This window comes from Bos indicus, chromosome 11 (assembly GCF_029378745.1).
Source record: "Bos indicus isolate NIAB-ARS_2022 breed Sahiwal x Tharparkar chromosome 11, NIAB-ARS_B.indTharparkar_mat_pri_1.0, whole genome shotgun sequence".
NCBI classification, from domain to species: domain Eukaryota; kingdom Metazoa; phylum Chordata; class Mammalia; order Artiodactyla; family Bovidae; genus Bos; species Bos indicus.
This window is the reverse complement of record NC_091770.1, coordinates 20,010,250-20,082,338: the sequence shown is the minus strand read 5'-3', so window position 1 is coordinate 20,082,338 and position 72,089 is coordinate 20,010,250. Positions and strand designations below refer to the sequence as shown.

Below are 72,089 nucleotides of genomic sequence, written 5' to 3'. Positions count from 1 at the left end.
TTTTTAATTACTGCCTTCTCAACAAATGGTTCCTCAGTGTTTATTGACAAGCACGGCCGTATTAAAATCTAGATCATGAATAAATGATGTCAAATGAAATTAGGCAAAGCAGAACAGGAGAGGCAGGAAGGTAATGAATCAAGTGTTGGAACTTTAACGCCCAAGATGTAATCCTGGTCAGGTGAGTATACCAATATTAGCCCTGCTGGGACCTGCTGGTATCTGACAGGTACCCCCTGCCCCTGGCTGCCCAGACTTGCCTTGTCACTTGGATCTCTCCCCCTCCACCTCCACAGCAAGGACCAGAGCAGGACTGCCACAGGTTTGTGTCAAAAATGGTAGAAATGTCTGGTTTTGTGATGAATCATCATAATTGAGAAATAGGTTCTTCAGATTTTTATCTTAAATAATGCTTGAAATAGATTTAATCATCAGAGGATTGGGTGATAAGTGAACATTTTTAAGATTTTAAAAGGAATGTCGGTGTAGTTTTAAGAGTATCAGAGGCTGTTCATGCTTATGCAATACTATCTATTTTCACTTAAATCTTTTCATACTGGTCTCCCTGTAACATGTTTGCATTCCCCCAATGTGTTCTTTCCTGGACCATGATGCTGGGAAAGACTGAGGGCAGGAAGAGAAGGGGACGACAGAGAATGAGATGGTTGGATGGCATCACCAGTTCAACGGACATGAGTTTGAGCAAACTCCGGGAGACAGTGAAGGACAGGTAAGCCTGGTGTGCTGCAATCCATGGGGTTGCATACAGTCGGACATGTCTGAACGACTGAACAACAATGTATTCTACTCTGAAGTCAGAATTATTGTTTCAAAATGCAAATGTGAGACCTTCCCTGGTGCTCCAGTGACTAAGATTCTGTGCTCCCAAAGCAGGGGGCCTGAGTTTGATCTCTGATTGGGGGAACTAGATCCCACATACTGCAACAAAGAGCTCACATGCCACCACTAAAGATCCCACACACCTCAGAGATGGAAGTTCCTGTGTGTTGCAAATAAGACTTGATGCAGCCAATAAATAAATAAAATAAATATTTTAAAAAATGCAAAACTGATCAGACCATCCCTTCCACCCCATGTCTCTCTCTCTCACACACACACACACGCACACACACACTGTTTACTGTTCACCTAGTTATCTCCGCCTCCTCTTCATCTCTCTGACCTCAGTTTATATCAACACTTCCTCCAAGAAGCCTTCTGTGATCCCCTAAACTGGGTTAGAATTCCAGACACACGCTCACATTGCCGGGTGGTCCACAGTGTCTGGCATAGAGGAGGCATGTGAGAAATATTTTAGCACTAGTGAGTTAGCAAACAAACTTCTTCATTGATGCCAATTTATCACAAGCAAGTCAGACAGAGGGCTGTGGCTTTGAGCCCTGTGAGTGAGTGGGGGAAATGTGGAAGAGTGATGATTTCCCTGAGGTGGCAGTGAAAGAATGTTAGAGGAATTCAAAGGTAGAGTTGGATTGGTGTAGAGGTTATCTGAGGTGAAAGTCACTCCCTGAACTTGGAATGACCCAGGAAAACATTGAAGGGGGGAGGTGGGGGCGGGGGAAGGTGTCTTTGGCTGTTATCAGCTTACGAGTTTGCTTAGAAAAAGCAAAGCAATCAAGGGAAGGGAAGGGGAAGCAGAAGCAACTGACATTTGATAAGTTTTTTCATGTATTTCAATCTTGCTCCCAAAGATTTTAAAGAGCACTTACAAAGATGTATGCAATACAGTTAATAAAATGTAACTCAAATAAATGATAAAGAGGAGGAAAACAATTTATATGTATGAGATTTCCAAAGAATCTCTGCAGTAAAGTTATAAAGCCATAACCACTTCAGTCATTACCTTAATTTGGAAATATGGAAAATATTTCATTGACTTCTAAAGGAGCTGCCTGCAAAGAGTGTGGGAGTCCATATTCATAGATACCATTTATGTGAATATGGTAAGTGTGTTTGAATGTGTTTTAAAAGTATGGAAATGATGTGGAAGGAACACATCAAATACAGCTGTGGATACTTCTGGCAAGAGAGATGGCATGAGAACTGGGATGTGGAAAGATTTTAATTTTTAATTTTTGCCTTATATATAACCGAAATTTGTGCAGTTAGCTTACATCCAGGAGTGGCATTTGTAATTTGAAATAATAATGATGATGATGATAAAGCCTCTACAAAGAAGATGATATTATTTAACACTAGAATTTGAGAAATATTCCGTTATATATGTACTTAGTCATTCACTGAGATCAATTAACAACAACATTCAAGGACTTCCCTGGGGGTTCAGTGGCTAAAACTCTGAGCTCCCAATGCAGGAGGCTTGGGTTCGATCTCTTGTCAGGGAACTAGATCCCACATGCTGCAACTAAAAAGTCTTTCCACTACAACTAACTGGTTTAAAAACAACAACATTCACAGCACTGCTCAGTGTTCAGAATGTTTACGTCTATTATTGTAGGCCATCTTCCCAACAGTCCTCTGAAGCAGGCAGGGCCAGACGAGGTACCCACGTTATCATCCCCACTTTACAAAACGAAGAAGCAGAGGCAGGAGCAGAACGAGGCACCCGGTTCTGGCCATGAGATGGAAAGAAGCAGAGTTTGCAAAGGAACCCAGAACTTCCAACTCTTTCCTTTTGTCCTTGCTTCACAGTGTGACTGGAAGTCTTAGCATTTCCAAGCTGAAATAAAGAAAAATCTTTTGACTGCTGCATTTGATGGCTCATAAAACTGTTTCATTGTAAATACTGTCCTATAACTTCTGAATTATGCGACGTAAATGGTTTGAGCGTTTCTCATTATTGCAGAAGAGGAAGATTTACTGCTTTCATTTAAAGTCTGAGCACTCTCTAAAGAAAAGTTGCAGTAGCCAAATGTCTTTATTACACTATTACCCTCAGAGCTCATGTCTTGGAAAAGCTTCCTGGGTGCAGACAACAGTGTTCAGAGGAGGGCGTTTCTTGATTCAGAGACTTAAGGTGACAAAGCATATAGCATATAGCCTTACTGATGATAACCCCAATAAATCATATTTCAGCTTAGTTGCCTCCTTAGCAGTCTCTGACAGCTCTGTTTACCTTCAAGACAGACACGTGCCTCGCTGGCAGCATTTCATGTGTTTCCTGGTGCCTTAGTCAGTCAAGACACTGAACAGCCTTTGTCCTCCCTGGCGTAGCTTGCTTGCAAAAGGACTGCAACCATTGCCCCATCCCTGTGCCTGCACACCGCCACGTCCATGTAGAGCTGGCATCTATTTTCCCTCCCTTTGAGCTGGGCTGGACTGTGACTTGCTTTGATCAATAGAATGTGATGGAAGTGACACCTTGCCAGTTCCAAGCCTCGTCCTCAGGAGCTGGCAGTTCTATCTTTGCCTTCTTGGGTCCAGCCACTATTTAAGACTAGTATTGAATGATTGAGGCCCCTGGAGGATGACAGGCCATCTTGGGTGGAGCTCTCACTGAATGCAGCCTTCTCAGTGGCCCCAGGCAACATCATATGTAGCAGAAGGACCACCTGACTGAGCCCAGTCAACCCACAAGATAAAGAGAAACAACCACGGATTGTTGTTCCAATAAGTGAGTTTTGAGGTCATTTGTTACAGAGCAAAAGAGAATTAAAACATGAAACATTCTCTCTTTTCACTGCCCTGCCTTCCCCTGACCAACTTAGTACATCCCTGACCATCTCTTATGCTCCTTTTCTCTACCATCATTTCTATCTGAGGAAAAAGAAGCATTCTTCTCAAGTCCTCACTCTGAGCTGGGCACTGTGTGAGCCTTTGGCAACAGGGAAATGGCTAAGCATAGACCTCTCTTCATGTGACTCTTACATCAGTGGTGGAGATGTGGAAAAAAAAAAAAAAAAATAACCCTCCTAACTCACACCTGCCCCTCCCAGCCTGTGACCCCACAATTTCCTCAGGGTTAACTCTTGAGTCTCCAAGGCTCAAACAAGTGGGCAGTACAGAGAGTAGCCAAGTATTTTAAGCTCATTCAAAAATGTTACAGTTTCTCTCTATTAAACAATTATAAGGATATCTGTTATTAGGAAACTAATATACAAAAATTAAATTTTACAAGACAGATAAAGGGATAATTATTCACTTCATAAAATTTGACCTTTCATTTACAGATAAATTCCTTTAAATTACCTGTTGCCTAATTTATGACACTGGGTGGTACAGGGAACGAATTTTCAACTGGAAAACAGGAAACCCGAACACAAACACTAATTCCATTCCTAAGGGATTATCATTTAGGTAAATCATTTAACTCTTCTATCTCTTTATTTTAAAATATCAAGAATTTTGACTCAATGATCTCTAAAACACTTTCTAGTCCAAAAGTCTCTGATTATGAGGAGGCTTAAAGAAATGGGGCTTACCTGGTAGCTCAGATGGTAAAGCATCTGCCTGTAATGCAGGAGACACAGGTTTGACCCCTGGGTTGGAAAGATTCCCTGGAGAAGGGAATGGCTACCCACTCCAGTATTCTTGCCTGGAGAATTCCATGGACAGTTGAGTTTGGCAAGCTACAGTCCATGGGGTAGCAAAGAGTCAGACACGATTGAGCTGCTAAAACACACACACACACACACACACACACACACACACACACACGTTTAAAGAAATGGGACCAGGTTCGATGCAGGATACAGGAAGCTTGGGGCTGGTGCACTGGGATGACCCAGAGGGATGGTATGGGGAGGGAGGTGGGATGGGGGTTCAGGATGGGAACATGTGTACACCCATGGCGGATTCATGTTGATGTATGGCAAAACCAATACAATATTGTAAAGTAAAAAAATAATAATAATAAAAAAAGAAGAAGCTCATGGGACAGAAAAAAAAAATGTGAGTGAGAGAGGTAGAAAGTATTATCATAAAATATTAGGCTCCTTGGACAAATTGAAGCTAAACTGCAATATAAGGCATCCCTGGGATAAACCGAAGCCAGGGAAAAGCAGGACAATATCTTTTGAGGCCACTCCCCCTGTGATTCACTCTTTCACTCCAAAAAGAAGCAGAGACAGAAAATGAAGATTTGAAGAGCAGTCTTGAGACTGAGAGAGGAGGGAGGCTGGCTCCAAGCAGCAGAAGACCCAGAAGCAGGCAGAACTGCCTGCCATTAAGCAGAACTGCCTGCCATTAAGCATATCATCATATGGGACTTCTTAACCACTGGGTTAAGATTCTGAGCTTCCAATGTGGGAGCCATGGGTTCAATTCCTGATAAGGGAACTGAGATCCAATCTGTGGCAGCACCAAAAAAAAATAAAAAATAAAAAAACCTGGTTTCAAAATTAATGCTGGATGAATCACCACATCATAGTGTTGACATGAGAGCAGACAAATACTTGGTTGTCTCTTACACGGCAGACTTCGATCAGTGTCATCTTACCCAGAAACTGTTTGTTTCTTAAGTGGTCACGCCAAACTCAGTAACCACACCACCACTACCACCCCCACACTCTCCCAGCCTCATCTGCTTGGTTTGTATTAACTATATGTGTATGTTTGCATCTTTCTTCAGTAAATATTTTCCTGGAAGTCAGAGATTGAATTTTTCACTTTTTTTTTTTTTTTACATTTCCTTCTGTAGATCTAGCAAAGTGACAGGAACATATTAGGTGCTGAATAAATATTTGATGCACGAAAATAATTTCCACTAAAAATGAATTTGCCAAGTCCCAATGGCCTTCATGCCTGTAGGCCTTCATTTGTTCAACAACAGAACATCTACTAAATATTTATATCCTACTTATCTAGCATCCTTGACCTCTCTGTTATTTAGATATGCTGAAACTTCTTGAAATGTCTAAAATTCAGTTTCACTCAGAAGCATTGTCTCATGTGAATCACAGTGTCTGATGCAAAATAACTGGGAGAGGAGATCTGAGAAGAAGCAAAAGTATGATAGCCCAGGTTCCCATGAATTTACAATCTGATCTGACTAAACACATCTGCAATATTTGACAATACATAATTTTAAAAAACCTTTCAACAAATGTAAATTAATAAAACATAATCTAAATAACTACATGTCTAGAGAACTTGGAGAGAAAAAATATTAGAACTAGGTGAATTTAATGAGAACCACATGCAGAAAGTAAGGTTTGTCTTTAATATAAAGACTCAGTGAACATGAATGGCTTAAAAAAATACTATTTCAGATTAAATGAATGATATGAGCAAAAGCAAGAAGACAAAAGGCCTATTGAGAAAACAGCAACCCCATTTCCTTGCTAGAACTATGGGATCTGAACTAGGATGCGGGAATTGATGCTCAGCATGCTAGTCCTGCAGAAAAGTCTATGAAGCTGAAATCATCTTTAGAGCCAACTGTGCAGAGAGCCTCCAAATCAATTCCTTCCTCCCTTCTTTCCCTGGGGTGAGGGTGGAAATGGCTATTTCTCCTATTATGAAGCAAAGACTATTCCCCTATCCCTTGAAATCCAGAATAGCCTTGTCACATGCTTTGACCAACAGAATCTGATGGAAGTGACACTGGGCTACTTCCTCCAGAGGCCTGGATGCTCCTTTTTTTTTTTTCCTTCTCAGAACTGTGTCATAAAGAAACTCAGTCTTCATCATTGAATGAAGGAAGTTCACATGGAGAGAGATCTGGAAAACAAAACACCCTCTTGGAAGGACTGTCCAACCTCCAGATGAATGAAGTTGCTAAGTGACCTCAGCTATACCAGCTAGATCAGAAGAACCACCAGCAAGCGTAGGCTAACAACAGAGTTGTGAGAAATAAATTGCTGTTGTGCTAAGCAACTAAGTTTTGGGCTTATTGTTATGCAGCAATAAATAACTGAAACATCAGCCCATTTCTTTCATTTCCTCGTATCCACCCAACTTCAGACACCCTGTGTCCTCATGCTGTCTAATAATCATCATAATCATAATGCAATCTGACCTTCATAACTTACTATTATGCCAGACATCACAGTAAATGTTTACAGGAATGCTCTTATTCACAGAAAACCCTAAGAGATGGTATAATGGCTTGAATGGTGCCCACCCCCCAAAATATATGTCCCCGAAAACTGTGAATGTGACCTTATTTGGAAAAAGGATCTTCACAGACATAATTAAATGAAGGATCACAAGATGAGATTATCCTGGGTCAACTGGGTGGTCCCTCTATCCAATGAACAGACAGAAGAAAGGACTGCAGCAAAGAGAAAGCCATGGGAAGACCAAGGCAGAGAGGCTGGAATGTGCAATCACAAGTCAAAGAATGCTATCAGCCACCAGGAGCTGGAAGAAGTAAATGTGGAATCTCAAGAGCCTCTGGAGGAAGCATAGCCTTTCTGACACCTTGATTTCACACCTCTGATCTCCAGAACTGTGAGACAACACTTTTTTGTTTTAAGCCAAGGTTGTGGTAATTTGTTACAGCAGTTATAGAAAGCTAAAACAGATGGATTCTCTTTTTATCCCCATTTTATGGATGAGGAGATTAAGCTACTTAATGAGAAGATTAAATAATTTGCCCAACATCACATGGTAATAGGCAGAGGGGTCAGGCTTGAATGTAGGCAGTCTGTAAACCTCCTTCACATCAGTTACCTGGACCAGTCCCATCTCCTTGCACTCTGTACCTGGCTTTCCAGCCTCCTTCTGTCAAAAATGCCCTGCTTGCAGTAAAGTGTAAGGAAAAGGTCTAATAATTAATTCATATAATATCTTATTAATTCTCAATGCCAGTTTTGTGTTTGAATCCTTCTGGGATATGACAGTAATTATATTTTATTGAAAGAAAGAACAGAGTCCAGTGGAATGCAACAAAATAGTGAAGCTTTAAGTCTCAACCACAGGCAGATGGTGGAGACATTTGGCAACCAAAAGATTTGCCTTTGTGTCTATGAATTTAATATGTAATATCTTGCCTGGAAAAGCCCATGGATGGAGGAGCCTGGTAGGCTGCCGTCCATGGGGTCGTTAAGAGTTGGACACGACTGAGCGACTTTACTTTCACTTTTCACTTTCATACATTAGAGAAGGAAATGGCAACCCACTCCAGTGTTCTGGCCTGGAGAATTCCAGGGATGGGGGAGCCTGGTGCGCTACTGTCTATGGGGTTGCACAGGGTCGGACATGACTGAAGCGACTCAGCAGCAGCAGCAGCAGGTAAGATATGGGAGAAATTTAGAATCCACTAAACTGTAAGTTTTTAAAGGGCAGCATTCAGGTTTGATATATAGTAATTTCTGCTGTGATGGAACAAATACATAGCTGAAAAACCCGAGGTCTACCAAAATTATGCATAAAAACATAACTTTATTATGGGAACAGCTAGGGACCTTGTGACCCAAGGAATGACATAGAATTGAGTTCCCTAGGCTTTCTGTTTACTTCCTATATTCCAGACATGGAGATGAAGAAGCCAGTAGTCCCAGAAATGCCAGTGAGTGCATACAAACAAAAAAATCTCAGACAAAAGCCTACTCTTCTGAGCCAAAGGACCAGGAAAGAAAAAAACCTCAAAAGAGAGAAATTAAAAATGCAATGCTACTTACAATTGTTCAAAAGAGCGAAAAGCTTTGGTATATAAATAAAACAAAACATGCATAGCAATTGTATGCTGAAAACTACTAAATGAAAAGAATCAAACAAGATCTGAATAAATGGAAAGACATACTCTGTTCTTGAATTGAAAGTCTCCATGCAGTACAGATGTCAGTTCTTTCCAGGCTGATATACAGGTTTAACACAATTTCTATCAAAATTCCAGCAAGTTTTTTTGTAGATATACTTCAGATTATTCTAAAATTTATATTCAAAGTTAAAGCAACTAGAATAGCTAAAACATTCTTGAAAAAGAAAAAAAATAGGAGAAATAAGTCTAATTGTAAGCTAAGTAATCATAGACACAGTAACCAAGACTGTGGTGTTGCTAAAGGAACAGACACACAGATCAATGGAACCCAATAGAGAACTCAGAAACAGACTCGCATAAATATGCCCAATTGATTTTTATGAAAGTGTAAAAAAAAAGTCAATGAAGAAAGGATAGTCTTTTCAACAAATGGTACTGGAACACTTAGCAAACAAATGAAACTATATATTGGCCAAAAAATGAAACTATGACATAAACTTCACACCTTATACAAAAATTAACTCAAGATGGATCACAGGCCTAAATGCAAATGTAAAACTATAAAACTTCTATTTAAAAAAACATACAAAATCTCCAGGATCTAGGGACAGGAAAACAATTATCATACATGACTCCAAAATGCAATCCCCCAAACAAGAAATTGAATAATAGAGCTTTGTCAAAATTTAAAATGTTCTCTTTACAAAACACTGTTGAGAGATGAAAAAACTACAAAACTACTGATCAGGAGAAAAAAAAAAAAAACAATTAAAAAACGGGCAAAAGATGTGAAAAATATTTTCACTGAAGACATTCAAATGACAAATAAGCAGATGAAAAGATATTCAATATCATCAGACATTCAGTTCAGTTCAGTTAAGTTCAGTCACTCAGTCGTGTCCAAATCTTTGCAACCCGATGGACTGCAGCACGCCAGGCCTCCCTGTTCATCACCAACTCCCGGAGTTTACCCAAACTCATGTCCACTGAGTTGGTGATGCCATCCAACCATCTCATCCTCTGTCATCCCCTTCTCCTCCTGCCCTCAATCTTTCCCAGCATCAGGGGCTTTTCCAGTGAGTCAGTTCTTCGCATCAGGTGGCCAAAGTATTGGAGCTTCAGCTTCAACATCAGTCCCTCCAATGAACACCCAGGACTGATCTCCTTTAGGATGGACTGGTTGGATCTCCTTGCAGGCCAAGGGACTCTCAAGAGTCTTCTCCAACACCACAGTTCAAAAGCACCAATTCTTTGGTGCTCAGCTCTCTTCACAGTCCAATCCTCACATCCATGCATGACTACTGGAAAAACCATAGCTTTGACTAGACAGACTTTTGTTGGCAAAGTAATGTCTCTGCTTTTTAATATGCTGTCTAGGTTGGTCATAACTTTCCTTCCAAGGAGTAAGCGCCTTTTAATTTCATGGATGCAGTCACCATCTACAGTAATTTTGGAGCACAAAAAAATAAAGTTTGCCACTGTTTCCCCATCTATTTGCCATGAAGTGATGGGACCAGATGCTATGATCTTAGTTTTTTGAATGTTGAGTTTTAAGCCAGCTTTTTCACTCTCCTCTTTCACTTTCATCAAGAGGCTCTTTAGTTCTTCTTCACTTTCTGCCATAAGGGTGGTGTCATCTGCATATCTGCTGCTGCTGCTAAGTTGCTTTAGTCATGTCTGACTCTGTGCAACCCCACAGACAGCAGACCACCAGGCTCCCCATCCCTGGGATTCTCCATATCTGGGGTTATTGATATTTCTCCCAGCAATCTTGATTCCAGCTTGTGCTTCATCCAGCATTAGACATTAGGGAAATTAAAATTAAAACCATAATGAGATACCAATGGACACCTATCAGAATAACTGAAACAAAAAATATTACAACACCAAATGGCAGCAAGGATGCAGAAAAACTAGATCACTGATGCGAATGTAAAATGGGACAACCACTTCAGAAAACAATTTGACAGTTAAAAAAAAATCATGCAACTCTCATATAAGCCAGTAATTGCAATCCTAGATATTTATCCCAGAGAAATTGAGTTATTTTCACACAAAATCCTGTACACAAATGTCTATAGAGCTTCATTCATGATAGTTAAAAACTGAAAGCAACCCAGATGCCTTTCAACTGACTGGTTAAACAAACTGTGGTATATCCATACCGTGGAATACTACTCAGGAATTAAAGGAATGAACTAGCATCACACACACAACTTGGATGAATATCCAGGAAATTATGCTGCGTGAAAAAAGCTAATTCCTGAAGACTGCATATTATATGCATTCATCTTAACAGTCTGGTAATGACAGAATTACAGAAATAAACAACAGATTAGTGTTCACAGAGATCAAGGGAATGGGGGAATGAAGTAGGTGTGGCTATAGAAGGGCCCCATGAGGGATCCTTGTGGTGATGGAAAAGCTCTGTATATTCATTCTATCAGCAGCAATATTCCAGCTGAGACAGTGTGTTACAGTTTTTGTAGGCTATTACCATTGGGGCTAACTAGGAAAATGGTACAAGGCATCTATTATTTATACAATCGCATGTTTAAAAAAATACACAAGGATCAAGAACTCTTCCAATATTAAATCCTTCCAAGAAAAACCCTTCCAAGTCAGAGCATGCAGCCAAATATGGGAAGAGCAAACGCAGTGACTGGGCACTGTGCGCCGTACTGGCTCGCTGCATTCAGCTCCTACTGTGGCCTTTGCGCTGGAAGTGTTCAGTACTAACATTCAGTGGCACAAAATATGAGAGTGGCACAAAATGTTAATGTCACATAAACCAACATGTCTTCTGTGTTATTCTGATATCATTCTTCTACTTACGACTCATATATCAGCTAACTTGTGTTACAGAAATATGTTCTTTATTTCCAAGTAACTATGCTGGCATCAAGTAGGTAAACAATATCGGTGGGGGTGGGGGGGACATGGAATCTGAATGAATGAATACATGAACTGAAGCCAGAGGTATGCAGATAAAATTGGAAAATCATGTTTGAAGAAGATTCAGCTAGTGGCTTACTGAAAGCTGTAAAACATAAAGCAGAGACAGAAAACATAAAAGCAATCAAGGTTTTTGTCAAAGTCTAATTAGGGGTCTCAAAGGCCTGAATAGGAGTAAAACTGTAGGACTTTACATGAAAAGGAACCAGCAAAATTAATAAGGGATTGGATGCAGAAAAGGCCCTAAGTTGGGACTTCCCTGGTGGTCGGGTGGCTAACACTCTGTGCTCCCACTGCAGGGCACCTGGGCTTGATCCCTGGTCAGGAACTGGATCCCACATTCTGCAACCAAGACTGGGTGCAGCCAAATAAACAAACATTGAAGAAGAAAAGGCCCTAAGTTTTTATTCAGGACACCAGGAAAATCCAAACGGTTCTCTTGACAGTGATGAAAAAAATCTTTGAAAGGTGACAACTAGAAGAGAATTATCTGAGTTTATTTAATAAGCTAAATACAATGTGTAAAGATATTCAAATAACATTGTCCTGCAGACAAATGGAGATGTGGGGTTAAAGAAGGGGCATGAGATAAAAGCCACTTAAACAGTGGTATTAGTTGGTGCTAGAGATGAGGAAAAGCTCCCAAAGCAATGATTCATCCATCATCCTAGATATGGGGTGTGTAGGACTGGATTAGGGTTCAGTTCCCCTCCCCAACAAGAAGAGGAGGTTTTGATAGAGTTGAACTCATATGTGAAGATAAATTACCTCATTTTTTAAGGTTAGAGGAATAGATGGAGAAAAATGCAACAGAAATTTAAAACAACATTTCAAATGCAATGCAATTGATGCCAAATTCCCCATCTTTCCCCTCACCAAGTCTCCTGCCTAATTATAAGATACAGTTGAAAGTATTGCCAAAGACTTGTTCTAATTTTGCATCGACAACACTATCTCAGCCTCTGCTTCCTCTCCCCACACCCAGTGGTTAACTCGTACTTTTGCAGCTATCCCCTCTCGAAAATAGATCCTTTGAGACCACGACAGCTACTGAAAAATTCCTCATCTAAGTGTAACACCCACTACAGCAAGTCCATCCACACATTCTCTAGATAATTAATTTCATGGAATTCTGCTTTTGCTGGAACATTCTGCCAATAACTCTAACTTGCCTAGTAAAGAAATAAAGAACAGGTGTTTGTCTTGCCAACACCCTCACCACAAGATTATTTTAACAATTAATAGAAAGCAAAACACAATAGTAGTATCCATATTTTTCTACTGCATCATAGTAACTGATGAGGTGGAAAGATTTCCCAACTGGGCTTCCCGTTGGCTTCTATACGATTCCTCTGATGGACTCCTCCTGGTTCCCACCCTCTCCTTTCACCTTCAATCCTTTTAGGATACAGGTATAGCATTTCTGAGAAAGCCACACATGATGGCTCAGATGATAAAGAATCTGCCTGCAAGGTAGGATACCTGGGTTCTATCCCTCTGTTGGGAAGATCCCCTGGAGAAGGAAATGGCAACCCACTTGAGTATTCTTGCCTGGGAAATGCCATGGACAACAGAGGAGCATGATGGGCTACAGTCCATGGGGTCACAAAGAGTAAGACACCATTGAGTGACTGACACATGCATATATACACATATGTACTCAACTACCTCCAATCTTGAGAAATCTGCTCTTCCAACACCTTAATGGAGGGGCAGGTAGAAAGCCTCCTTTCTTTGATTTGTGTAACCTCAGTGGGCACTTCTTCTGTTACACATCACTCCAGTTCTCATCTGCTTTTGAAGTGATCCAGCACTGTGGCTTGCCTCTCCCAGATCCACCTCTGGCTACTCACTGCCAGTTCTCCACTTAGATTCCCAGGGGCTCTGTCCTCTCCTAGAGGGGATGCCGGACACTGACCTCAACAGAAGTTTACACGCCCCTCTACTGTCACGTCTTTAATCTACCCCATTCCATCAACAACACAAGCTTTGTACTTGACCGAGGGTTGGGAGATGGAGATGATAATAATTTTAATACTAAAAATAACCCTACAACTGATTCACTTTTCTGTGAACAGAAACTAACACTACATTGTAAATCAACTATAGTCCAATAAAATTTTTTTTTAAAAGACCGTAAACATCACCGTTTCCGGAGTGTATGAAAAAAAGTAAAGATCAAGTTAAATTCTTCACATAAATTCTCTCATTGGGCAACTGGTTCCCAGCCTTGCTCCCCTGTCCATCCTCAGCAACAGGAAAAGAACATTCTTAAATCCACCATGTTGCAAATTTTTCCCTCCCTCTAGGAAACTTTATCCCTCTACTTAAGGAGGTTAATCTTATTCTAAAATATGATCCTCCACTTCCAATTAGGGAAACCCATAGCTCAAGTGGATCTCCCCGAAAAGGCTGAGTTGTTCAATTTGGAACAACACTTTGGACTTTCAGCCAAACAATGTACATGCTCATCCTTCCCAGAACAAGTGTAGTCAAAATTCCTTTTAAAGAAAAGAAACACTTCCCTCAAGGCAACAAGATCTGCAGAGTTTGCCCCAGGTCACAAAGGAGATAGCATTTTCATGCTATTAACAAAGATATGAATCCCCCTTTCTCAGTCTCCTGTTCCCAGACCTTATCTAGGCTTTTCACTCTGTAAACCAACCAATCAACCAACCAAGGAGACCATGACAGCACCTTTGAGAATAGTGCCATCAACTTAATTGCTACTCTGTAGCTCTCTTTGTTGCTGTTTTGTTGCTAAGTCATGTCCGACTCTTTGTGACCTCATGGACTGTAGCTTGCTAGTTCCTTTTGTCACAGATTTTCCAGGCAAGAATACTGGAGTAGGTTGCTATGCTCTCCAGAGGATCTTCCTGACTCGGGGATTGAACTCTCCTGCATTGGCAGGCGGATTCCTTACCATTGCACCACCAGGGAAGCCCCATAGCTCTCCTTTAGTCCTATGTTATACGATACAGTTCAGTTCAGTTGCTCAGTCGTGTCCGACTCTTTGCGACCCCATGAATCGCAGCACACCAGGCTTCCCTGTCCATCACCAACTCCTGGAGTTCACTCGGACTCACATCCATCGAGTCAGTGATGCCATCCAGCCATCTCATCCTCTGTCGTCCCCTTCTCCTCCTGCCCCCAATCCCTCCCAGCATCAGAGTCTTTTCCAATGAGTCAACTCTTCGCATGAGGTCGCCGAAGTACTGGAGTTTCAGCTTTAGCATCATTCCTTCCAAAGAAATCCCAGGGCTGATCTCCTTCAGAATGGACTGGTTGGATCTCCTTGCAGTCCAAGGGACTCTCAAGAGTCTTCTCCAACACCACACTTCAAAAGCATCAATTCTTCAGCGCTCAGCCTTCTTCACAGTCCAACTCTCACATCCATACATGACCACAGGAAAAACCATAGCCTTGACTAGACGGAACTTTGTTGGCAAAGTAATGTCTCTGCTTTTGAATATGCTATCTAGGTTGGTCATAACTTTCCTTCCAAGGAGTAAGCGTCTTTTAATTTCATGGCTGCAGTTACCATCTGCAGTGATTTTGGAGCCCCCAAAAATAAAGTCTGCCACTGTTTCCACTGTTTCCCCATCTATTTCCCATGAAGTGATGGGACCAGATGCCTTGGATCAAATCCTATCCTAGCCAAGATTCCCTCCCATTCTAGGACAGTGTTCCTTGGTTTCCTTGAGGGATTGGTTCCAGGACCCCCTGAGGAGACCAAACTTCACAGATGCTGAAGTCCTTTATATAAAATCGTATAGTATTTGCAGATAAGATACATACATCTTCCTGTATATGTTATATCATCTCTAGATTACTTGTGATACCTAATACAATGTAAATGTTATATCAATAGGTGCCAGGGCAGCAAACAAATTTTGCTTTTTGGAGCTTTATGAAATTTTTTTTCTAAAGTATTTTTGATCCATGGTTAGTTGACTCTGTGGAGAAAGAACTCACAGATGTGGAGAGTCAGGTGCACTGAAATAGGGCAACGACTAAACTAACATGGAGGTGGATATTCCACAAAGCCACCTATTTTTTTCTCTGCAGGATTGCTTTTTTCCTCATTTTCCTAGGATGTGCCTTATTTTACTAGGATGGAGTAAATTTACCTTCCCTGCAAAGCTCTTTCTCATTAGTCCTCAGATCTCCTGTCCTCCCTGGGTTGTACCTTGTCCCTCATCAGTGAGAATTTGTGGCTAATCTGTTAGCCTACTGGTTACTCCTAGTTAGAGTGAAGTTACTTGTGGGAGACGCAGGTTCGATCCCTGGGTTGGGAAAATCCCCTGGAAAAGTGAATGTCAACCCATTCCAGTATTCTTGCCTGGAGAATTCCATGGACAGAGGATCCGGCCAGCTACAGTCCATGGGGTCACAAAGTGACTTTCACTTTCCACAAGCTTTCATCAGTATGGCTTTTTCTTTAGTGTGTGTTAGTCACTCAGTCAGGGGATCTTCCCCACCCAGGGATTGAACCCTGGCCTCCTGCATTGCAGGTGGATTCTTTACCATCTGAGCCACCAGGGAAGCCCATAGCTTTTCTCTATTACATTTCTCTAAAATCGAAGTGGTTCCATCAAAAGCCATTCGAAATCTTCTGCCAAAGTCATCTTCTGTTTCTCACATTATAAATCCCTAACCTTCTAAATCCACATTCTCTAAATCCCTGTATTAGTTCCCATTTCCTTGTCAGATTTTACTTCTCATCCTCAGATAACTGATTTCTTCCACCCCCTCTACTCACATCATTTTTTGTTCCTGGGATTTCTCTTTTCCTGCCCTATTTGGACTCCACATCTGCACAGTTTTTCAAGCCACCTGACCTCTCACGAGAATACCCTCTCACTTCTCATCTGACAAACCAGCTCTCTCAGCTATTAAAATAAGGGAAATTTTCCAACAACTCCTACATACTCTAGAACCTATAGTGACAGATTCAGTACTGCTGTCAGGAGACAGTTCTCAGGGCTCAAAGTAAACACTCCTTAATTGATCAAGAACTTGATGATTATGTTGCAGTGGCTGGCATAATATATGCATTACTTCAGCCACCTGATAAACTAGAAATGTACTCCAAGACATTGTTAATTAAACAGCCTTGTGAGATAACTCAAGAATCTAGCCACCATTTATAACATTACTCGTTTGTGAAAATGAAGCCTCCATTCTAAACAACAACAAATGGACTTTTGAAGCACGAATGCTCCACACCCGGCATCGGTAGACATTGCTGTAGTTTGCCATCCACGTGCAAGCTTCGTCTAATGCAGGAAGCCGCAGCTTTTCTGTTTCAAGGACTCAGAAGATATGCATTGCTGCACACTGGAGGAAGCCCACTTGTTGATGACAATAACAGTAAAACATTTATTTCTGTATATTTTTACCTTTTAATCACATCTAATTTTTAAAACCATCCTTAAGATTTTTAGAGCCAAAAGCACAGATTTGAGCAAAGAGCCAACAATTTGGAGACAAGGAACCTAGATCAAGGCCTGACTCTACTGTGTATTAGATACCTAATTGGCCAAGTCACTTAATCCTTCTGAGCCTAGTTTCCTTAAGAGTAAAGCAACAGAAGTAACAATACTATTTACCCTATCAAATGTCATGGCTCTTCAGTAAGGCATGGCATCGGGACTAGTTGTGAGCAGGGGTGGAACTGCTGGGACAAGCAGGGGCTAGGGTGACCACAGAAATTCAAACAAACAAGTAGGGCATAGCAACCAAGGGAATGAAGCAATGCTCAAACATAAGACAGGCAAACACCAGGTTAGAAGGCAGAAGTAGCAGAATGTCCTCACTTGCGGTCAAAATCTGGTGAACACGACTGAGTGGGTGGCATTCACCATCCTAGGATTCCATTGAGGTCTTTATCAAAGCCAGTTTCACTCCCTTGGGAAGAGAACCAAGCAGGCATTTAAAATTATAGGGAGATAGACAGAATGTGAATCCAAGGGAAGCCCAGTTCTATGCAATAAGTGGGGCAATAGACACTTGGAAACAGGTGGCAAATTATGATGATACTGTAGAGTGGCTTCACCAGAACTCAAGGATTCTAGTGGTCAAGAACTCAAAGGATTCTAGTGGTCATCCCTGAGATACCATGCTCAGCAGCAAAAGAATCTTGTAGCATGACACCAAGGTCACACGTTATCACGGACAGAAATTTTTTTTTTTAAACACTTCAAGTCACTCAGTCATGTCCGACTCTTTGTGACCCCATGGACTATACAGTCCATGGAATTCTCCAGGCCAGAATACTGGAGTGGGTAACCTTTCCCTTCTCCAGGGGATCTTTCCAACCTGGGGACTGAATCCACGTCTCCCACATTGCGGGCGGATTCTTTACCAGCTGAGTCATAAGAGAAGCCCAAAAATACTGGGGTGGGTACCTATCCCTTCTCCAGGGGATTTTCCCAACCCCAGAATCGAACCAGGGTCTCCTGCATTGCAGAGGGAATCTTTATCAACTGAGCTATCAGGGAAGCCAAAAATCTGACACTTGTAGTTTATTTCCTCCTGCTTCTTAAGAGAGAGAAAAAATACCTGATACTTGCAGGCTATTTCCTCCATTTGGAGACCCCTAGCCTTCCTACCTGTTTCTTCTCATTCCCTGCTTTTCTTTTAGGAGAATTACGTTGCCTAGGGAAAGGGGTGTCATCTCTAAATTGGTGAGGCAACATATTCTCCTAACCCTCATATTGAGGGTCTCTGATCCAGGGGCCCCAAGTAGCAGTTGGAGCAAACTGCCGCAGTGGCAGGAGTTTGAGCAACCATTTGTAACTTAGCCTATAGCAATGTACACTGAGCGAGCAGAGGGCGGTTTGATGAGAAACATCTTCCAGTAGGATTAAACTTGACTTTAGCTCAGTTAGTTCAGTGGGCTGGGACATGGTGTGCTTGGTTTTGGGGCATTGGAGCAGGTGAGTTCCTCTCACGGCCGTGTGACCACAGGCCTCTTCTTTGCTCCTGTCAGTTACTCTATAAACGCTGGGTGCCAGAGCACCATGGGGGTAAGGCAGATTGGCACCACAGCTGATGCTCAACAAGTGTCAGAAAAGTACATAGACCAAGGACTGAATAATGAATTTGTTGTTTATTAGTTGCTAAGTTGTGTCTGACTCTTTGCAATCCCATGGACTGCAGCACAGGCTTCCATGTCCTTCACTATCTATCAGAGTTTGCTCAAAGTCCAGTCCATTGAGTCAATGATGCCATCCATCCATCTCATCCTCTGTCACCTCCTTCTCCTCCTGCCCTCAATCTTTCCCAGCATCAGGGTCTTTTCCAGTGAGTCAGCTCTTTGCATCAGGTGGCCAAAGTATTGAATAATGAATGCCTCAAGGTAAAGTGGCTTCCCTCATAGCTCAGTTGGTAAAGAATCCATCTGCAATGCAGGAGACCCTGGTTCAATTCCTGGGTTGGGAAGATCCGCTGGAGAAGGGATAGACTACCCACTCCAGTATTCTTGGGCTTTCCTTATGGCTCAGCTGGTAAAGAATCCACCTGCAATGCAGGAGACCTGGGCTCAATCCCTAGGTTGAGAAGATCCCCTAAAGAAGGGGACTGTATATTCCATGGGGTCACAGAGTCAAATATGACTGAGCGGCTTTCACTTTCAAGTTAAAGTCCATGAACAAGAGGCGAGGATTCAGACATAGGAGCATTTTGTACAAAGAAGAGCCTGTACTTTTTCTCTCCTGCACAGGAACTTTAAGGACAGTGTCTCATTCCTCTTATTAATAATTAAGCCTGCAGACATCCTTAGTCCTGTGCTCTCTTCACTTGGAAGATAGAATGCAGCCCTCTGAATGCATTTTAAGAGCTGTGTAGAAAAAGACAAGCTTAGAAAAATTAAATAAAAGATGAGAAGCCACTTGTCGACAAAATTCAGCGTTCCTGATCGAAGCCAGTCAAAAGCACTAAACAAAAAATGTATTAGGCAAAGTGAGTTAATCACTTAGTAAATACTTTAACATCCATGTGGAAGTGCCTGGTGTATCAGTCCTGCTATATCTCCCTTGCAATGCATTTAAGGAGTAGTATAATACAGGGTGCAATCCAAGGTGTTGTGATCTCGGCTTACTGGTGATTGTGTGAAGAGTGCGGTCTAGATGGGTAAGCTCTGCCCTGTGTGCATGCTGCGTGCTCAGTCGCTTCAGTCGTGTCCGACTCTATGCAGCCCCATGCACTGTAGCCCACCAGGCCCCTCTGTCCATGGGATTCTCCAGGCAAGAATACTGGCATGGGTGGCCATGCCCTCCTCCAGGGGATCTTCCCGCCCCAGATCGAACCTGGGTCTCTTACATCTCCTGTATTGGCAGACAGGTTCTTTACCACTTGCCACCTGGGAAGTCCGAGTTCTGACCTACAGCCCTGCAAACCCATGAGTGAGCCTCAGGAGTTCCCACCCCGGGGAGAGGTATGTGGACCTGTTTCTTCGGCTCTCATCCCCAGCAAAGGGACCTTCACATTTCCTAATTAGGCTATATTCAATGTTCACAGGCTGCTGATGGATGAGATACTGAAGTGTAATCACAGCTGATATTATTCATGTCCCAGGAATGTGCAGCCGAGGCCGCTGTGCTTGCTCCAGCAGGAAACAATGGTGTAATTGACAGGGCTTTTTAGTTTCAGATTCTGGTCTGACTTTATTCCTTCTGTTTGGTCATGATTGCAGAACAGGTATCTAGAGAGGAGAAGTAAACATGCTGTGAGTTCCTTTTCCTTGTTGTTTGAAGCTCATTGAGTCATATACAGACTGGCGTAGCCTGTCCAGAAATGGGGCCAACTGGGGAAGCTTTGAGTTGTTGCCTAGAGGCCATGGTAACCACAGAAGGACAACTACCTTAATCAACAGGTATGCCAGGCATCGTGCTAAAATAAAAGGTGAAGACAAGCTACCCTGAGAAGGTTGGCAAAGAGGTGAAAAAGCAGACAAAATACGCCAACAATTAACACAAGTCAGATGCAACTCAGTGCTGTGACAGAGGAAAAAGTCGTAATGACTCACCGGAGCAGGGGAAAATGAACTCTGACTAAAGGGAGATGTTCTACCAAAGGAGAGTCTTGAAGGATGAGTAACAGAATATGAAGGAGGTATGGGGTACATTCCAGGAGTTAGGAAATGGGGCAGAGTTGTGTGCAAGAAGCTACAAAAACGCAGAAGAGGCACAGTAGCCCAGCCAACAGGACCCCAGAGCATTTGACAGAGGCTGGGGGCCTTGAAGGACCCGGAGGTGGTAGTCAGGTGGAGCTGGAAAGGATATTCTAGAAAGAAGAGGCAGCGCTGCACATACAGAGTGGTGAGAGAATGTGGTGGCTTTGAATACCACAAATCACTCAGTTTGTTTGGAAACTGAAGAGGATTTAAAAGATGAGCTTGGAGAAGTAGGCAAGAGGCAGGGCACAGAAGTTATTTTTAGCCAGCTGAGCACTTTATATTTTATTCTGATGGCTATGAGAAACCACATAAGGTGGTCCAGTCTTTCTGACTCAGTGACAGATTGGATCTGGAGAGAAAGTAGAGATGGTGCCAGGATCAGTGTCTAAACCAAGAGAAAGTCCTTTAACAGCTTGCTGTGCAGAGAGGTACTTTCTGTGTCTTCCTGCACTTTCTCAAGACAGCTGTGGCCGTGAGAATCAGTGTGAACTGAAGACTTCAGAGCTGCCGTCTTCTCAGGGATGGTGGCCACAGAGTCTATATCATTTCCAGAGGATTCCAAAGACAACCAGACATACACTTGCCAGTGCAGGGCAAAAGTGAGAAAGAATTTCTCATCAAAATTTAAAAATATCCACTCACTTATTTACTGATACTTGCTGGGAAGGATTGGGGGCAGGAGGAGAAGGGGACAACAGAGGATGAGATGGCTGGATGGCATCACTGACTCGATGGACGTGAGTCTGAGTGAACTCCGGGAGTTGGTGATGGACAGGGAGGCCTGGCGTGCTGGGATTCATGGGGTCGAAAAGAGTCAGACATGACTGACCAACTGAACTGAACTGAAGAGTTCATCAGGTTTCTCTCAAGTCATCCATTTCCAATCCCTATCCAGAGCCAGCAGTATTTTGGATACTGAATGTATATATCAATATAGAATGTAACTAAATTTAAAATTTATGTTTGTCATGGGACTTTCATAGTTGCATTTCAGTAATGCAAATCAATAGTCAATCATCAACCCTTATTATCAATACAGAAAAAAAGATAGTGTCCTATACTTTTGTACCCTTTTCTTTTGCTGGCTTAATTGTCTACTTCTAATTTTCTTCGAGAAAGCTCTTTATTCATGATGAATCAAAATTTATTTATTTTATTATTTAAAAAGTTAAATTTCCAAGCTCTAAACTATAAAGGAAAGAGTTAAAGAAACAAAAGCCAGACAAACAAAATAATTAAGCCCAGATCCTCTTCCCAGCACTTTTTTAAGACTAAACTTTTTTTATTTTAAAATAGTTGTAGACTTACAGAAAAATTACACCCATGATAGAGTCCCCATATACCATTTCCCTCTTATTACCATTTTACATTAATAGGGTACATTTGTCACAGTTTGTGAACCAATATTGATACATTATTTTTAACTAAAGTCTGAACAAAATATTTCATTTACATTTCTTCACTTTTTACCTAATATTCCTTCTCTGTTCCAGGATCCCATTCAGTATGGCATATTACATGTAACTGTCATGTCTCAAGGCTCTTCTTCATTGTGAATTTCTAAGGCTTTGTTTTAATGAATTTGACGGTTTTGAGGGGAAGTGGTCAAGCATTTTGTAGAATGTCCCTCAATTAGGAACTGTCTGATGTTTTTCTCATGATTAGACTGTGGCTATGAGTTTTTGAGAGGAAGATCACAGAGATAAAATGCCATTCTCATCAAATTATTTCAAGACTGCATATTAGCATGATCTATGACAGCTGATTTGACTTTGATCACCTGATTGAGGTTGTGTTTGTCAGATTTCTCCGCTGTCAAGTTACTTTTCCCTCACCTTTTCATATTGTATTCTTTTAAAGGAAATCCCTATATGCAACCCACAATTAAAGACTGAGGAATTATACTCTACTCTTTGATAGAGAAATATTTACATAAATTATTTGGAATCCATCTGCAGGGGAGTTTTATCTAGTGCCCTTTACTTATTTATTTATTCAATCATTTATTTATATCAGTATGGATTCATGGATTTATTTTATTTTATGCTTTGGGTTTTAACCCAACATTTATTTTATGCTTAGCATTATAACCCAACATTATTTTGTTGCTCAAATCATTCCCACTTTGGCCATCCAGAGTTCTATCAGTTGGTTCTTGCATACCTTAAAAAACTCCAGTCATTGTGAGGTTCTCTTAAGCTCTTCCTTACTTTCTGGGACTGCAAGATGCTCCAGGCTCATCTTGTATATTTCCTGCCCTAGAGTCAGGGATTTCTTCATGGAGCCATAGTTCTTTTTATGAGACATGGTATTAGAGACCATACTCTCTGTATCCTCGGAGTTACTGGGGGTGTTGCTACTGCTAGGTCCTCTCAGCTTACAAAAAATATATGTGTGTGTATAGTAACACATGTATAGACACATATACCTATAAATATTTTATATCTAATAAGCTACATATAGGTTCATATTGTCTCCAACTCTAACCCAGTACAATATGGATCATCCTAGCCTTCTCCCCATGCTTGTCTAGATCCTCTCCCATACAGCAAGAAACGTGGATCACAGCCTCAGAGCCACAATGTAATTGCTTGATTCCAGTGCACTGTAGAGTACTTATATGATTGCTAACCCATAACCTCATAGAAAATGACATAAACCAAAGCACTTGTGTACAATTATTCTGCCTTTAACTTTATGCATTCAACAAATTTCTAAAGGTACTTACGTCAGCACTTTCCCCACACCCCTTTCAGTGCAATTGTTCATGCATTTATAATACAGTTAGATTCTTTTGTCATACTTTGCATTCCATCCTGGGATCTTACAACCTCCTAAATGATTTTTTAATTTGCATTGATGTTCACCCTTCATGCTGTTCACCAGAGTTTCCATGGTGGCGCAGATGATGAAGAATCTGCCTTCAATGAAGGAGACCTGGGTTCCATCACTGGGTTGGGAAGATCCCCTGGAAAAGGAAATGGCAATCCACTCCAGTATTCTTGCCTGGAGAATTTCATGGACAGAGAAGCCTGGTGGGCTACAGTCCATGGGGTCTGTAAATTTGTTTTAACTGGCTATGGTAAGACATGCAGATGTGGGAAAAAAACTGTCATGATAATTTTATACACACAGACCCCTAGAAACAGGAGCTATGGCACACCATGCAGACCCCATGGGGAAGCACTAGGGCTCAGTAGAAGAAGAACCAGGGAAAACATGAGTAAAGACTATATCATGGTTTCTATGGGAAAGACAAAATGAGACAGGGTCAGCAGGTTTAGGATCAGCTAGTTTGAATAATTTCAGTGGGCTCTGGGTTGAGGGTTGCAGGTCTCTTTTCATATCTGATCAGGTGATTGGGACAGGGGATGATGGGTTACACTGAGGGCCCTTGGTAAGCCTGATATAAAAGGGGAGGCTGAGGCTGGCCTTCAGATTAGTTGGCGTGTGTATAAAAGACACGTTCCCATGCAAGTTGTTTGCTGTCTCTGGGAGCTAGCTAACCTGGGAGGGACACCCCTTCCAGTATCCACATAGCCCCAAGATGTCAAAGCATCAGAATAAAAAAAAATGCTTAATTCACTCCACCTTGCAAAGTCTTTATTGCTGGGTCTATTTTCACTGGTGTTGCCTAAGACTGTCTTCAGTCTCTTCCCCCTTGACCTTCCTGAGGTCTAAGCAAGCTAAGAATCTGCTTAGTCTCTCCAGATTCTTGGGGCAACCTCTCCTTCAAATCCTAGTAAGATGAGGCTGCTGCTTCTTTTGATGGCTCCTATGCACCTGTTTTGAACTTCATGCTTTGCAAATCATATCAAGTGCACCTGTTGTGTGGCCCCATGCGAACCCCCTGGAGGTGAGGGATTCTTCTTTTCCTTTTACTCCCACTTACCATTTCTCAAAGGAGCTTCCCTGGTGGCTCAGATGGTAAAGAGTCTGCCTGCCAATGCAGAAGACACAGGTTCATCCCTGGGTGGGGAAGATTCCCTGGAGAAGGGAAGGGCTACCCACTCTAGTATATTCTTGTCTGGAGAATTCCATGGACAGAAGAGCCTGGTGAGCTATACACTCTATGGGGTCACAAAGAGTTGGACACGACTTAGCAACTATCACACACACCATTTCTCAAATCTTTCTGCTTGCCTGAGACTCTAAATATTTACAGATCTTCGTTATCCATTTATTATCCTCTGCTTTTCTTTTCCCAGCTGTATGGGCTATTGTTCCTCCTGGGTCACTGCTGATACTTCATTCATTCAACACACTTCTGTTGCACATGGTGTCTGTGACAGGGATGGTGCCAAGTCCTGGTGACACAGAGACAAACAAGACTATCTACCATTGGAGGAAGGAAAAGCATTTTGAGATTTCTTTCTTTTTGAGGTTTATACTTTTTTTTTGAGGTTTGATAATGTCAGTCACATTCATAAGAATTGTTTCACTTAATCTTGATTCCCACACTCACAATGACTTCTATGCTAACTTTCCCTCACCACCACTGTTCTTATTGATAAAGCTCTAAGTTTTAGAGAACTTAAGCAGTAGCCCCTGAGTCACATGTCTAGCCAGTGGAGAGCTGGTATTTGAACCCAGGTGTCTGACTCCAAAGCACACAATTTTCATCTTGATGTCATGGGTCCCCCCAAAGACATAATTCATAGCTCTCTCCCATCCCGATCCTTGCAGGATGGGCCTCTTTGTCCAGATAAAATAAAAATTATTTAGCAAAAAGTAATAATAATAGCAACAACAGCAACTTTTCTGGACTTAGAAGCCTTTGCCACCGAGTGGATGATTCTGAGAAAATCACCAACTTTTTCTAGGCTTCCATTTCCTCTACTATAAAATAGTAGGGCAGAACTAGTGATCTCTAAGGTCTCATAAAATTCTGATGTTCTGTGAATCAATCAGACATGTCTGTAGCACTGTTTCGAGAACTGTTTGCTTTGAGATTGAGGAAGAATGCCAAGAAAGGCCAGGTGCTCACCCGACTACGAGAAACATCTCAGAATCATCTTAGCTAGTGTTTCTCTGTCAAAACATGATTTCTAGTATTGCAGATTCAGCATATTAAAACCATTGTGTGCTGAAACCAAGGGTAAAAAGAAGCAAGCCAATGCATTTTAAAGACACTTGTGGAAAACAAACCCTTGCTATGACTAAGGCACTGTCGCCCTGCTAGCTGAACTCGCAAGGGAAGTCTCAGGGCCCATCCCAACTTGGCACCTTCATGCCCTGTGCTGGCTACCCCAAGGTCAACCACAGCCTCGTAACATAGCTCCCAACAGCCAACCAACCTTGGCTCCATCATGTTCTTGAACTCGGCCAGGTTTCCCTCTGCACCCCTCTCATGCCATTCTCACTGTCAAATTAACCTCCTTTCCGTCTTCACGTTTGTATTAGTTTGTTGGTGCTGCTATAAGAAAACACCCCAGCTTGGGTGGCTCAAAAACATGCAGCTGTTTTCTTACATCTTAGAGGCTGAAAGTCCAAGACCAAGATGCAGGCAGGGTTGCTTTCTCCCGCGGCCTCTCCCCCTGTTCGGCAGATGGCTGCTGTCCTACTGTGTCTTCAGAGGGCCTTTGCTCTGTGTGTGGTCCCTGTCTCTTCCTCTTTGAAGGACACCAGACATGTTGGATGGAGAAGGCAATGGCACCCCACTCCAGTACTCTTGCCTGGAAAATCCCATGGATGGAGGAGCCTGGTAGGCTGCAGTCCATGGGGTCGCTAAGAGTCGGACACGACTGAGCGACTTCACTTTCACTTTTCACTTTCATGCATTTGGAAAAGGAAATGGCAGCCCACTCCAGTGTTCTTGCCTGGAGAATCCCAGGGACCGGGGAGCCTGGTGGGCTGCTGTCTATGGGGTCACACAGAGTCGGACACGACTGAAGAGACTTAGCAGCAGCAGCAGCTAAGGATTAGGGTCCACCCATATGATACCTCATTTAACCTAATGACCTCTTTGAAGGACCCATCTCAAAATACTGTCACATTCTAAGATTTTGGGGGTTAGGACATCAACATATGGATTTTGAGGGGGCACAACTCAGTCCATAACAACTTTGGAATCCTACCCATTCTTCTAGTCCCTCCTCATGTGTTTTCTCTTTGAGAAGTCTGAAATTTAATCAGTTGGAGTCTCTCTTTCTTTGTAACAACTTTGCTCTAGTCCAGCCCTTAACAAAAGATTTGAATTGGCTGTAAACTAGCTGTTGAACAACAGAATGATGTATGTCTTATGTTATATGCTCTAACTGAATGTAGCTTAATGGTTTAATCAGAGTAAAAACTCAACATATATTCAGTAGGAGAATGGATAAACTGTGGTACATCCAGACAATGCAATATTATTTAGTGCTAAAAGTACATGAGCTATCAAGCCATGGAGAAAACTTAAATTTACATTACAAAGTGAAAGAAGCCAATCTGAAAAGGCTAGGATTCCAACTATAGAACATTCTGAAAAAAGGTATAACTATGGAGACAGTAAAAAGATCACTGGTTGCCAGGAAAAAGGGAGAAGAGAGGGATGGATAGTGAACCACAGACAATTTTTAAGGCAGTGAAACTATTGTGTATGATACTCTAATAGTGGATTCAGGTCATCATGCTTGTCCATACCCACAGAATGTACACACCAAGAATGAACTCTAATGCACACTGTAGACTGCTGATAATGATGTGTCAATGTAGATTCACTGATTCTAACAAATATACTGCTCTGCTGCAGAACTTTGACAGTGGGGGAGGCTGTATGTGTGGGGGGTGATGGTATATGGAAATTCTATATTCTTTCTGCTCAGTTTTGCTGTGAACCTAAGACTGCTTTAAAAAATTTCAACAGATATATATTTTTTAATTGAATTGAATTTTCTGCACAGTTCTCACAAACCTGTAAGTCTGGATATGACTTCCATCTTTCTGTGGAGACCCTGCTTCCTTTTATAGCTACCAGCCAGGGTTCTTGGCCTTCCCCAATCCATAGCAATTGACTAGAGGCCAGAGAAAAATTCAGGCAAGGTTTTATGGGGACCCCTGCAGGGATCAAGACCATCTCCATGGAAAAGAAATGCAAAAAAGCAAAATGGCTGTCTGGGGAGGCCTTACAAATAGCTGTGAAAAGAAGAGAAGCGAAAAGCAAAGGAGAAAAGGAAAGATATAAGCATCTGAATGCAGAGTTCCAAAGAATAGCAAGGAGAGATAAGAAAGCCTTCCTCAGCGATTAATGCAAAGAAATAGAGGAAAACAACAGAATGAGAAAGACTAGAGATCCCTTCAAGAAAATTAGAGATACCAAGGGGACATTTCATGCAAAGATGGGCTCGATAAAGGACAGAAATGGTATGGACCTAACAGAAGCAGAAGATATTAAGAAGAGGTGGCAAGAATACACAGAACTGTACAAAAAAGGTCTTCACGACCCAGATAATCACGATGGTGTGATCACTGACCTAGAACCAGACATCCTGGAATGTGAAGTCAAGTGGGCCTTAGAAAGCATCTCTATGAACAAAGCTAGTGGAGGTGATGGAATTCCAGTTGAGCTATTTCAAATCCTGAAAGATGATGCTGTGAAAGTGCTGCACTCAAAATGCCAGCAAATTTGGAAAACTCAGCAGTGGCCACAGAACTGGAAAAGGTCAGTTTTCATTCCAATCCCAAAGCAAGGCAATGCCAAAGAATGCTCAAACTACCACACAATTGCACTCATCTCACACGCTAGTAAAGTAATGCTCAAAGTTCTCCAAGCCAGGCTTCAGCAATATGTGAACCATGAAATTCCTGATGTTCAAGCTGGTTTTAGAAAAGGCAGAGGAACCAGAGATCAAATTGCCAACATCCGCTGGATCATGGAAAAAGCAAGAGAGTTCCAGAAAAACATCTATTTCTGCTTTATTGACTATGCCAAAGCCTTTGACTGTGTGGATCACAATAAACTGTGGAAAATTCTGAAAGAGATGGGAATACCAGACCACCTGATCTGCCTCTTGAGAAATCTGTATGCAGGTTAGGAAGCAACAGTTAGAACTGGACATGGAACAACAGACTGGTTCCAAATAGGAAAAGGAGTACGTCAAGGCTGTATATTGTCACCCTGCTTATTTAACTTATATGCAGAGTACATCATGAGAAATGCTGGACTGGAAGAAACACAAGCTGGAATCAAGATTGCTGGGAGAAATATCAATAACTTCAGATATGCAGATGACACCACCCTTATGGCAGAAAGTGAAGAGGAACTAAAAAGCCTCTTGATGAAAGTGAAAGACGAGAGTGAAAAAGTTGGCTTAAAGCTCAACATTGAGAAAACTAGGATCATGGCATCTGGTCCCATCACTTCATGGGAAATAGATGGGAAAACAGTGGAAACAGTGTCAGACTTTATTTTTCTGGGCTCCAAAATCACTGCAGATGGTGACTGCAGCCATGAAATTAAAAGATGCTTACTCCTTGGAAGGAAAGTTATGACCAACCCAGATAGCATATTCAAAAGCAGAGACATTACTTTGCCAACAAAGGTTTGTCTAGTCAAGGCTATGGTTTTTCCAGTGGTCATGTATGGATGTGAGAATTGGACTGTGGAGAAGGCTGAGCACCAAAGAATTGATGCTTTTAAACTGTGGTGTTGGAGAAGACTCTTGAGAGTCCCTTGGACTGCAAGGAGATCCAACCAGTCCATTCTGAAGGAGATCAGCCCTGGGATTTCTTTGGAGGGAATGATGCTAAAGCTGAAACTTCAGTACTTTGGCCACCTCATGGGAAGCGTTGACTCATTGGAAAAGACTCTGATGCTGGGAGGGATTGGGGGCAGGAGGAGAAGGGGATGACAGAGGATGAGATGGCTGGATGGCATCACTGACTCAATGGACGTGAGTCTGAGTGAACTCCGGGAGTTGGTGATGGACAGGGAGGCCTGGCGTGCTGGGATTCATGGGGTCAAGAAGAGTCGGCCACGACTGAGAGACTGAACTGAACTGAACTGAACTGCTGCAGTAGGGGGCAATGAAAACAGACAACAGGTTCCCTTGCTTGCTCACTCCCAGAGGGGGGCAAGCTTATTCCTTTTAAGAGAGGAAGACAGGGGTGTGTCCAGGGATTGGGCAGAAGGGCAGCTTAGGTGTGTTGCCCACCTCCTGGTATGGTGTTGAGCAGAGGGCATGCTCAGTACCTGCTTTTGCTCTATTTTTCTCCAGGCTCCTCAAAAGTGGCAGTTGGGTTTCTTGGTCTCTTTGTATCTTTTGGGTCCAGAATTTGCCCCATCTGCACCTGCACACAGTTATTTTTAGTCCCCTACAGCTTCTTTGTATTTTGTTCCTCAAGGAGAGATATGTCAAGGTACAATCAGGGCAGCCCTGCAGCAAAGGTTCCCAGGTCCCAGGCCTGTCTAAAAACTAACCACGGCTTTAGCCTGACAAGAGATAACAAAGCAATTAAGGAAGAGAATGGTGTGTGAGATTTGGTCATTCCCCCAAATCCTAACATTTGGACGTTGCAAGACAGCTTAAAGTTTGGAGTAGGCAACCCACTTCCCAAGCAATATTAACTCTACTCCATGCGTGTGTGTGTGTGTGTGCGTGCATGCTGTATCACTTCAGTCGTGTCTGACTCTTTGCGAAGCTACGGACTGTAGCCCGCCAAGCTCTGCTGTCCATGGGATTCTCCAAGCAAGAATACTGGAGTGGGTTGCATGCCCTCCTCCATGGGATCTTCCTGACCCAGGGATTGAACCTGAGTCTCCTATGTCTCTTGTATCACTGGCAGATTTTTTACTGCTGAGCAGCTACCAGGGAAGTCCAACTATACTCCAAGATGCAATAAAACTTCAATTAGTCATAATTAGCTATGCAAAAGGACTAGGGTTCTGGATCACTGGTTCTAGAGTGATCCAGTGGGTCGCTCTTGAGTGGGTCCTTCCTCCCAAGCCTGCCCTCCTTGAAAGAAAGCACAGCATTTCCTGAGGGTAGTGCTGCTGCTGCTGCTAAGTCGCTTCAGTCATGTCCGACTCTGTGCTACCCCATAGACGGCAGCCCAACAGGCTCCCCTGTCTCTGGGATTCTCCAGGGAATACAAGAGTGGGTTGCCATTTCCTTCTCCAATGCATGAAAGTGAAAAGTGAAAGTGAAGTCGCTCAGTCGTGTCCGACTCTTAGCGACCCCATGGACTGCAGCCTACCAGGCTCCTCCGTCCATGGGATTTTCCAGGCAAGAGTACTGGAGTGGGGTGCCATTGCCTTCTCCCCTGAGGGTGGTAGTTTCATCATTATTGCCTTGAACTGCATGTTTGCTTCTGGGGTCCAATGCTAAAGAAATAAATATTAGATTCCATTGTAGTGTTGCTGCTGGCAAAGGACAAATATCCAGATAAGCTGGGCCCCTGAGCTGACAAAGGAACAGCATAAAGTTTCCTTAGAGGAAAAGGAGGAAGAGCAAGGGAAGGGTCAGAGGAGGCCAGAAATGAACTTCGGATCCTTCATCACCATGAAACTCAGTAATTTTTTGGAGGGGCAGAGTGCACATGACCATGAGGGGATCAAGTGTGGGATCTCCCCTCAAACTGTCTATGAAGCCCATTTCACAAGTCATGAAGATGTATGCCCAGGGTAGGTGCACCCAGACCACATGACCCAGTACTATACAATGCAAAGTCCAATGATCACTTTGTACGGAGACCGACTTTAAATGCTGCCTCTGCCAGCAGGCCACCTGATCAGTCCAACCAGAAGCAATCTCTCCACTTACTCATCATCTCTCCATAGTTCCACTGTGTTTCTTGGAGCCCATAAGAGTCAGGAGGGAGTTTCAAGTAACTCTTTAGTGAAACGGTAGAGGACTGAGAAGGGAGGGACTCCTCACTGTAGCTCAGCCAAAACAACTACACTTTTGCCTATGACATATGCCAAGGTCCTTCTTACAATTCTATTTAAAAAGGAAAGAACTTTAAAACCACTAACGTAGAGTGAAATGTCAGTATTACTGACTGTTCACCCAGATAATCCAGATGATCTCAGTTTAAATACATATTATCCCATTGTTGGATAACATAGCAAAATCAGTTCAGTTAAGTTCAGTTGCTAAGTCGTGTCCGATTCTTTGTGACCCCATGAATCACAGCACGCCAGGCCTCCCTGTCCATCACCAACTCCCAGAGTTCACCCAAACTCATGTGCATCTAGTCGGTGATGCCATCCAGCCATCTCATCCTCTGTCATCACCTTCTCCTCCTGTCCCCAATCCCTCCCAGCATCAGAGTCTTTTCCAATGAGTCAACGCTTCCCATGAAGTGGCCAAAGTATTGGAGTTTCAGCTTTAGCATCAGTCCTTCCAATGAACACCCAGGACTGGTCTCCTTCAGAATGGACTGGTTGGATCTCCTTGCAGTCCAAGGGACTCTCAAGAGTCTTCTCCAACACCACAGTTCAAAAGGATCAATTCTTTGGTGCTCAGCTTTCTTCACAGTCCAACTCTCACATCCATACATGACCACTGGAAAAACCATAGCCTTAACTAGACGAACCTTTGTTGGCAAAGTAATGTCTCTGCTTTTGAATATGCTATCTAGGTTGGTCATAGCTTTCCTTCCAAGGAGTAAGTGTCTTTTAATTTCATGGCTGCAGTCACCATCTGCAGTGATTTTGGAGCCCCAAAAAATAAAATCTGACACTGTTTCCACTGTTTTCCCATCTATTTCCCATGAAGTGATGGGACCAGATGCCATGATCCTAGTTTTCTCAATGTTGAGCTTTAAGCCAACTTTTTCACTCTCCTCTTTCACTTTCATCAAGACGCTTTTTAGTTCCTCTTTACTTTCTGCCATAAGGGTGGTGTCATCTGCATATCTGAGGTTATTGATATTTCTCCCAGCAATCTTGATTCCAGCTTGTGCTTCTTCCAGCCCAGAATTTCTCATGATGTACTCTGCTGCTAAGCTGCTAAGCAGCTTCAGTCGTGTCCGACTCTGTGTGTCCCCATAGATGGCAGCCCACCAGGCTTCGCCATCCCCAGGATTCTCCAGGCAAGAACACTGGAGTGGGTTGCCATTTCCTTCTCCAATGCATGAAAGTGAAAAGTGAAAGTGAAGTTGCTCAGTCATGTCTGACTCTTAGCAATCCCATGGACTGCAACCTACCAGGCTCCTCTGTCCATGGGATTTTCCAGGCAAGAGTACTGGAGTGGGGTGCCATCGCCTTCTCTGGATGTACTCTGCATACAAGTTAAATAAGCAGGGTGACAATATACAGCTTTGACGTACTCCTTTTCCTATTTGGAAGCAGTCAGTTGTTCCATGTCCAGTTCTAACTGTTGCTTCCTGACCTGCATATAGGTTTCTCAAGAGGCAGGTTAGGTGGTCTGGTATTCCCATCTCTTTCAGAATTTTCCACAACCCTATTTGGCATTGGAAAATGTCATAGAGTTGATGACATTTATCATATATTGTCTTGTATTATAGTTACTTGTGTACTTGCTTTATCACCTCTACAAAATTTTAAACTAAATTGTGAGCCAGGCCTGGGGCAGAGGACCCTTTGCTGCAGTGCTGCAATGCTTTGCACCAAAGGCAAAATATACCTGCAGCACCCGAAGCAACAAAATACAAAGAAACTGTATGGGACCAAAAATAACCACCCAGTTGGAGCAAATTTTGGACAAAAGATACAAAGAGACCAAAACACCCAACTGCCAGTTCTGAAGAACCCAAAAGCACATGCCCCGTACACACACCACCACCTAAAAGGTGGGAAAACCACCTAGGCCACCTTCTGGCAGGACTCCTGAACCAGCTACTGCCCTCCTCCAACATAGGAACAGCTTGCCACTCCCCACCCCTCCCCAAGAGAAGCAAGCAAGGGAACCCATTGTTTGTTCTCACCCCAAGAAAGCCTTGCCTGAATTTCTTGTGTGGACTCTGATCAATTTCTACTGATTAAGGAAGCCAAGAACCCTGGAGGGTAACGAGTGTAGAGGGCATATTCTTTTTTGTACCTGTCATGGAGACTTACACTCCTGTGTTCAACATGAACAAGTTGCATAACAATAAGAATGTAAGGTCATATTCCCTAACAATCAGACTTATGCAGCAGGTCCTGAGAGTTACAACATAATGAAACAATGCTCACAACTCTCATCTTTGTTTCTAGACAGATTCACAATTAGAAACAATTTAAAATAGGACTTTACAAACCAAAAAGGAAGTCTTGGACCACTCTAGGAACAGAGATTGGGCTTCCCTGGTGGCTCAGTGGTAAAGAATCTGCCTGCCAATGCAGGAGACCCAGGTTCAATCCCTGGATAGGGCAGATCCCCTGGAGAAAGAAATGGCACCCGCTCCAATCTTCTTGCCTGGGAAATCCCCTGGACAGAGGAGCCTGGCAGGCTAAGTCCGTGGGCCTGCGAGAGTTGGACATGACTTAGTGACTCAACCATCACCACAAAGGAGATGGCTATCTTTGAGAAAGCTCAGCATCCAGTGCTCGCTGTGTAAGTCTCCCAGCATTTCTGGGATTAGGTGCAAAGCTTAGGGGCACCACGTGTTAACTCTTGTGTGGTGCCTAACTTGCATAACATGTACTTCTGCCAGACAAACGACTGGACCCCAGTCAAGGGCATCTAGATGTCCCAGGAAGGTTAAGGTGAAGGCCTTTAGAACAGTTTTCACATTCACTCAGGCAGGTTTGGAAAGATGAAGGAAAAATAAGTCAGCCTGAGAGCAGTGCCAATGTTACTGGCCCAGTTCCTTGGCACAGGTTGGGCCCCCAGTAAACTCGTGTTGAATGTGTGAAAGGGCTCCCCTTTCCACCTGCTCCAGTTCAGTCGGCAGTCAGGCAGCTCAAGGCTGCATCTATCTATTATCATCCTCTCCAAGGAACGATTGCTTCTAGAGGGTTGAGGACAAACTCTAACAAGTGGGCTTCCGAACGTCCACAACGGCAGGTGGGAGAGATGTGCTGACGAGTCCAGTCCATCAGCAGAGTGAGGTGTGGCAAATGGCCCTGAGCTTGAGCCTAAGTGACCTCGGGGTCCTAAAAGAGATTATTGTCAGCTGTGGTTTTCAAACATCCTGATGGAATGTTGTCTGTGAAGTAAATGCAAGGAGAGTCCGGGGTGCCCCCCATGGCAGATTTCCTGGTTTTCTGCGTGGGAGTCCAAATTCAGTGACCTGCAATAAACCTCTAGGAGTTGCTCTGCCTTTATGCACAGGACTTGTGACACTGTGTAAAATAAGAAAGGTGATAGAGAGAGGGACGGTGAGGACATCAAGTCCCTGGAGGGCAGGAATATATTTAGTGCCTGTGCTGGGGAGAGGTATATGCGTACCTGTCCCTCCACATAAGTTCCCGACTGCATGTAGGGAAGCAGGAGAAATGGAGGCATCATTGAAGACCTCTCTCTTCTTCTCTCTTTTTTCATTTTCTTACTAGCCAGGAACATTAACAGACAAAATTTTACTTTCTTCTCACTTTATAATCACTGTCATAGCCGTACAGTGTTCATTTTGGCAGGTACCAAATTGGATGAGAAAAGAAACTTTGACAATATAACAGGTTGGATTTGCTACCCGGTATATAAATGAAGAGACACCAGAGAAAACACTAGCAGGGATTGAAATCGATGTTGTTCAGTTGCTAAGTCATATCCAACTCTGCAATCCCATGGTCTGTAGCATACCAGGCCACCCTGAAATCTATACAAGCCAAGTTATCACTGTCTGCATGACCTTGAATGAATCACACACCTTTCTCTAATTCATTCAATAAAGCATTGTCTTATTCAAGAAATACTTATCATGTGCCAGGTATTTGTACTAAGTTTTGAGAAGGTATGCATTTACTCACTCAACAAATATTCATTAAGTCTCTACTATGTGCCAAACACTGATCAAATTGTTGGGATGCAGCAGTGAATAAAACAAGCAAAGCTTTCACCCTCATGGAGCTTATATTCTAGTGAGGTTGGGTAGAGGAGATAATCAAGAAATATACAATATGTTGAATGGTAAGTGCTATGAGTGAAGAGGGGTAAAGAGATAGAAAGGGCCATTAGTGATATTTTATACAGTCAATCCTAGGTATTAGTTTCAGTTCTCCCTAAAAATCCCAAAATCACAGGATGCTTGAGTTCTTTATATAAAATGGCATAGTATTTGTATATAACCAATACACATCCTCCTGTATACTTTAAATCATCTGTAGATTAATTGTAATATCTAAGAAAACATAAACGCTATGTAAATAGTTGTCAGTGTATGGAAAATTAAAGTTTTACTTATTGGAACTCTCTAGGACAGCAGAATGGACTTCCCCAGCGGCTCAGTGGTAAAGAATCCCCCTGCAATTCAGGAGACACAGGTTTGTTCCTTGAGTCAGGAAGGGCCCCTAGAGGAGAGCATGGCAACCCACTCCAGTATTCTTGCTTAGAGAATCCCATGGACAGAGGAGCCTGATGGGTTACCAGTCCTTAGGGTCACAAAGAGTCGGACATGACTGAAGCGACTTAGCACACATGCATGCAGGGAAGCAGAATATTTTCAATCCATAGTTGGTTGAATCTGCAGATGCAGAATGTTTGGAGATGGAAGGCCGATATACATATATAGGACATGTTGAAGGCCTCTGGGGAGCTAAGATTTAAGCAAAGGCTTGAAAGAATCTAAGGAGGGAGACATACAGCTATTCAGAGAAAGAACCTATCACAAAGAACATAATAGGAATGACTCCTCATTACACACAAAGTCTTTTAAGTTGCCTTGAATCCCTTCTGGAAAGACACAAAGCGTAAACCAGTCCTAAGGGCCTCACCTACCCAACATGGACAAATAACCTAAGATAAGAAAGAAAAGAGATGAATGTCAAAGTGTTTTTCTTTTTCTTTTTTTAAGCCTGGAAGACCATTTAAGTATGCAGTTCGGTTCAGTTCAGTTCAGTCGCTCAGTCGTGTCCGATTGTCTGCAACCCCATGAATCGCAGCACGCCAGGCCTCGCTGTCCATCACCAACTCCTGGAGTTCACTCAGACTCATGTGCGTCGAGTCGGTGATGCCATGCAGCCATCTTATCCTCTGTTGTCCCTTTCTCTTCCTGTTCCCAATCCCTCCCAGCATCAGCGTCTTTCCCAATGAGTCAAGTCTTCGCATGAGGTAGCCAAAGCATTAGAGGTTCAGCTTCAGCATCAGTCCTTCCAATGAATATTCAGTATTGATTTCCTTTAGGATTGACTGGTTGGATTTCCTTGCAGTCCAAGGGACTCTCAAGAGTCTTCTCCAACACCACAATTCAAAAGCATCAATTCTTTGGCACTCAGCTTTCCTCACAGTCCAACTCTCACATCCATACATGATCACTGGAAAAACCATAGCCTTGACTAGACGGACTTTTGTTGGCAAAGTAATATCTATGCTTTTTAATATGCTATCTAGGTTAGTCATAACTTTCCTTCAAACGAGTAAGCGTCTTTTAATTTCATGCAATCACCATCTGCAGTGTTCAGATCAGATCAGTTGCTCAGTTGTGTCCGACTCTTTGCAACCCCATGAATCACAGCACGCCAGGCCTCCCTGTCCATCACCAACTCCCAGAGTTCACTCAGACTCACGTCCATCGAGTCAGTGATGCCATCCAGCCATCTCATCCTCTGTCATCCCCTTCTCCTCCTGCCCCCAATCCCTCCCAGCATCAGAGTCTTTCCAATGAGTCAACTCTTCCCAGGAGGTGGCCAAAGTACTGGAGTTTCAGCTTCAGCATCATTCCTTCCAAAGAAATCCCAGGGCTAATCTCCTTCAGAATGGACTGGTTGGATCTCCTTGCAGTCCAAGGGACTCTCAAGAGTCTTCTCCAACACCACAGTTCAAAAGCATCAATTCTTTGGCACTAAGCCTTCTTCACAATCCAACTCTCACATCCATACATAACCACTGGAAAAACCATAGCCTTGACTAGATAAACCTTTGTTGGCAAAGTAATGTCTCTGCTTTTCAATATGCTATCTAGGTTGGTCATAACTTTCCTTCTAAGGAGTAAGCGTCTTTTAATTTCATGGCTGCAGTCACCATCTGCAGTGATTTTGGAGCCCCCAGAAATAAAGTCTGCCACTGTTTCCACTGTTTCCCCATCTATTTCCCATGAAGTGATGGGACCGGATGCCATGATCTTCGTTTTCTGAATGGTGAGATTTAAGCCAACTTTTTCACTGTCCACTTTCACTTTCATCAAGAGGCTTTTGAGTTCCTCTTCACTTTCTGCCATAAGGGTGGTGTTCTCTGCATATCTGAGGTTATTGATATTTCTCCCAGCAATCTTGATTCCAGCTTGTGTTTCTTCCAGTCCAGCATTTCTCATGATGTACTCTGCATAGAAGTTAAAAAAACAGGGTGACAATATACAGCCTTGACGTACTCCTTTTCCTATTTGGAACCAGTCTGTTGTTCCATGTCCAGTTCTAACTGTTGCTTCCTGACCTGCATACAGATTTCTCAAGAGGCAGATCAGGTGGTCTGGTATTCCCATCTCTTTCAGGATTTTCCACAGTTTATTGTGATCCACACAGTCAAAGGCTTTGGCATAGTCAATAAAGCAGAAATAGATGTTTTTCTGGAACTCTCCTGCTTTTTCCATGATCCAGCAGATGTTGGCAATTTGATCTCTGGTTCCTCTGCCTTTTCTAAAACCAGCTTGAACATCAGGAAGTTCACGTTCACACATTGCTGAAGCCTGGCTTGGAGAATTTTGAGCACTACTTTACTAGCATGTGAGATGAGTGCAATTGTGTGGTAGTTTGAGCATTCTTTGGCATTGCCTTGCTTTGGGATTGGAATGAAAACTGACCTTTTCCAGTCCTGTGGCCACTGCTGAGTTTTCCAAATTTGCTGGCATATTGAGTGCAGCACTTTCACAGCATCATCTTTCAGGATTTGGAATAGCTCAACTGGAATTCCATCACCTCCACTAGCTTTGTTCGTAGTGATGTTTTCTAAGGCCCACTTGACTTCACATTCCAGGATGTCTGGCTCTAGATGAGTGATCACACCATCGTGATTATCTGGGTTGTGAAGATCTTTTTTGTACAGTTCTTCTGTGCAGTGTTAGGTAATGCTATTTATTAGTCACTGGTTTCCAATCAACAATCAAAATTGAGTATGCATCTATATTTGAAGGTCTTATCCACAAATAAAATCGGTGCTGCCTGAGTTCAAAAGCAATTTCAAATACCAAGAGTCCTAGGATTTGGTGGTTCACTGTCTAACCTGCTCAGAGCTGTATGCTAGGACTGTAGTCTGCATGCTCACACTGTCTCATATATACCATTTCCTGCTGCATTTGATTAGGTGAAACTGAAATCTCCTAACCAAGATGTGACCTGACGTTCTTTATTTACAGGGAAATCACTGGTTAGAAAATTCCTTAATTTTTGGCAGCTGTTCAGTCAAATTCATTAGCACAGATTAACTTTATTTCCAGGACTGGTGCAATTCTATTTGGGTAGCAAGGAGAGGAATCCTCCAGGTATAAGGACATTCTTGTTCAAAATGTTCTAAACTTTCAGTTTCTCTTACATTTTTCCTTAAATCAAACTTGGGATAATCGAGAACATACAGTACATATGAATTCAGTCGGAATGTGGCATTTTGGAGGAAAACCCCAGCTGAGTACACACCAGCATGTTTCAGCTTTGCTACAAGAGAAATAGTTATGCATTATACATGGACTATAAAGATATTTTTTGTAAGCCTTGCTTTTAAATGTTTGAATTTCAGGACTTAAAATGTTCCATGTGTTTAGTATTTCTTGTTCATCTAGACTAAAGAAAAGTGGTTGAAAACAGTCTCAGCATATGTGTGGTATATTTCAGGAATGTTTCATACATTACTATTTGTGGAGTTATGGAGTTTGTGAACATGGCTTTTACATTCTTCACTGGTTGTAGTCAAGGGGTCACTTATTCAATATATATTTATTGAGTACCCTGAGATCAAATTGCCAACATCCATTGGATCATGGAAAAAGCAAGAGAGTTCCAGAAAAACATCTATTTCTGCTTTATTGACTATGCCAAAGCCTTTGACTGTGTGGATCACAATAAACTGTGGAAAATTCTGAAAGAGATGGGAATACCAGACCACCTGATCTGCCTCTTGAGAAACCTATATGCAGGTCAGGAAGCAACAGTTAGAACTGGACATGGAACAACAGACTGGTTCCAAATAGGAAAAGGAGTACATCAAGGCTATATATTGTCACCCTGCTTATTTAACTCATATGCGGAGTACATCATGAGAAACGCTGGACTGGAAGAAACACAAGCTGGAATCAAGATTGCCAGGAGAAATATCAATAACCTCAGATATGCAGATGACACCACCCTTATGGCAGAAAGTGAAGAGGAACTAAAAACTTGATGAAAGTGAAAGAGGAGAGTGAAAAAGTTGGCTTAAAGCTCAACATTCAGAAAATGAAGATCATGGCACCCGGTCTCATCATTTCATGGGAAATAGATGGGGAAACAGTGGAAACAGTGTCAGACTTTATTTCTGGGGGCTCCAAAATCACTGCAGATGGTGACTGCAGCCATGAAATTAAAAGACGCTTACTCCCTGGAAGGAAAGTTATGACCAACCTAGATACCATATTCAAAAGCAGAGACATTACTTTGTCAAGAAAGGTTTCTCTAGTCAAGGCTATGGTTTTTCCAGTGGTCATGTATGGATGTGAAAGTTGGACTGTGAAGAAAGTTGAGTGCCGAAGAATTGATGCTTTTGAACTGTGGTGTTGGAGAAGACTCTTGAGAATCCCTTGGACTGCAAGGAGATCAAACCAGTCTATTCTGAAGGAGATCAGCCCTGGGATTTCTTTGGAAGGAATGATGCTAAAGCTGAAACTCCAGTACTTTGGCCACCTCATGGGAAGAGTTGATTCATTGGAAAAGACTCTGATGCTGGGAGGGATTGGGGGCAGGAGGAGAAGGGGACGACAGAGGATGAGATGGCTGGATGGCATCACTGACTCGATGGACGTGAGTCGGAGTGAACTCCGGGAGTTGGTGATGGACAGGGAGGCCTGGCGTGCTGCAGTTCATGGGGTTGCAAAGAGTCGGACACAACTGAGCGACTGAACTGAACTAACTATGTGCCAGGCCCCATTTTAGGTATGTAGAAATGGTATGGACCTAACAGAAGCAGAAGATATTAAGAAGAGGTGGCAAGAATACACAGAAGAACTGTACAAAAAAGGTCTTCACGACCCAGATAATCACGATGGTGTGATCACTGACCTAGAGCCAGACATCCTAGAATGTGAAGTCAAGTGGGCCTTAGAAAGCATCACTACGAACAAAGTTAGTGGAGGTGATAGAATTCCAGTTGAGCTATTCCAAATCCTGAAAGATGATGCTGTGAAAGTGCTGCACTCAATATGCCAGCAAATTTGGAAAACTCAGCAGTGGCCACAGGACTGGAAAAGGTCAGTTTTCATTCCAATCCCAAAGAAAGGCAATGCCAAAGAATGCTCAAACTACCACACAATTGCACTCATCTCACATGCTAGTAAAGTAGTGCTCAAAATTCTCCAAGCCAGGCTTCAGCAATATGTGAACCGTGAACTTCCTGATGTTCAAGCTGGTTTTAGAAAAGGCAGAGGAACCAGAGATCAAATTGCCAACATCTGCTGGATCATGGAAAAAGCAAGAGAGTTCCAGAAAAACATCTATTTCTGCTTCATTGACTATGCCAAAGCCTTTGACTGTGTGGATCACAATAAACTGTGGAAAATCCTGAAAGAGATGGGAATACCAGACCACCTGATCTGCCTCTTGAGAAATCTGTATGCAGGTCAGGAAGCAACAGTTAGAACTGGACATGGGACAACAGACTGGTTCCAAATAGGAAAAGGAGTACGTCAAGGCTGTATATTATCACCCTGCTTATTTAACTTATATGCAGAGTACATCATGAGAAACGCTAGGCTGGAAGAAGCACAAGCTGGAATCAAGCACAAGCCGGGAGAAATATCAATAACCTCAGATATGCAGATGACACTACCCTTATGGCAGAAAGTGAAGAGGAACTAAAAAGCTTCTTGATGAAAGTTGGCTTAAATCTCACCATTCAGAAAACGAAGATCATGGCATCTGGTCCCATCACTTCATGGGAAATAGATGGGGAAACAGTGGAAACAGTGTCAGACTTTATTTTTCTGGACTCCAAAATCAGTGCAGATGGTGACTGCAGCCGTGAAATTAAAAGGCGCTTACTCCTTAGAAGGAAAGTTATGACCAACCTAGATAGCATATTCAAAAGCAGAGACATTACTTTGCCAACAAAGGCTCGTCTAGTCAAAGCTATGGTTTTTCCTGTGGTCATGTATGGATGTGAGATTTGGACTGTCAAGAAGGCTGAGCGCTGAAGAATTGATGCTTTTGAACTGTGGTGTTGGAGAAGACTCTTGAGAGTCCCTTGGACTGCAAGGAGATCCAACCAGTCCATTCTGAAGGAGATCAGCCCTGGGATTTCTTTGGAGGGAATGATGCTGAAGCTGAAACTCCAGTACTTTGGCCACCTCATGTGAAGAGTTGACTCATTGGAAAAGACTGTGATGCTGGGAGGGATTGGGGGCAGGAGGAGAAGGGGATGACAGAGGATGAGATGGCTGGATGGCATCACTGACTCAATGGACGTGAGTCTGAGTGAACTCTGGGAGTTGGTGATGGACAGGGAGGCCTGGCGTGCTGCGATTCATGGGGTCGCAAAGAGTCAGACACGACTGAGCGACTGAACTGTACTGAACTGAACTGAAGCTACAATAGCAAACAAAGAGAATACATTAGAGAAAAAAGGCCATAAATGAATCTATAAGTAAATATAATGTAATGTCAAGTAATGAAATTCTTCCTGCTTTGAGCAAGAAAAAGGAAGGTGGGTGAGGCTGCTATTCTAGAGGGACAGAGTCTCTCTGACGTCTCATTTGAATAATGACTTTAAAAGACCCTTTCTGTTACCTGAGGAAGAAGCACCCAGGCAGATGGAGTGCCCCAGGGGTGCTGGAGTTCCTGGAAAAGCCTGGGGGCCACGTGGCCAAGGTCCACCGAGAGGAAGAACTGAGCACTGGAAATGAGGTGTTACCTGTTAACAGAACCACATGTCAGAAGGTTCCTGGTGCCCCCCACCCCCCGCCTCCACAAGTGGAAGAGGCACTGAACCCACAGTCCAGTCTCATTTTCTTAGAGGTCCAGACAGTGAAAATGAATTGCAAGGAAACCCTGCTATCAAACTGCAGTCTCCTCATTGACCTTCCCCTTACTCTGTGTAGAAATACATGTCTGTTGTTTTCTCTTCTGGACCGATTTACCCAGGCATTTCTCCCACCTGAAATGTCCTTCTTGACTCCTCTCCCTGTTCAGTCTCTGTTATGTTTCAAAACTTACTTAAGCTCTGCCTCCTGAAAGAATCCTCCCCTAACTCTTCTGGCTGACACTCAGCAGCCCCTCTGGCACTATGACTGGAGGTTTTACTTAGGACTTCCTCATTATTAACAGATTAGCATTTGGGGGAACCCTAAAATTGAATGCAAAAGTGTTTGTGTAATTCTCCCTTCACGTTTTCATAAGAGTGTTCATAAGTCACAGGAGATTTTAAAATGAGTCTGTGATTTAAAAGACTGAGATCCACACCCTTTGACCCGTGCTTCTCACACACCAAATGTGCACACAAAATATCTACATTTCATTAAAATGAAGATTCCAACTCAGTAGCTCCAGAGTGAGGCTTGGTGCTGCTGGGCCCAGGATTATACTTAATGGCAACAGGCTAGAATATTTGAGTCTGCACTTGTTTGCATACACTGGCTTGTTGCTCTCTGCCCCCTAAATAGATGGGAGGGTTCCGCTGACACTTCTCAGTTCTTCTCCCATGGCAGGGACTAATAGAAAAATAGCTCACTGTTGGCCTGCCAGAGGCTTGCTCTACAGATACAAGTGCATTAATTGAACCTGATCAAAATATCTTCTCTATGTCCACTTGCTTAGTCTCAGTTAGTTTTCTAAGGTAACCACCTATTTTTCAAGGCGCTAAACTTTTTTGTAACCCAAAGCAGAATCTCCAAATCTTTAAAATCTTCCTAAAGCAGTTTTCCCCTCTCTTCCATATTGAAATAAAAATCCATCAAACCTAAAAACCATCATAGTACAGGAAATGCCTAGCTTGGAAGGATAATCCACTATACAAGGGCATTCTCCCTCACTGGAGATGTTCAGTACCAAGATGTTCAACGCAAATAAATAATGTGGAATGTCAAAGAAGCCAGGATAAATTAAATCAGCACCACTAGGCCCCTGAAGGGGTAGGTTTGGGATTAATGGTTTAGAGCCCAGAAGTGAAGTCTCATGAAGAAAGGGTAGAGAGGGAAAGTCTTTAGGAGTTGAAGAACAGTGTAGTAAAGGGAAAATGGGGCTTGGGAATAAAATTGCTACCTCAAAAAACTGCCACTCTGTATTTGCACAAGATATAAAAAAAGTTACTTAGTCATGTGGAAATAAATTGTTATTAACAGCATCTAACAACAGAGCAAAATGAAAAAAAAAATGTTTACACACAAGACACGTGTAAAGAATGTGTGTGCAAAAGGAAATTTTCATGTGGTATTTAATATATACATATTATTTGTACTTATAAAAATACCATGTGCAATGAGAGCTATGCATAAATATTTATAAAATACCTATATCTAAGTAGGCCAGTAACATTTAATATTCTTCAATAAATTCATACATAAAATACATACGTTAGTGCCAAAGGGAACATATATTTTGAAATATGAATGCCCAGTAAAAACTCTCAAGAATCTGGAGCAAAATTCAGGTATCTGCCAAAGGAAACTTCGAAGTAGTTGTCATTTGAAGAAAGGAAACGATGTTGTGTCTCTTATCTTTGTGGACTATTTGGCTTGTCAGATTTCTAACATCTCTTCAGCTGAGTTTTGTATTTGACTTCCAACTTCATGGCCATTTGACCTGCCAACTATTATTTTCTTTGAGGCTTTTAACACTCCACCCAAGTATTTTGCTTTCCAGAATAGTTGTGTCTGTTTCCTTTTCACTTCACCTTAACTTCAGCCGAGGTTTACAAAGTAAAGCTTAATGTGCATCCTCTTAAGGTTTCAGACAGACCCAGGGACCTTGCGGTGATGACCTGAAGCTGATACCACACCGGAAAGGTCCCCTGGAGGATCGCTCTCTGTGCCAGGATTTCCATTCAATTTGAGAGCCCCGGGGGCCGGGGCCAGGCCCAGAGTGCCAGGCTCTCCTGGGTTCCAGTCCCCTCCCCAGGCAGAACGTGCGGGCTGGGGCCTTACAACCGGAAAACACCGCCCTTTCCTGTCGCCTACTCATTCCCCAGGCTGACTGCTGGAGTAGGAAGAGAAGGAGACGGATTAAGAAAATTAATTAACCCGGTCCACTTTCGGCCTCCGGGCGGAGGGGCGGGGCGCGCAGCGGCTGTGGCCGGAATGACTGGAGGGCGCAGGTGCCGCCCAGGGCGGAATTTTACGCTCCTGGGCCGCCGCCACGCCGCTAGCGCCCAGTCCCTCGTCCCCGGCAGCCGCCACCCGCTTGCCCCAGCTTTGGGCAAATCTCTTTTAGGGTCCCCGCGGGAGAGGAAACGCCTCCCCCTGGACTGGAAAAACCTGCAGCGTCGGCAGTTCGTGTGCCCCTGCTCAGCCAGCAGCCCCTGGCGTCTCCAATTGCCAAATCCACTCTCCGGGTTTTGGCGGCAGCTCCAAGAGGATCAGGCTGGAAACTGACAGAACACGACCCTCCTCCCAAACCCGGGCGTCGAGTGGCCCGGGGGCCCACGGCCCGACGGGGGCGGCGCGGTCAAGTGGTATCTCCTCCGCCAGAGTCCCCGCCCGCCGCGCCGGAGCCTTGCCGGGTTAGATCGGGTCGTTGGGACGGAAAGAGGTGGGCGCACGAGGTTTAGTACAGGTGTCTGGGGTGCGGGATGATTCCCTTTGTTTAGGGGCACCTGGAACTTGCACTCCAGGTCCCTCTTTGAACCGAGCGTCCAGAGTCCTTTCTTTGTGTGGAGGGAGCTGAACGCAGCCTCTCGCAGGGAAGCCACATCCCTGGGGGTGGCGCCGGGGCCGTAACAATGAACGCCCATTGTCCTGCGGGGGCCGCAGGCCCCGCAGAGGGTGAACCCAGTCCGCCCGCTCCGGGCCGGGGCGCAGGTACCCTGGCTGGGTGGGTCGGCCGGCAGCCCGCGCCCTGCGGCGCGCCCGCCGGCCCGCCCTGGCCCGCCCCGCGCGCTGCCGGCCCCGCCCCGCGCCTCCCCGCCCTCCGCAGGTTCAGTCCGGGAGTCCAGCGGCTGCACGCTCAGTCTAGCTCGCACCTTCTCTCCGGCTGTTGCCCGACAGAGCGGGGAGCGCAGCCGTGGGGCCCGAAGTGGGGGCGAGCCTAGAGACCCCGGCCTTCGGCGCCTTCACGCCGTCTCGGAGCGGATAATACTGTGAGCGGGCGCCGAGCCGGCCGACCCGGTTGGATCTGCGCGTGGCGGGCAGGGACTGCGTGCGCCCTCGGGAGGTTGTCGGTGCCGGGCGCCCGGTCCCAGGGTCAGCGGCTGGGATCCTTGGCGCCGCTGGTGAGTTGCTGCCTGCCCACGGCTTCTTCTCTGTGCGTCTGTGAGTCTGTCTCACCGGCGGCCGTGGCGGCTTCCGGCGTTCGTGGCTGCTAGGTTTGGTAAAGCACAGGGAGCGGGGATTACCTAGGGCATCACCTTTCAGCTGGTGTTCAAAGGACCGTAGGGGGCACAAAGCAAGCTGGGGGGTGGGGATGGGGGGGTGGTACACGCGGCACGACCGGGACTCAGAGCTTCACCTTTTGTGCCTACCACTTTTCAGGGTGAGGCTGCGCGGCTACACTGCACCCTCCGAGCTATTGACAGCCATTCGGGGCGCGTATTGCATTTTTCCATCCGAGAACAAGCCGCACATGGCTGCCGCTCACCTCCCACCGTGGATTGGCATCAGGGCTACACAAGGGCGCACGGCTCAGATCTGCTGTGGCAATACCCGTTTGGTGCCCTCTCTACACTTGAGGGGCATTGTGGCTGAGGCGCCAACCTGCAGATCTGGCAGGTTTTTTTTTTTTTTTTTTTTTTTTTTTACGGTGGTTTCTGAACAACTGAAGTGTTTTCAAGATTTTTTTCCCCTTTTCTCCTTGAAACTGTCTTGACACAGACAAGTATCAGACACGTGAGGACAAATGGATCTGGCCAATCATTTTTTCGTTATGAATTATTATGCTCCATCCCCCTCTCGACTTCGGGAGGCATGTGTTTCATCTTATAAATAGAAAGTAGCATATTTTTTGGCAGGACCTTTATACTGTACAGCCCGCGAGGTCAGTTTAAAAATAAATATGCACTTGAATGTTACATTACCGAGAGCCAGGCTGTGGCTGGGACAAGCTGCGTGGACCGCAGCATCAAAGCCGGGAGCACAGCTGTGTTGAAAGGAGTAAAAGCCCCAGAGTGCAGCCCAGGCTGACAGTCAAGTAATTACATTTCGTTTAAAAAAAAAAAAAGTGAGGGAATTAAAATGAGGGCGGGAATAGGAATGTCACGAGGGTATTGCAGCCTGAATCTTTTCCAGAGCTGGTGTATTTGGGGGAGTCGCTGCTGTGGCCTGCTGAGGATGTGGGGGGCGGTGGCGAGGGAGGTGCTGCTTAGGAGGAGGGAACTGATGAATGTTAGGGAGACAAAGATTTCCTCCCCAACCCCCCACTCTTAGGCTTCATAATATCCTAGAGTTTCTTGGGGGTGCTGCCTTTCAAAAAAAGAACACAAATCTGGAGAGCAGCAGATGTCCCAATTTGAATAGCAAAGCCTTTCTTGGGGACTTCCTTGGAAAGCACTGGGAGACAAAGGCTCACCGTGAAGGCCTGTCGGTGCCCCAGGGGTATTCCTAAAGTCAATTTAAAAGACTCCTGTGGTCTTCTAATCTCGAAAAGATCTTTTCATCTAAGGAGCAGGAAATGCAACTTCTTTTCTGGACAGTTCCAGAGATCCTCTTTTTGATACCCACTGAAATTTGTAAGAGCTCTTGTTGACAATTAAGAATAAGCTACACAGGTATGTTTTCAGATTAGATGTAAACGCTCTGAGATAAATTAGGGCAGTTGTGAAGTGTTTGGTATTGTCAAATGTGAAATAAGTAATAAAGACTAGAAGAGAACCAAGGAACGGTTCAGATTTCTTCATTAAGTCTCCTAAAGCATGTAGGTTTCCCAACAGGCCTCACTCATTGAGTAAAACACTCAGCACCAGCCTCTGGGCCCACAGATGAGAACTTTGGGGGGGAAATTTGGAAGCCTTTCTGGATCCATGGCCGTTTCTCTTTTCCAGTGGTTATCATCTGCAAGAGATTTACGTTATAAATTTCATGATTGGAACATGGTGCTGTGGCAGCAGCAGCTACAGACATGAAATGAGATGAGTTCCCCATTCCCTTAAAACCTGAGTAGTGAAATCCTGTTTTGTATCTCAACGGAACATGTAAAGACAGCTAGAGTAATGAGTGTTGCACTTTTTTTTGCTTTTATTGTAAATTTAAACGTGGTGCAAGATGAGTAAATGCAAAGCCATAAAAATCATTGCAGAACTATTCATATGAGCTGCTTTGCCCTATCTGCTCTCCAGCTTTTCCTTTAAAGTGGTGTTTTATGTCCAACATGTTCACAAAAGCTGCCCTTTTTTCTTTCTAAAATTCATGGTATTCAACAGCATTGGGAATAAAGTTGTTTTAACCTACATCACCCAGAGATTTTTTTTTACCAGGCCATAAATTTTTCACGAGCTCTTGCCCAGTAGCCATAACATTTATCCAATGGGTGGACTTCAGTTCATAACCTGAAAAAACTCCAAAAGACTGCTCTGATTTTTTTTTTTATTATTACAATTTTTGCTTTCAGTCTGATTTTATTTAGGCCTGGCCTAATTTCTTTCTAAACAGAATCCTGCTGACCTGTTTATTCATTGATGGATTAAGAACTTAAACTTGTTTTTTAAATCCACTACGTTTGCCAGAGAGCAAGGGCAGTATAGTCATTTGAAACTACTGGATGGAGCCAGCCACAAAATCTTTACCAAGCACCAAAGCCAAAGAATTCTAATATATCACACTGTTCAGTGAATTTATATGTTAAAGCTACTCACTACATGGAGCCTGCCAGTAGTGCCAAGCCCTGTTCTTATCCTTATACCTTGATTAACTCATTTATTTCTAATAACCTATGAGGAAAGAACTGTTGATACCCTCATTTTACAGCTGTGGCAACTGAGGACAGATGTCTTCTAAAACTTGCCCGAAATTACATAATGAGTGAAAGTGTGAAAGTCATTCAGTCGTGTCAGACTCTTTCCGACCCCATGGACTGTACAGTCCATGGAATTCTCTAGGCCAGAATACTGGAGTGGGTAGCCATTCGCTTCTCCAGGGTAGCTTCCCAACCCAGGGATCAAACCCAGGTCTCTCGCATTGCAGGCAGATTCTTTACCAGTTGAGACACAAAGGAAAGCCCAAATTACACAATAAGGAACATACCTAAACAGGTTTATGCAACTTAGCGACCCAATATGTGCATAAATGAATGGCTAATTTTCCACAAAGATCAGCGTCCTGCTTAAGGAGATGGGAGAAAAAACTTTGAGGTTAAGAGCCTCTGAGGCAGGCTGTCTGGGTTCATATCTTGGCCCTGGCACTCAATACATGTGTGATTTGAAGCAAATTACTTAGCTGGTATACCTCAGTTTATCGATTGCAAAATGCAGATAGTACTGCTCTGAGGATTACATAAGTTAAATAGCACTCGGAGCATGCCAGGTGCAGAGCAGACACAATACAAAGTTGATGCTTTCATTACTGCCTTTGTTGTTTCCCTAGGTGCTTAATACTGGTCTCGTTTAATATTCACAACTGCTCTTTGAGGTGGATAGTATTGTTATTTTCCAGATGAAAACACAGATTCAGAAAGGGTTGGTAACTTGTCCAAGGTCACACCACTGAGTAAGTAGCAGAATCAGGTTTGAACTCAGACCTGTTTGACCTTGCCCTAAATGAATACCTCACCCTCACCACCAGAAAAAGGCCAGAGAAGCTGTTAAATCTGACTGTTATAAGGGTTTTTTAGCCTCTGGCAGAGAACTCACTTTGCAGCACACTGTATCACATAGTACCACTGCCCTAAGGAAGATGACAGGGATTGCCAGCCTTTGGGAACACCATATGAATCATATTTTTATTATTTTTTAAAATATTTTTATTTATTTAATTGGCTGCACTGGATCTTAGTTGTGGCACGTGTGATCATCCTTTCTGCATGTAGGATCTAGTTACCTGACCGGGGATCAAACTCAGGCCCCGTGCATTAGAAGCCTGAGCCACTGGGCCACCCAGGAAGTCCCTGAATTGCTTTATTTATTGGAGATGGTTGAATCTCATTGTATAGTCAGTAGTCACCTGCAGAGGATCGAGCTTCAAACTACTAGTAGCAGTTACCTGAGCGGTTTAGTTTATAAAGAGTTTTACTAGGAATTTCAGGACCCAAACATGAACTGGAGTTTAGTGTGCGGCAAACATCCTTGTTTTAAAGTTCTGGAGGGTCAGGGATTGCAGGGTCCAGTAAATAAGCTGGACGGTCACCTCCTTGAGACTAGTGACCACAGCCGTGGTGCCTGACCCCTCAGTCCCTGGCACTCAATGGGCATTTAATACACATTTCATAATGATGTTGCTCCAAGGGGAGCTAAAGCAAAAGGCAGGAGCCACCAGTAAGGTGGGTAGGAAGGCTCTGTTCTTGGAGGAAGTCGGGCCTCATTCCAGTTCTAAGTTCTGCATATGACCCAGACTCTGCCAGATAAGCTTCTGGTGTGAAAGATAGAGCAAGGAGGCCTTTGAGACATAGAGAGGTGCCCCGGATAACCCAAGGAGACGGCCTGGCCTCCACTGCCTCTGATACTGTGGGTTTGTGATTAGCTGTGGGAGGCTGCTCAGACTGAAGTAGGGGTTCTGGAAAGGATGTCTTGGCTGTCCATGGGATTTTCCAGGCAAAAGTACTGGAGTGGGTTGCCATTGCCTTCTCCTGAAATAATCCAGGTTGTCTCAAAACCAAGGGCAGTAGCCTTAGGGCTGTCTGCCTCCATTTTCTTCCCATCTTTTGCCCCATTCTCTCAGGGTTACAAATCAAAATGGATCCCACAGACCAGAATAAATAATATCAGTAGCCAAATACTGATGCCTCTACAGCAGCGGGCAAGCAAATGTTCTTTCCTTTAGGGAAAAAAAAATGCCTTCTCTGGCCTTGATGCACTTCTTGAGTGCCAAGTTTCACCAGTCTCATGATGAAGGACGGAGTTTGACAGTACCTCTGGTGGAAGAGCAGTTTTTTTTAAATTAAAGCATATAGTGTTATAATACAAATCATTGATATTAAAAAGTTTGCTATTTCTGAATAACCAAGAGAACAGATGAGTGAGTTTAAGGGCTGGTGAGTTCAAATTAGTATTTGCTTGATCAAGTCATGAATGAATAGAATCCTAGAATCTCAAATTTTAAATTTTTTAAAACCTGGATTTTCAGTGATTTGGGTTTTATTTGTACATTTGAGAAAGTCATCAGTAACTTTATAGCCTTTGATTGTTTGCTAAGCTATCACAGAGATCACACACCTGCAGTTAGCTCATTCAGCACTGAAAAAAGAAAAAGTGAAAGTGTTGGTCGCTCAGTTGTATCTGACTCTGCGACCCCATGGACTGTAACCTGCCAGGCTCCTCAGTCCATGGAATTCTCCAGGCAAGAATGCTGGAGTGGGTTACTATACAACCCTACATCATGTGAACTCTGAGACATGAATAGGATCCAAAAATGGTTCTTTGGGAAACCAGTCTGATAGAGGTCCCCCTGTGCAGGACTTTTCAGAGCATTTAATGTCACTGTGTGCGGTGAATCTGCACAAGGAGGAGGTATCTATCCAATCATCTTGCCCAGAGAGCAGCTGGCAGAGCTAGTCTGACAGGAAACATTCTGGGAACCATGAAGCCAGAGGCAGAAGCCACACGCTGCAGCCTGCCCTCCAGCCTGTTCAGGGGTACAGGAACAGAGCCACCGGAACACACTGGAAGGTGCCATTCTGCTATTTGATAAAACTCGTGCAGAATTAAATGGAGACAGTCACAGAGGTATTGGAGATCAGAGAGCATAGATTCTGATCGTACCTCTGACCCAAGTTGTGGAACTGTGACCTTTCAGGGTCTTATTCTCAGCTCTAAGATGAGACATTTGGTGCTGGAGCATTTCATATCATCTCTAGCTTCTAAAATCCAGTGAGCCAGGATTAGTGACATCTATGAGCATAGCAATCTTACTATTAAACTCATCATGTAAAACCCTCTGTTGAAAAACAGACCCAGTGCAGAGCAGCCTGAGCCAGCGTGGAAGGCAGAGAACTTCAAAGTCAGGCCTCTATTTAGACAGCTTACACATTTGGGAATCCGTCACATTCAGATGACAACCTGAAGGTCATATTTGTAGACACATCATGCCAGTGATAGATGACTGTGTGTTTAGTTGAAAAAGACCTTTTCTGTTAAAAACCATTATAATCATTTAGGTTACGCAGAACTTTTTAAACAAGCAAAGACATTTTTTGGTGAAATGTGGCTTTGCCATTTCAGAATATATGTGAATTCTTTCCCTTTTTTATATACTTATTTTTTTAACTTTTTAAAAAGACACGTACCATTGATCTTTAGCACAGCAGATGAGGTTCTAAGCCCTTGACTGGCCAGCTGTGTTGCAAGGCAGATCCTTGCCCATCTCTGGGTGAAGATGTGGAAGGGGAAGGATGTAGAGGAAGCCATTGAAATTCTCCAAGCGCTCTCCTGGCTCTAAACAGCTTTGATCCTAATACTGTCCGCCCCGCCGTCCCCCGCTCTCCACCCCGCTTGTATCTTAGGCATTTTCCATAGTGTCTTATAGCTTTTCCTATTTTAACACTTAATATGTTTAAATTTTCATTTATTGACCCTTGTGACCACCTAGAATATTGGCTTCATAAAAGTAGGGACTGAACCTAGTTTAGCTTGGCACTCATCTTTTTAATACTAAGAGTTAATGAAAAAAGGAACAATCTGGTCCTACTCATGTTATTTTCTCTTAGAGGTTGCCAAGCCAGAAATCTTTTTCAGTTACCTTAAGTCTGACCATGGTAAAATAATTTCTTCCTAGGCTACCAAATGTTCAAATTCCAAAGGAGCACCTCTAGCCCATCCAGGGTACTTTGAAATTCAGGCCACCAGCAGAACTTCCTCAAAGCCTTCTTGGCCAGGCCGTTGCAACCTGCATGGAAGCTTTCTCCTGCCCGGGTGTAATTGCGGTAGCTCAGTACCATGTGTCCACTCAGAGCACAGGCCGGGCAGCCCCAGGGGTGGAAGGATGAGGGTTGTTTCCTAGTGCCCACCTAGACTGCTCAGCCATGCCAACATCAGCCATTCATCATTGGTATGCTTACCTATCAGCCATCTCCACACTGGGATGTCGGCTCTGTGAGCACATCGTTGCTGTAGCCTCAGTTTCTGGGATTCTGCCTGGCACTCAGTAGGTCCTCAGTAGATGTTTGTTGTTGATGAATGTTTCAAAAGGTGAGTCACTAGCCAGGGACTGGATGAAGGCAAGTGGAAGGCTCTCTCCAAGGCCTGCTGCTTGCTGAATGAATCAGCTCAAGCCACATGCCCTGCTGTGCACGGCATAGCACCAAACCGGAAACTCTTTTCCTGCCCTCCATTCATGAGTGGATTTTGTTCTGTATTCCTCTTAAAGAAGCCCTTAAGCTGTGGGCTCAACTGAGAGGGCAGGTAGTGCTCCCCTGCCAGCCCACTGAGCTCTCTGTCTCAGGGGCAGCTTGGGGAATGGAGCAGTCAAAGTGAAAGTTGCTCAGTCATGTCCGACTCTTTGCGACCCCATGGACTATACAGTCCATGGAATTCTCCAGGCCAGAATATTGGAGTGGGTAGCCTTTCCTTTCTCCAGGGGATCATCCCAACCCAGGGATCAAACCCAGGCCTCCTGCATTGCAGGCGGATTCTTTACCAGCTGAGGCGCAAGGGAAGTGTAGAGCAGTGATGTCTTCCCGATTCCAGTTTTTTTCTCAGAACGAGGAATTAAGACAGTTGGCTCTCTGTATCTGTGGGTTTTGCATCTGTGGACTCAACCAACCACAGATCAAAAACTTTTGGGGGGAAATAAAAGTTCCAAAAGCAAACCTGAATTTGCTATGTGCTAGCAACTACTGACATTGTATTGGGCATGATAAGTATCTAGAGATGACTTAAAGAGTATGAGGAGGTTGTGCATAGGTTAGATGCAAATACTATGCCATTTTACATAAGAGGTTTGAACATCTGTGCATTTTGGTATCCGTGGGATACCAAAACTAAACTAAAACTAACACTGGACAGATACTGGGGGATGACTATATTTGAAACCAGACCATTTTGGGTTTCATATTATTTAAAACAATTATTTTGGGTAGACAGGTCCCGAGTAAAGTTGGGAAAAAATTCTGATGGTGAACTTTCAGCTTGTCTTGTTCCTTATGCAGTTCTAGGTTTTGGGATAATTGATAACAATAACTATATCTCCATTGATTGTAAGTTCATTGCCTCACAGGACTTTGTCAAGCATTTTATATGTGTTGTCTCTCACTAGCTCCACTCCACAGATACACAAGCTGAGGCTTGCAGAGAAAGTCATTGGCATTGCATTGTACCCTTAACTTAATGTGAGGAAAGATGAGAAAAGATAATGAAAATGCTACAAGCTAGTAAAAAATATTTTAATTCTAAGGGTAGTCTTAACTTCATTAAAAAAACATGTTTTTTCTTATAATTCCCTAGAAGCTAGATGTTTCTGCAAACATACAGAATCACAGAACTCTAAGATTCATTTTCTTTATTAAGTATAAATAAACTTCAAACACAGATCTATGATTCTAACACCTATCTGTATATATATGAAGTCTACACACACATACCAGGGGCTGCTGCTTGAACTGAGACTCGCAGGTATCTCCGCTAACTCCTCTCCCAGTGCAGGAATGCTCTCCTTCTCCCTCCCCTCTGGAATCGCTACCAGTCTCAGACTCAGCTGGAAAACTTCCCCTGATGGGCCTCTCCCATTCTTCAAGCTGATTAACTCAAGTTGGTTAGACTTCTTCCTCCTATCCAGCCCCACCTGCCCTCTCCTTGAACCCTAATCACACACCTAATTCTTTTCAAGGGATGGTACTGGTTTCCTCTCACCTGATAGCTCACCAAATATTTAAAGAAAATAACTGTATGGCCTTAAATTTTTCCTTATCTGACCAATAAATGGCAGTAATTTTCCTGACTCAAAGGAGTCCCACTTGTTCTCAAGGCTGGAAGAATTGCACACGGAGATAAAGGATACATGTGTATGTATAGAAGTTAGCTCCCTGTCCTGTTGACAGAAAGAATTATTCTCTAATTAAGCTGGAAATTAAAAGACACTTGTTCCTTGGAAGAAAAGCAATGACAAACCTAGGCAGTGTATTGAAAAGCAGAGATATCACTTTGCCCACAAAGGTCCATACAGTCAAAGCTATGGTTTTTCCAGTAGTCATGAAAGGATGTGAGAGTTGGACCTTAAGGCTGAGCGCTGAAGAATTGATGCTTTCAAATTGTGGTGCTGAAGAAGACTCTTGAGAGTCACTTGGACTGCAAGGAGATCCAACCAGTCAATCCTAAAGGAAATCAACCTGAATATTCATGAGAAAGACTGATGCTAAAGCTGAAGCTCCAATACTGTGGCCGCCTCATGGGACACACTGGAAAATATCCTGATGCTGGGAAAGATTGGGGGCAAGAGGAGAAGGGGACGACAGAGGATGTGATGGTTGGACGGCATCACTGACTCAGTGGACATGAGTTTGAGCAAACCCCAGGAGATGGTGAAGGACAGGGAAGCCTGGCATGCTGCAGTCCATGGGGTCACAAAGAGTTGGACACGCCTTAGCAACTGAACAACATTAACAAAGCTTGAAATAAGAATCTTTTCCAATTGTGGAGCTTGTGCACAGGGCAGACACACACCATTTTAGCCCCATCTGCAATCATACATTGGTGACTGCCACAGACAACATTTAAGGAGAAAATGGACTCATTATGTGGGCAATTAGAATGGTTCCCCTCCTTCATATTGCATTTCAATAGATGTTCTGGTTTTTCATTTGAGATGATGCTTTGTGCTTGCATAACACTCTATGAAGATTGCCACTTAAAAAGATTCTCATACTCAGCTCTTATAATCATGAGAGATAGATGGGTTTGGGGTGACTATCCCCATTTACACAGGAGGTAACTGGCACCTGTATGGTCTGGCATTTTATAAGAATCCTATAGCTTTCGCTCAAAGTTTCTTTCCTCTTCTAAGGCCTAGAATAGCAGTGAGAGGTCTTTCTACCGTTTTGCTTGCTGGTGTGTTCATTCATTTAATACATTTTTTTTAAGTACGTGATCTGTGCTAGTGACACCTTAATATTCAAAACAATCCTTTTCTATAGAATATCCATTAGAGTTTCTTGCAGGTTTCCCTACATATCTTGGGCTAAAAAATCCAGTTCAGTTCAGTCACTTAATCGTGTCCAACTCTGCGACCCCATGGATGGCAGCATGCCAGGCCTCCCTGCCCATCACCAACTCCTGGAGTCTACTCAAACACATGTCCATGGAGTCAGTGATGCCATCTAACCATCTCATCTTCTGTCATCCCCTTCTCCTCCCACCTTCAATCTTTTCGAGCATCAGGGTCTTTTCCAATGAGTCAGTTCCTCGCATCAGGTAGCCAAGTATTGGAGTTTCAGCATCAGTCTTTCCAGTGAATATTCAGGGTTGATCTCCTTTAGTGTGGACTGGTTGGATCTCCTTGCAATCCAAGGGACTCTCAAGAGTCTTCTCCAACACCGCAGTTCAAAAGTATCAATTCTTCAGCGCTCAGCTTTCTTTATGGTCCAACTCTCACATCCATCATGACTACTGGAAAAACCATAGCTTTGATTAGATGGACCTTTGTTGGCAAAGTAATATCTCTGCTTTTTAATATGCTGTCTAGGTTGGTCATAACTTTTCTTCCAAGGAGCAAGGGTCTTTTAAAAACTTCAAGTCCTCCTTTAATCCATTTCGTTTTGAAAGGAAAGGTCAGCATGCAAGCCCATTGTTTCTCCTGGGCCTCATTCTGTAAGATTGACTGAAATATAACTAGTCAGCCTGCATTCCCGGGAAATGTATTGTCAAATTTTTCTAGAGGCTTGCCTGTCTCTGTTTGCACATGGTAGTGGTGGATGGAAGTCATTTCCTTTTGAAACATCATGTCAACAAATATTCTTTGCCTTAATCCCAAGATCTTGTATGAGCCTGTAGAATTAACTGTGGCTTGCATTGATAAGCTGTTAAATTCTTACCCTGCATGGATAGAGAAAGCAGAAATGAAAGAAACTCTTTGCCATAAGAAAATAGATGACAGCTCCTTGCTTCATGGTTTTCTCTCTTGTAGGAGTCACAGAAAGACTCAGCTTGTATTTTCAGTAAGACAGGTAGGGTTAATGAGGAAAGAAGTCAGGGCAATCTCAAGCTTTCTCATTTGTTCATTCAACAAACATTTGTTCAGTACCAGCTATGAATTATAGTTCTCCCCCCAGGAGAAGGCAGCCTTGTGGAGCAGACAGTACTAACTGCAGGATAGTATGAGAGCTGGTGGGGTGGTTGAGTCGCTAAGTCACGTCTGACTCTTGTGAGGCCATGGACTGTAGCCTGTCAGGCTCCTCTGCCTATGGAATTCTCCAGGCAAGAATACTGAAGTGGGTTGCCATTTCCTTTCTCCAGGGGATGTTCCCAACCCAGGAATAGAACCTGGGGGTTCTGCATTGCAGGCAGATTCTTTACCAACTGAGCTATGAGGGAAGTCCAATGACAGCTGGTGGGTTGAGGTATAAACAAGGTAGTGTGGACCATGGGATCTGGCTGGACTTGTAGCTGCAGGGTTGGGCGAGACCCTGTTTGCAAAAGTGGGCCTCTCCAGCTATCTTATCTCTAGGCTTCAAGGGCAGGCTTGCCACCCAAGGTTAAGGGAGCATTCAAGATGCCTCATTCTGATAGATATTGAAAGATAAAGTGGGAGGAGATGAGGTTGATGACAGTGAGACAGGTAGGGAGGCCAGTGCCCTTGTTGAGGAGAGAGATCTCAAGGGCTAGAAGTAAAGAGGATGGACAAAGTGAGAGAATAGGACTTGATGAGAATGAGGCATGGAGAGGAATCCTGGGTGGCAACTGGGTTTTGGATCTTGGTGACTTCCTGCCACTTACCAAAAGGGAAAAGTACAGGACGTGAAAGCTGAGGGCCAACAAGAGGAGGAGAGATGGCATATTCCATCAGGGATAAGTTAAATAGGAAGTACCTGAGGGAAGCAAAGTCAAGTCTGAAAGATTACAGGAGAAAAGTCCAGTGCTGCTTTCTGTGAAGGACCAGTGATGTTTAGTGTTTTGTTTATTTCAATTTCCAGTCCATTGTATTACTGATAGCAGCCATGTCGAGTAGCTGCTTGGACCATACCCAGCTTCCGTGCAAACCTGATGATACACCCTCTCAAACATGCCAAGAGTCTGACCAATGAGAAAAATCCACTGATCTGCATGCTTGATTATGTGAGAAAGTTTCTACAAGCTGTCTTTCCATTTCTGTCCATATCTCATCATGGACTGACCCTGGTGCACAGACCCACTTTGAGTTTCACTGGGCTAGACTAATGTATGTGTGGGCTGAAGACTCCAATTTGGAAGTTAGCATTAGAGGTGGTGGTTGAAGCCGAGGACAGGGGTGTGATTGCAAGAGGACTGTTGAGAGTCGGGGGATGGACAACCACTGTCCAACCCTAAGATGTTGAAAACGCCAGCGTCTAAGGCATGGGTTCCAGCTTTTCCCATAAAGCATCAGGCACATGGAGTCTGTCACACTACTCAACTCTGACCTTGTCATTGGAAAGCAGCTCTACCAGGGTTTCCAAACCTCAGCACTACAGAGAATTGGGGGCAGATAATGTTTTGTTATGGGGGGCTGTCCTGTGCATTGTACAGTGTTTCTGACTTCTGTCCACAAAAATGCCAGTAGCACCACCACCTCTACAAATACGTCTAGATACTGCCAAATGTCCAGGGGTGGGGGGCACAGAATCACCTTCAATTGAAGTGAAGATAACACATAAAAGAAGGAGCACTGGTGTGTTCCAATAAAGCTCTATTTACAAGAACAGGTACAGGGCTGGATTTGACTCACCTGTCATAATTTGCAGACCCTTGATCCAAGGGCTGGCCATAGGGAAAACTAAAAGTGCTTATTCAATAAGTTATAAGGGCCTCCTGTGTTCACAGCCCAGGAGGAGGCTCTGTAAGTGATCCAGCATAAAGAGGAGATTGTTATCATAGCAGCACTTCTTTTTTTACACCACTTTTGCCTACCTTATTATGGCGCTTACTACCTACCAGGAGATACCAGATACAAAAGCGTAAAATCCGGGAACAGGAAAGAAAGCAAATATCAGCTCTCTAAGAGCCCTGAGAAAACCTCCAAGTAAGGCAGTAATGAGCCTAGATTGCGTGAGGTGAGTTCGAGAATTCCTGCAGGAAGGAAGTGACTGAAGCGGGTCTTGGAGGATGTTATGAATAGTGGTTGATGGTAAGGAGGTGGGAGGACAATTCATGTAAGAAACACAGGGTTCTTGGTTTCAGAAAGTCAAGAGGGAAGTGAAGTGTCAACAGCAAGGGAAGGGAGCCATTGTCCCCATGAAAGCCTGTGGGTGTACAGGGCCCCCGGGTGTACAGGGCCCCCCGGTGCACAGCCACGATGCACGTGTTTCCTCTGGGAAAAAAAATTAATGGCACTTAATGTTTTTTTCTCAGAACAGGATATTTGTTTTTCTCCTCAAGACTCAGGGGGCTTTTATTACCTCAAAATTTTAATATTTTGGTGTTTCTTTCACATGAAGTCAAATCCCATTTGAGATTCTCTTTGACAAGGACAAAAAGAGTGAAGATTCCTAGTGAGTTGGGGAGGCTGGTGTCTGGGACCATTTTACTCATTCTTAGTTAATGACTAGGTCAGATTTTTATCTCGGACTCTTGATGTTGAGATCATAGTGTATCATTTCCCCTTAGTGCTGCTGGACTGCAGGACAGATGGGCTGGAACAGCATTACCATTCTCAACCCATTTCCTTGGAGGTCCTCACGTTAGTTTTCGAGTCAGCGGCGGTTAGAAGCACAGACTGCAGTGTTCAACCATGGCTGAAATCCTAGCTCCTCCGCATTTTGAGTGATGGGCCTAAGACACAGGTCTGATCTAACCCTGGTTCCTAAGAAGTGTGTTCAAATACTCACCTGCCTGGCCCACAGCATGCACTTGAGCCATTGCTGTTCACATGTGTACAATCTTCAGAGGACTCAGCATTTCCCATGTTATACTTTCTTGCAGACTTGGATGGGGGAATGGTTCCTAAGCACAAAGCAACTATCTCTCATCATGGAAGGCCTAGCAGGGCTTAGGGATTTAAATAACACTTCTTAATTATTTTACTTGTGTGCCACATGTTGTGGGAGAGAAAAAGAAATGAATTAAGACCCAGCTCACGCTCACAGAAAAGCTCTCAGCCTACTCAAAAGGGATATTCATTCATGCATTCAACAAATATTTGTGTACAGATATTTATGTACAAATAACAGAGGAGTTTGCAGTGGAAGTTGGTAGAGCATGCACTGGCCACTGCCAGGCTCCAAATATACCCACTGCTGGTGTGATGCAGAGAAGCCAAGTTTCAGTCCATCTAGTGACTGTGGACGATTGTCAAGGGCCCTAGCAGGATGGGAGGGTAGCATGGAAATCCCTATCTGTCCCCTCACCCCATTAGGGAAATAGTCAAGGTAGTCAAGGGACCTAACTTAGAGGATGTGCTATGAAGACACACAGCACATGAAGAGGACCATGACTTATGTAGTATGAGTGAAATGATCAGTCTGAATTTCTGGACACTTGTCAAACTGTTTGGAACATTTGATATTCCTATTTCTGGAGTTTTCATAGAGTCATTGCTCTATGAATTTCATAGAGTAACTTTAATATTAGTGGTTTGGGGTTTTGTTTTGTTTTGTTTGTTTTTTGGTGAGCAGCTTTACCAGTTACTTAACTTGAGCTGAGTCTACAGATTCGAGCCAGTTCCTGGATGAACATTGCTGACAACTTAAGGGTGAGGTTCTCAACCTGTATTGATTTTTGTCCTTGCAGTTTCACAAACCAACTCAGATCCATTTGTTCTAGTATCATGGAAGGATTTGGTTCATATCCACCAGCTAGAACGTCTGCCTTGGTCCTTGTGACCAGCCCTGAGGCTGAGTCCCCTGTAAAACTAGTCATGATAGATGAGCCAGACCCTTCCCCTCTCTCATAACTGCCAGGGATCCAGGTCTGCCTCAAGTCCTCCCCAATAACTCATTTTAATAGGGAGAAAGGGCGTAATGGCCTCTCTTCTAAAGTGCAGGGTCAGTACTTTTAGGTGGATGTTCTGTCTTCCAATTTTGCTTCTAAAAACCCTTTCAAATAGTACAATTAGATCCTATAAACGTGAGGAGTGTACGCACATTAGTGATGAGTCTCCCATATGGTATTTGTGGGTCTCTGTATAATCGGAGTTGTAAAAGAAAAATAAATACAAGCTGTAGCTGAATCATAAAGGAGAAGTCCATTTATAAATAATTGAGGGTTGAGATGTAGCATAGACTTTCTGAGTGGGTCTATAAAATGCTGTCTGCTCAGTCTGGCTATAAGTTCATTTGCATGACAGCCAGGCAGCTGGGAACTGAGCTAATGGCATCTTATAGCCTTGCAGCATATAGCCATGTCCTCAGGTTCAGATAATATGGGGAGAGGAAAAGAATCTAAAAATAAAAAAGGCATCTTCTTATCTTCTTGTGGGTGGAGTAAAACAGACTAAAAAATATGGAAAGCATCCCTCCAGGATGCCATTTACCAGGGTATTCTCCGGTTACATTTACTTCAGTCTTAGGTTTTCATGTAAGTTCAATGTTGAATCTCTAATAGTATCTTTTTTTTTCTCCTCCAATTTTAAAATTCTTTGGTCCAGGGAAGTGCGCCTACAGAGGCCCTCATTGTAGTGATACTTTAGTGTTTCTGATACGGAAGATTGTCATCCCTATATTGCCGTCTTCAAATGGAAAGCCTTCCAGGAAGTCTGTGAGTGCTTTTTTTTATAGGTTAGTGTGAAGTGGGGCCATAAGGAAGTGAGCAGCGATGGTTTTCCCTTGTAGGAGACTCAAAATGAACAGGGACGAGACCCCACCCGCTGGGCACATCGGAGGCTCCAAGTCAAGGCTGCTGCTGTGACAGCCTCAGCACATGCTCAGTACACCGCCCCTCCCACCATGGCAACCCATTCCATCTTTTCCAGAACCCTGGGTTCTCCCTTAGAGGATCCAAAATCTGTTTCTCTTTAGCTTCTGCCTTTGTATCCCTAGGGCCTCTCTTAACAAGTTAATCCCTTTTCCATTACAGTTAAATGAATCCTTCAGATCCCTAAGGATTCCTTTTCCCTCTGTATTTGAGTTTTCTTCAAGCTGCTCCGCTCTTACCTTCTCACGTGTCCTGAGTCCTGTCGTCTCCCAATTGGACTCCTGGGAACATGTGGGAACATGTTCCAAGTCACCTTTATCCCTTTCAAGTGTGGAGCCCAGGGTGAAATACACTTTTCCAGGGCATTGTCTCCCTTGTGTTTCCCTGTGTTGGCAGCGGAGAGAAATACCCCAAAGACAGTGGTGGGTGGGGAAGGGGTAGCGGGTTCTTGGCTGAGTTAACATCCTTCCCTGGGACTGTGGATTCAGGCACGAATGAATAATAACTGGGCATTTTTGTTTGGGGCCCAGATGTTGCAGCGGTGCAGCATCTAGGAGCTGGGAGGAAGGGCCTGCTGATTCTACACTGAGACAAAGCGAAAAGTGAGCAGAAGCTGGATGTTCACGGATGTGACAACAAGCAAGAAAGGGGAAATCCAGCACAGACTCACTTCCCGCAAGTCGAAGAAAGGAAAAGGCCCACAGGTCCCTCAGGAGAGACACACATACACACCCCTCACCCCCACCTGCCCCGGTTCATGCATTTGTGTTTTAGATTAACAACCTATTGTTCAGGATGCAAGATTGTTTTTACCCTCTCTCTCCCCTAAGAATTAATCTAAAAACAATTAGCAGACAAGCCACACATTCCATTCTTAACATAAATGGAATTTTTAAAAATCTCAACCCCTTTGTTCTTTTCAGAGCCCTGTGACTTGTCTGTACTGCCAGCTCTGGTCATCTACGGAGTGATTTTTCAGGGTGTAACTTCTTCATAACCCTTTGCTTTTCTCCCACCTCCTGTTTTAGTCTTCTTAGCATCATTCTCTTTACCAAAAAGATGATAAGGACATGAAGCAAAAGGGGGCCACTTCAGTTTTCTTTCTTCATAGAATTATTACTGCTATGATTTCTCTTATTAACACTGTCACCTATGCTTAAGTCAGTCACATGTGAGAAACGAATTGTGTAGCCTGGTATCGGAATGACCACCTGACACTCTGCTTTTCCTATCAAAACCGTGTCTTCAAATTCTTCTTGAGTCCTTTTGTCTTGGAACCCTTAAGCTTCTCACAAATTCCTGAGAGTGAGGACCTGTGCCCTTGCAGCTGGACTCCACGCCCACCCATCCCCACCCATCTGCCAGACACCCTCTCTAACCTTGACAGAGGGTGACAGGCGACTGATTGAAGAGTTGAAACCTTTTGTTGGCATATCTATCCTCTCCAGTGCCCCGGAGCTCGAACCTTTGATTTCAGAGGAATCTAATTTCCCAGATGAATATTATGTCGAGTGTCATCTTGGGACGGAGGGTAGAGGAGCAAACAGTGATCCAAAAACTCCCAGAGAAAGCAATTAGCAGTCCTGGAGGGTTCAGATTTCAGGGTCAAGGGGAGAGTTTTGAGAAAGGGCTATACATAGGATGGTTGGTTTCTCTCTCATTCTCTTTCCTTCCTTTCTCCCTCTAGTCCTTCATCCCTTCCTCCCTTCCTTTCTCTCTTTCAAAGACAGTGGGAGTGGAGGAATGATAGCAATGCAGAAAAGCTGGCCAGCAGGAGAGCCCCGAGTGTGGAGAGTTAGTGATGGTGGTATTGTTCTGATGCTTTTCATTTGGCTCGTGGAGCACCCAGGAGGCCTCCCTTTCCAGCTCTAGTCAGGCCTATGAGCCCTTCTGGTTCAGTTCTTCCTCTCCTTTTCTCACACTTTCTTCTCTTGGGTGTCCCCCTGACTCAGAGGCTCTCCTTCTGATTCATCCCTTGCTCTGTCTGCTGCCACATGGGTCAACCTACATCCTCCTGGAGCCCAAGTCTCCTTTTCAGAAATGGAGAGGAGGGACAGGATTTTGTGTTATTCTACCATAAGAAGCTGTCCATCTGTGTGGCCACCACCTCTCAAGACAAGGAGCTATACCCCTGAGCCCCAGCACCTCCACCTTCCCGTGCTGCCTTCCACGTAGATACCCTGCACCCACCCTTACCCCAGTGTCCTGGGTCTCTTTCCTCTTCTCGTTTCCTTCTGATGAAAACCCTTCTCTTCTAAGACCTCTTCCATTCTGCAAACGTGGGCCGCGGGTACCCCTCAGTGAAGCTCTAATTAACGCAGAAAGGAGTGCTCTGTCCCATTGACAAGGTGAGGCTCACCCTCTGGTGAGGTCTTTGTAGATCCATGCACTTCCCCTGCAGACTTTGGCTTTTGAGCCCACTTTCCCATAGTCATGTTTGCATTACGATCAATAACTTATAGGTTGGGTAGACTTTTCAGGACCTGTGTATAAAATTGTCCCTGCAGGAAAGTGCAGTCTGAGCCTGAAACAACCCTCTACTTATTTTTTGCTGTTGTTGTTTTAAATAGCTCATTCACTTGTGTGGTTCAAAAATCCAAAATCATGAAAGGATATACAGTGAAAAGTTTCTCTTCTACCCTTATCCCCCTCCACCTACTTTCTCTCCCTGTGGGCACTCACCATTATTTCCTGTGTTTGCTTCCAGAAGAAGTTTATTGACATACAAGCCAGGACAGATGTTATTTGTGCACTTTGGCACCAATCTTTTTTTACTTTGAAGACACACATCTTTGAAGCTCTTTCTATATCAACATATCAGGAGCTGCTTTGTCCTTTTGTAGACCATGTAATACTCATTTGTATGGATGTAACTTAACTTGTAGAATCAATCCGCTAAAGGTGGACAACAAGTTGTTTCCAACTCTTTTTTTCCTTTTTTTTTTTTAATTTTGTCTATACAGTGTGGCTGGTGGGGTCTTCATTTCCCAACCAGCAACTGAACCCAGGCCTTTGTCAGGGAAAGCTCTGTGCCCCAACCACTGGACCATCAGGAAATTCACAGTTGTTTATAACTCTTGGCTGCTATAAACTATGCTGGAGTGACAGTTTTGTATAATATTATTTCCTTATTTCCCATATACATAAATTGGATAAACCTATGTAAGTGGAATTCTGGGGTCAAAGGCATGTGCTGCGTAGTTTTCATAGATAACCATCTTCCGCTGGGGTTGGACCAGTATGTGCTTCCTACTCTTATTAGCCCAACGTGTTATCACATATTATATCTTAAACAGGTTTTGGAAGGCACCCCCTTTATCATTTGGCAATCAATCACTGACTGAATTCCCGGGGAGCGTGCTTCTTAAATGTCAAGACCTCTGTGTCTGGAGTTAAGTGGAATAAGCCTAGCCACTTGGCTTAGTGCCTGGGAGCCATGCCACCTGGCACAACCTGTGCCTCAGTACTTTGTCAGTAAAATGGGGATGTTAACATGGGTTCCTGTCAGTGACCTAGAACACATCAAAGGCTGGAGCAGTGCCTGGCACAGTGAGACACTCTCAAACATTTCCTGTCATAGGAAGTGTTGGTGGTTCCCAGGAGACACACACATACCGGCTCCAGGACCAGATACTTTGTTCCCTATGAAGAAACTGCCTTGTCGTTTCCTGCTTTAGTGAGTGCAGAGAAGATGCTGAGCAGTTGGCCTGAGGCATGGCTGTCCATTGACTGATAAGCCAAGGGGCACAGAAACATTGAGAAAGGAGGGGAGCAAGCAGTCAGGACAGAGTCATGATATTGGATGGTCTCTCCTGGGATCAAGCATGGTTGCCCCTGCACTGGAAGAGGAAAGAAAGCAGATACAACAGGCAGATGGGTCTGAGTGCTCAGATATTTCCCCAGCATCATATCACAAACATAAACTCATCTAAAGTTATAAAACTGACATTTTTGCACCAAATTTCTTTCTTTTTTTTACCCAAACTTTCAGTGAATTGGGGAGCTCCTCACCCTGGCACACAGTAGAAATTCAATACCAATTATTCTTCGCAAAGTCCTACAAGCCTCCAGCCTTGTCATGCAGTAAAACTGTAAATATTTGCAGAAAGAAAGAAAAGCGCCTTTTAAGGTATCTCCTCTCTTCCCACTCTGGAGAATCTACTGCCTGCAGCTTATCTAGCCTCTACTCACCAACTCTTCTCTTACTTTTTTCTCTCTTTTTTGGTTCTTTTCTCCCATCTTTGCATGCAGTCCACTAACATAAAATCCAGCTTCTACCAGACCAGGCAAGCCTCTGCCGAAGGGCCATGGCCATAGCCAAGCAGGGACTGAGGACTGGGCGTTCCTCCCTGAGCCTTGCAGGTATAGCAGGAGTACGCTTTACTTTTTCTCACGTTTGCTCCCAACATCCCCAGTCGCTGTACAGGTAAAGGGTGAGTGTGAGTGATCCAGTCAGAGTGACCAAGAAGCAGGCTGACTGCATCTTCGTGATATTTTTATTTTTCTAAAGAATCTGGAATGAATGCCATGCCTGTTCTGGCCTTGCATAATCCTGGCTCCACCAGCTGACCACACGCATCCAGCCCTCGCCCTCGCTTGCCCCGGAGTTGTGGACACACTGTATCTTTCCATGGCAGCTGCTCTCCTGGCCATGTTGCTGAGGACACAGCTCCGGTGGGCAGCTGTTGTTCAGGGCTGCCCTCTACCTTCTGCGGCCCCAGTGCCCCTGCTGCTTCTGCAGGTGGTTACTGCATTGTGCCCAGAGGGGCAGGGAGGCAGTGCCAGCCTCCCAGGATGGCAGGGGCTCTGGGCTGTTGTGCACTTAGAGGGGAAGGGTGTTCTGATGTTTTAGCAAAAAGACCCAGGGCTTCCCCTTTAGTTACTACTTACAAGACCCAAATTAGAGTTGAAACTATGAGAATGACAGACCCATAAGCATGTCTTCCTGTGCTGGGGTTCCCCATTTACTTGCTTGGTATCAAGCATCTCTTTTCATAACATAGTATCTCCATGCCTTCTGAGTCTGAAGTGGGAAGGCAGACCTGCCAGGCTCCTCCAGAGAGTGCATGGTCTTTTCTGGCAGCTTCCAGGATAGCCTGCTCTGGTGCAAACCCTCATACCACCTCGGCCTCCTCCCCACTCCCAAAGCCAGGGCTGGGGGTTGGGGGGGGGGGGTGGTCTCTCCAGCTCATCCTTCCCTGCCTTCTCAGGCCTGTGTGCCTGCCACTTCCCAGAGTCAGTTGTTACCTTGCCAGTGGGTACTGGAGCACTGTTCTCACCACCTGCCACAGGCAGATGAATTTAAAACTTGTGCTGAAAGGAAAGAAATATGGGGTATGGAACAGATGCAGACGGCCTCCAGCTGCTACAAAGCAAATGTAGCTCCCCTCAAGCCACCATCTGACCCAACCCTTGGAGGATTATTTATTTGCTCTGTGGATAAGGGGAGAGCCCAGTGGAAGAAGTCACAGCAGAGCCATTTCAGGAATTCCCACAGTGGGGAGGGTTTTAACTTCTCCAGGTCAGCTGATGTGACTGAAGATTTGAAGGATTCTTTTCAAGAGATGGCGAGGTTCTCATCTGTAAGATGAGAGCCCCCAAACCTTCTTGCAGCCCATCACTTCTAACTGTATCATACAGCATGGGCAGGGAGGGTGTGTTAGTTTTCTCCATATGAGGTGGTAGATTATAGACGTGGTGGCTTACAGCCCTACCCACGTATCATCTCCCAGTGTCTGCGGATCAGGAGTGCAGACAGAGCTTAGATGCACAGTCGCATCAGGCTATAAACTAAGGGCTGGAGTTGTGGTCTAATCCAAGGCTCAGCTGGGGAAAGATCCATTTCCAGGTTCCCTCGGGTTAATGGCAGAATTCACTTCCATATGCCATCTCAGTATAGTGGCCTATTTTTTCAAAACCAGTAAGGGAGTCTCCCTCCAGTGTGCTAAGATGGTATCTTTTATAATGTAACCTAATCAGGGTTTTGATATCTCATTACCTTGCTTGGAATCAAGTCACAGGTACCACCTATTAATACAAAGGCATCAACACGAGGCAGCAACTCACTGCGGTTACTTGGAACCTGGCCTAATATAGGGAAAGGATACAAGCTTATCAGCAAATGTTTCAAAAGTACTCACAAATGAAGACCACTTGTGAGTGATATAGGATCCCACTTTTTTCTTTGAAAAGAAGCAGTTTTGTTCTTTTCCTTCTGTTTCAGAATGCCTCCAAATCCTAAAATTTTTGCTAGCCCTCTTCTGTCTACCCCAAGTTGATTCCAGCTCCAACTTCCATAATGACTGTATGTTACTGAGCAAGCCTGTTTTGTTTTGTTTTGTTTTGACTCCCAATCTCAGTTTTCTCATCTGTAAGAGTGCATTTTCACTGAGATTTTTTTGGACACTAGCATCACTTGTCACTTAGTAAATGACAGTTCCAGCTCCTTATGGACTTCATTGCATTGCATTAATTTTATTTATATGTAAAAGTCAATCAACAACAAAATAGCCTTGCTGGTATGAACATCAAAGCACAAGAGAAAATATACCTTAAATTCAGTTGTGTCTAAGGAGCTGCAGTCACTCTGGTCATGTGCTGACAGCTTAGAGGAAAAGGACCTAAAGCTTAAAAAAATCCAGAAAATTTGTGTCCATTACCATGTTTAAAAAGTGCTAATTTCATATGTTTGGGTTTTTTAATCTCTTTCTCTTGCCCTGAAGTAAGACTAAGATGAGTAGACCCTTGTTAGGATTAAAGTTTTTAATCCTACTTGAACAATAACGCTTGACTTCAAATGGGAACTGAAGTCCTCCATTATTTACAGGCTCTTGTGAAAAAGTCAGGCCCATGTGACCCGTTAGTCACTAAGTTGTATCCAACTCTGTGATCTCCATGGACTGTAGCCCACCAGGCTCCTCTGTCCATGGAATTCTTGAGGCAACAATACTGGAGTTGGTAGCTGTCCCTTCTCCAGAGGATCTTCCCAACCCAGGGATCAGACCTAGGTCTCCTGCATTGCTGGCAGATTCTTTACTATCTGAGCCACCAGGGAAGCCCAAGGGACCCCTGAAGGGGCAGCCAGTTTTAACCTGCTTTGGTTTCTCTTCCAGGTTTCTCCCTGCTGTGGAAGAGGTTGAGGATGTGAGTGGCTCTCCAGAAAGGCCTGCTTGCGTCCAGGAAGGCCTCTTAGCTTTCTTGTTTCAGAGCCACTTCTGGAGCTATTTGAGAAAAATAATGTGACAGTACCTATCCAAAAGGATATTGGGAAACTTGTAACATCGGTGAAGAAAGTGGCCCTCTTTCCCTTTTGCAAAATCGACATTCTCAAACTCCAAAATGCCAGCCAAAACCCCGATTTACCTGAAAGCTGCCAATAACAAGAAAGGAAAGAAATTTAAACTGAGGGACATCTTGTCTCCCGATATGATAAGTCCGCCCCTCGGAGACTTCCGCCACACCATTCACATCGGCAAGGAGGGCCAGCACGACGTCTTCGGAGACATTTCCTTTCTCCAAGGCAACTATGAGCTTCTACCCGGAAACCAGGAGAAAGCACACATGGGCCAGTTCCCTGGGCATAATGAGTTCTTCCGGGCCAACAGCACCTCCGACTCCATGTTCACAGAAACGCCCTCGCCGGTGCTCAAAAACGCCATCTCTCTCCCGACCATCGGAGGGTCCCAAGCCCTCATGTTGCCCTTGTTGTCCCCGGTGACATTCAGTTCCAAGCAGGAGTCCTTTGGGCCGGGAAAGCTGCCCCGGCTTAGCTGTGAGCCGGTCGTGGAGGAGAAGGTTCCAGAGAAAAGCAGTGTGTTGGAGAACGGGACGGTCCACCAGGCGGACGTCTCATGGGGGTCGAGCGGGTCTGCATCGCAGTCCAGCCAGGGGCGGGACAGCCACTCCTCCAGCCTGTCCGAACAGTACCCCGACTGGGCCGCGGAGGACATGTTTGACCATCCCGCCCCTTGCGAGCTCGTCAAGGAAAAGACTAAATCAGAGGAGTCCCTCTCTGACCTCACGGGTTCCCTCCTGTCCCTGCAGCTTGATCTCGGGCCCTCCTTTCTGGATGAGGTGCTGAATGTCATGGATAAAAATAAGTAACAGGACACGGCCAGGCCCTTTTCCTTTGGTGTAAAAGATACCAACAGACAGAATGGAAGAAAACGAACCACAAAGAGGAGAGCCTCACTGGCTATACTTGCTGTCATGTGATGCGTTTTCTAAAATAACCTTCCTACAAAATATTTTTTTACCTGGTATACCCTGTTTGCAAAAACAATATAAAGGGGGAAAAAAAAAAAAACTTGTCCTGGCAAAAGAGAGGAAGTGAGTCAGAACCCATTTTCAGTGGGCCATGCTGATGTATAGCTCACATTTTTTGTTTCCAGACACGTGAGAAATCTGGCTTGGCCAGGACTGGCATTACTTAGCTATGAAGGGCTGTGCCAGTCACATTAAGGACCTTTACAGAACTCTGGCATTTTCTGAGCAAAAGGAAGTCAAATTTATTTAACACCCACGCCTTTTTTTTCTAGACTCTTTTCTATATTACATGGTTTGGGCTCACCATAGCAAACAAATTCTTAAGTGTTAAAACTTTTCTCATTTCCACATTTGAACAACATTATGGGTTTTGGGGATTTGCTTGTAGCTCTTATATATCCCTATATGTTATATCTATATTGCGAAATCTTGACTGTCAGCTACATGTTGGTAAGACACAAGCGAAGTATTACTGTAACTAAGTTATTTTTAAAGTTAAAATATATTTTTATGTGCCTTTGGCTTTTTATTGCAAAGTCTACATTTTATAGATAATACATCAAATGTGGTCATTTGACTTTTTCCACTGGGTTCCATTGTAAGCTGTGTATGTGTATGTTTGGAAAAGTGTACTCATACTTAGCTTTATTATTATTTTTTCTTCATCTATTATACTTTTCACAGCAGCCAACAGTGGATTGTAAAGTGTAAAGGCACAGGTTACTCACAATGCTTCTGCAGAGACTGTGGGCTATACCACCTAATGTTCTTTGGAAATATGGGTATTTTAGTGCAGTACATACTTGCATTACATAGGTACTTCATACAACACAATAAAGAGTAAATGTTAAAATCAGCTTGCTTGGTTATAGTACTAAACAAAAACATAAGACAAGAGTTATATTTTCTTGACATCCAGGGCTAGAAAAAATTGCTTCTGTAAAGTGTACACAAGGCTTTAAATGAGGTAAGAGGTGTATTCCACTCACTCAGTAATTTTGATTATTTTGATTATTATCCAGAAACAATGCTCTTCAATTTTAGGAAAACTGAACATGTGAGATGATTTTTTTTTTTTTTAAGACAACACTGACGCCAACCTCTCAAAAAGCTCATTTCCATGAATCTCCAACCTAAATTTAACACAGTAAACTCATGCAGGCCTAACCCTGTCCCTATCAGATGGATGTCTCCTTTCTGTGGGTGCCATACAGACAAGATTAAGGAGGCCAAAAAGAGGGCAGTAGAAAGCACTTGGCCCCGAAAGAGACAGAGATGCTCTGAGAATGTTGATTAAGGAAACAGGAACAGGAAATGTACACATCGATTCCTGTCCTTGTCAACCACCCGTTCCCCCTCCAAGACAAATGCTCACACACAAAAACTTTCATTTCTCCTTGAAATGTATCCCTGAAATAACTACTGCTTCCAAACCCTTCAGCGATTCTCTCACCACGTCTGAAATTGTTGCAATTCTGTCATCTGGTTAGCTGAAATAATCTTTGAGTTAGAGCTGAAACACAGTAGAAGAGGCAACAAGCCCCCCCAGTGCACTGAGTTCTTGCCT

At 43.8% G+C, this 72,089-nt stretch overlaps 1 protein-coding gene across 3 annotated transcripts; it reads left to right on the top strand.

The window, feature by feature from the left end:
• The first annotated feature begins 45,559 nt into the window (after positions 1 to 45,559).
• On the top strand, positions 45,560 to 71,378 carry CDC42EP3 (CDC42 effector protein 3). 3 transcript variants are annotated; one of them, XM_070798510.1, is made up of 3 exons: positions 46,114 to 46,375; positions 66,249 to 66,386; positions 69,370 to 71,378. In XM_070798510.1, exon 3 carries the CDS (start codon positions 69,596 to 69,598, stop codon positions 70,358 to 70,360), a length of 765 nt encoding a protein of 254 aa, XP_070654611.1. In that variant the 5' UTR covers positions 46,114 to 46,375; positions 66,249 to 66,386; positions 69,370 to 69,595; the 3' UTR covers positions 70,361 to 71,378. The 3 variants fall into 3 exon arrangements, with proteins under 3 accessions (XP_019825561.1, XP_070654611.1, XP_019825560.1); XM_019970002.2 differs by lacking the exons at positions 46,114 to 46,375; positions 66,249 to 66,386 and adding an exon at positions 45,560 to 45,696; XM_019970001.2 differs by lacking the exon at positions 66,249 to 66,386.
• The last annotated feature ends 711 nt before the right edge of the window (positions 71,379 to 72,089 follow it).

Coding starts and splice junctions, on each gene's coding strand:
- CDC42EP3 (XM_019970002.2), top strand. CDS start 69,596: ATGCCAGCCAAAACCCCGATTTACCTGAAAGCTGCCAATAACAAGAAA.